Below are 72089 nucleotides of genomic sequence, written 5' to 3' on the forward strand. Positions count from 1 at the left end.
TTTTGGGAGCCCATCGAAATATCGGTGCGAGGAGATCTGGGAGTTCAGGGAAGGGATTCTCGCAGATGTGCCCTGTTACCTGCCCGACTTGTGGGCTGATTTTGATTATTTGGTTTACCAAGAATGGTTCCTGGAGCAGGCCTACCGAGAACTCTTTGACCGTGCTCAGCAGTGTGCCCCAGTGGATCCTGTGAGTATTGTGCCCCCACCAGAAGCACAAACATCCGAGCAGAGCGCAACTGGCCTCTGCCCACTCCCTTCCCTCACCCCAGACACTTTGCCCTATTCCCCGCAATATGGCCCAGAAACTGACCAAGACCCCCCCTGCATGTCCCAGCCAGATCCCCCAGCTGAACTGCTGGCTTCGAGGCAGAGCACTGCTGGCCTCTGCCCACCCGTTCTACTTGTTCCCAAGCCTGACCGCAGTAACCAAGGAGGGTCCAGTCAGGCAGCCACAGAGTTGGTGGTGCCCCTGGATTTTACAAATGCAGCTGAAGCGCTGCCCTCGGGGCAGAGTGCCGCTGGCCTCTGCCCGCTCCCCTCTGTGACCCCAGCTCCATTGGCTTTACCCCCCCAATGTTGCCCAGAGGCAGTGATTTTTATGGATCCTGTATCCCCAGCAGAAGTGTTGGCAATGGGAGAGAGGCAGATCGACATCTCTCCCTCCCCAGCAAATGGAGTATACAGGAGGGGATGCATGTGGCTTTCCTCCCCTCGCCGAGGATCATACAAACATTTGTACCATGCAGGTGGATTGGACTACGGTCACCACCTGCAGTCCCGAGAGGTGCCGAGCAGTCAGCCCAGAACCCCATATGGAAGGGACCCCAGCCTCTCTGTTTTCTCCCCAGCGGCTGAGAGGACTCCAGGGAGAAGGCACATTTGGCCCTTCTCCCCAGCGGCAGTTACACTATTTGGGAGAAGCAGAGTGCGGCTGGGTGAGTACTGGTCCTTTGTTAAATTGTTTTGGGGAGTACCAATTTGTGGCTGGCAGTGGTGGTTCGGATATACAGACTGACTTTGGAGTTAAGCCGTGTGGGGTCTTATCAGACGTCAGTCTCCCCCAGAAAAAGGAGATATGTGATGGAGTGTGTGACGGAACTGTCCATCACTGGGGCCCCTGGAGAGGACTGAAAGCATGCCTGCTACCCGCAGATTATGGACCCTGTCTCCCTGCCCTGGCGAGTGGGACTGTTGTCCTCGTCTGGGACCCGAACTCCCCAGTCTCTAAGTGCACCCCAGGACTGGTTAGTGGGAAAGGTGCCCTTTGCCAGCCCCCTGCATCCACAACTCCAGGAGCGACGGAGCTGTGCTGTCCGACTGAACTGGATGCAGACCCGGTTGGGGTCTGGCTCCAGTTCAGTCTTCTTTTTAAAAGGGGAGATATGTGACAGAATTACCTGTCATACAGGGGCCCAAGGTACTCAGAGATGGCTCCAGCCTGGCTGCCAAACAGGCAGGAACTCCATTGTGTAAAGTAATCCCATTAACAGGATGGCTACCAGGGGGATATTCGGTAGCTAAAGGGGATTAAAGGTTGGGTTGTCTACCTGTTTATCAATGTTAATTTATGTTAATGAAGTTCTGTGGCTATATCAGTCTATGTTTTACAACAATAAACTGTTCATTCCTGCTGTACTCAGTTCAAGGTAGTTGTGTCTACTTATTGGGTACACATAGCAGGGTTCCAATTATGGAATTATTTAAACATAATATGTAACCTTTCATCAAGTCGGTGGGCAACCGGAGCAAAAGTGGTGGATGTGTTAACTTTTGCATTTTGATCTAGGATGGTGGCCATTGAATCGAAATATCCTCTAGACTGTAAATTTACGGACCGGTCTCTATTTACTTAACGTAAATGATCATTTTTAATCTGTCGGTTTTAGTTTTGTCAGACTCTTTGAATGTATGGACTATATGAAGGGCTATATGCACAAATTGTTAGCGCTGTATGAATAAAAGGTAATATTCTTGATGTTTTTCAGCACGGAAACACGATCATCACGGTCAAAGTGACAGCGTCCAGCTTACCGTGGAATGAGGAGAGCTCTGGTCTCGTGTGTTTGTGTGTGTGTGTATATATATATATATATATATATATACACATTACAAAGCTTCCGCATGAAGAGGACGTGTTGGCGGGTCACCGCCTGTTACCAGCCACACTAAACATGTTGGTGTCTGTGCAGCGATCAGATGAGGGACCGGATTATATACAAAACCGAACAACAAATACTTTTTTTACATATTTATTTCATGCTTCTAGTGCCGTTCTGTACACCCAGTGCCCTCCCGCGGTCTGCCATCTGTACCTCATCTCAAGGAGCTGCCATGTTTGTGAGGGCGAAATGTAGTTAACCCATTAAAACTGATAGTCGGCATAAAAAGTATAAATCAGGCTATTAATATGTGGCTTGTGTTTATATTGTGACTAAAGATCATCTGAGCAGTTGTCAGTTATTACAGATTAAATGGACTACATGTCTGTGCATAGATGTATGCGCCCTCTGCTGAAGTCTGTGAGCAGCGTCCAGGAGCTGCAGTGCAGGTAAAGGGTGGGGAGGGAGTTTGAATGAGAATGTGTGATTGAGGGAATGAATCTGTGAATGAATGAGTATATGAATGAATGAGTGTGTGTGTGATAGCATGGATGTGTAAGTGCTGGAACCTAGGCATGATGGGACTGTGATTGCTGTTAGCAATCACACTCCTATCATGCCAAGTCAGCCAGTACATGCTGAAACCTAGCTAGCTGCCCCCCTTGTCTATGGATGCTGCCAGCAGTATGGGGTCTCCACATCACTTACAGCCATCCTGTACCAGCATGTACTGGCTGACTTGGCATGATAGGAGTGTGATTGCTAACAGCAATCACAGTCCCATCATGCCTAGGTTTCAGCATTTACTGGTTGGATGTGTAAGTGCTGGAACCTAGGCATGATGGGACTTTGATTGCTGTTAGCAATCAAACTCCTATCATGCCAAGTCAGCCAGTACATGCTGAAACCTAGCTAGCTGCCCCCCTTGTCTATTGATGCTGCCAGCAGTATGGGGTCTGCCCATCACTTACAGCCACCCTGTACCAGCATACACTGGCTGACTTGGCATGATAGGAGTGTGATTGCTAACAGTGGCAGAGCCTGTCCTGGTGTGTGTGTGTGTTTGGATGTGGGTGTGGCAGAGCCGGTCCTGATGTGTGTGGGTGTCTGTGTGGCAGAGCCTGTCCTGGTGTGTGTGTATGTTTGGTTGTCGGTGTCACAGAGCCTGTCCTGGTGTGTGTATCTGAGTGTTGGTGTGACAGAGTCTGTGTTGGTGTATGTGTCTGGGTGTCTGTGTGGCAGAGCCTGTCCTGGTGTGTGTGTATGTTTGGTTGTCGGTGTCGCAGAGCCTGTCCTGGTGTGTGTGTCTGAGTGTTGGTGTGACAGAGCCTGTGTTGGTGTGTGTGTCTGGGTGTTGGTGTGACAGAGCCTGTGTTGGTGTGTGTGTTTGGTCATCTGTTCCTGGCACTTAACTTACAGTAGGAATTATTTAATTTATATTTATCCAGAGATAAAATGCCCTCCTGAAGTTGTAGTGACCTCAGGGGACAAAATGTTCAAGGCCCTGAAATCATTTAGTGGAAAAGTTATTTATTGTGTTATAATATTTATTTCAAGGATTAGTCGCACTCAATTGTGGCTTCAGGCTTCCCATGTTGAATGATCAAGTATTATTTTAGCCCAATAACAAAAGTATAATTCCATAGCACATTACTTTTGGAAATTATGAATGCCCCCACAGTTTGACTGTGGTATCTTGTGTTCCCCCCCTATATATTGTTTCTACAGTCGCCACTGGAGTGAAGTATTCACCGTAAGCAGACATGGAAGTTGTTAACCCATTAAAACTGCTAGTTTACCCCTTTGTTTTTATAGTGACTTCGCTATCAATACGTGGCTTGTGACTAAAAGTCCGATGAACAGTTTTCAATGATTATATGAATTCCACCTGTCTTGTGTTATTATAGATGTATTATAAATGTATGAAACGGATCAGGATTTTGTGTCGTTTTTCTCCTTAATAAAATTCCATGAACCCTGGTTGTACCTTTTGCTTCCCAAAGCTTCTGATTATGTCTCTTAATTAATGATGTCGCTGGTTGAAGAGTTGGGGCTTGCCTGATGCGCAGTGTATGATGTATGTTATATGCATCTCTTCATTGCATAGTGTGATAGTTATGTACGGTGGTTTTATTGCCCATTGGGATAACACAAAATGTGTCCCCTACATTGCGATCATCCACAAGGAGTTCACGGTATGTCTGGAGCCGCTGCTGTTACAATGTTATGTCACAAAATGACTGAGCTGAAACCGGATGCTAACAAGAAAGTAGGTTTTTGAACCCTTGCAAGAAAAAAACACGTATTTGTTACAAGCAGAAAAAGAATAACTCGTAGCCTGATGGTCTACTCATTAAGTAGGTGTTTAGGGTACCATAACCTGCATAAGTACACACTCCTGTGAAAAGCGCTTTGGGCATGCGCACGTTGACGATTGAAACACATAATATAGGCATTTAGATTAATGTTAGTGTATATTCTCATTAAAATTAGGTCATCATGGAGGACCTTGTGGATCCCACAGGTGACCGTCCCCAGGGTTATATATGTGTGTATGCATTAGCTAACACTGTATCACACTGGGAAAAAAAAGAGATCATTAAATCATATTTAATTTTGTACAGGAAACACAGAAATAGAGTTTGACTGCAGACTCCGACCTTAATCAGTCCTTGGTCGCATCTTCACTCAGTTGTCGGGATAACAATATGCCGATCCCGTTCTTATCCCAAGACCTAGCTAGGACATACAGCTACATGCCATGGATTTGATGTTTTTATATCCGGAGCCATCTTGTTCAGTGTTCAAGGGTTGACCCTGCGACTGCTTGTCTTCTCGTGCCCCTTTTACACAAATTTTAACCCTTAATCAGGTCGCTTCTTTAAATGTCACTTTATTACTCTGTTACTTTATTACTCTTAGATTCTCTTGATAAGAGTCCCCAAGAGTTTTGTTTATATTACCACTAATATATTGGCATTATATCTATCTATCTATCTATCTATCTATCTATATATATACATATCTAACTCCACCATCCAAAAGTATGAGGTCACATAGAACTGTCTCTGAAAACAAATGTTGTCTTTTAAAATGACATGAAATGCATCAGAAATACAGCACAGGCATCATTAATGTTATAAATGACTGAATGATTGTAGCTGAAAACGGCTGATTTTTCAGAGGCTCTTTATCACTCCCATCATTCCTGCGTTCCAACGGCACGTTGTGTTTGCTAATCCAAGTTTAACTTTAAAAGGCTAATCAATCATTAGAAAAACCCCTTTGCCATTTCCAAAAATAAAATAACATGGTGCAAGACAATTGGTATTCAATACCTTAGTATATATCTAATTAATAATATAAAAATTAAATAAAGATTAAGTAGATAAAGATTCCCATTATACATATATAAAAGGAGAATGAAGTAGATAAATAAATAATTAAATAAAAAAGTTAATAGATTAGTGTACAGAGTCACATAGTATATAATGTAAAGTATCTAAACGGAAAAAGAGAAAAAAAAATAAATAAAAAAAAAATTGCATAATAATAAATGTGTACTAATCGACCAATATTAAAGTACTATTTCCACAGATAAAGTGACATTAGTGTGAAACAATTGGTATTCAATACCTGTAAGTGTAATAATTGCACAATATATATAATTAATAATATATAAATTAAGTCCATTGTACCTAAATTACTGTGCAAAATCGCATAAAGTGTTAAAATAGAGAGAAAAAAACCAAAAAACTATTTCACAATAAAATGTGCTAATCAACCAATATTAAAGTGCCATTTCCACAAAGGGACTTTAGTACGAGACAAATGATGTTCAGTATGTATAAGTGCAGTAATTGCACTATATATCTAATTATTAATAAGTAAATTGAATAAATAAAGATTCCCATTTTACATAAATTAATGTGCAAAATCGCATAGTATAATGAAAAGGGGAAAAAAAAAAAAAAAAAAAAAGAAATCTGTTCCATAGTAGTAAATTGTGCTAATCAACCAATATTAAAGTGCCATTTCCACAAATAAAGTGGCTTTAGTGCGAAACAATTGGTATTCTATATATATATAAGTGCAATATTTGGACTATATATCTAATTATTAATAAATAAATTAGTAAATAAAGATTCCCATTTTACATGAATTAGTATATAAAATCACATAATATAAAATGCAAAAATATAAAAAAATAAAATAAAAAAAAACATAAATAAATAAATAAATGAGAACTCATCAACCAGCACTGAAGTGCAATTTCCACAAATAAAGTGAACTTAGTGCAAAATAATTAATATTCAATACAAAAAAAAAAAAAGAAAAAAGAAAAAAGAAAATCTGTTCCATAGTAGTAAATTGTGCTAATCAACCAATATTAAAGTGCCATTTCCACAAATAAAGTGGCTTTAGTGCAAAACAAGTGGTATTCTGTATATAATTATTAATAAATAAAATAAATAAAGATTCCCATTTTACATAAATTAGTGTATAAAATCACATAATATAAAATGCAAAAGTACAGAAAAAATAAATAAATAAATAAGAACTCATCAACCAGCACTGAAGTGCAATTTCCACAAATAAAGTGAACTTAGTGCAAAATAATTAATATTCAATACAAAAAAAAACAAAAAAACATACAGTAAAGATAAATTATATAATAAATTAGCTACTCAGTCCATTATTGGCTTTCAGTTGAGATTAGATTATTTAGAAGGTCGTCAAGTTCCAAAGGATTGTTAATTATGTGCGGTCCACCCTCCTTAAACACAATCAGTTTAGAGGGGGAACCCCATTTTTATCTTATATTCAAATCGCGGAGTTTCTTGACACCTGTAGAAAATTGTTGCCTGAAGTTGATCCTATGATAATTGTCGAACAAATGGTTGGGTGGACAGTCTTGTTTTACAAAGGTGGATACAAGACCATTTAAATATTCGCCTAAATTAATAATATTTTCAGGAATCCCTTATCCTAAGATTTTTACGCCTTGATCTGTCCTCCAAGTATGTAAGTTTCGTTTCCATAGCTTGAATTTTGTCTTTCAAGACCTTAGGCTCGTTCCTAGCAGTTCCCAATTCAAGCTGCAATGTCTGAATGGAATTTGCCTGAGAAGTGAGTGTAGCAAAAATGGAGGCAATATCCCGTTTCAAAGAAACTGTGTTAGATTTCATTTCTGCCGTGAGTTTTAAATATAAATCATTTATATTTTCAATTTTGGTAGGATGAATGAAATCGATTGTATAGTATCTGGACAAATGTCCAAAGAGAGATCTACTGAAACATCCGAAGAGTCCTTTGAAGGGCGTTTAGTTATATGGGAAGCGGTGGAAGTTACAGATTTAGGAGAATAATGTTGTCCAAGCTTATCCTCCTTTCCTTTTCTCTTTCCTTTTCTCGATCTTTTTCTTTTTTGGGCGGCATTATTTCTGATATGACTTAGGACGCCGTTGCTTGTCCTTTAAATATGAACTTCGCCTCTACTAAGCCTCTTCTAGGGCTCTTTATGTGTATTTCCAATTATATTTCTTCTATGTTCTGTGTATCTTCGTCTACTTCACTCCACTCCTTCTCCTATCCTCCCTCCAATCTCCCTCCAATCTACAATCCGTCCCCTCTTTGAGAGATATTTGTCTTATCTTGTATCTTGTATCTTATTTTCCTTCTCAGCTTTATTGTTTTGTATATTTTGTATAGTTATATAGCCAATAAAGCCAATAGTCATCAGAATATCTCCAATAGATGATATTTAACCATACAATCACGTGTTAGCTATGTGAGCTGATATATTATACCAATCAAACGATAAGGATCCAAATAATAAATAGAGTTATAAATAAAGTCACTGAAATCACTTATCTTGGTAAAAAGCCACGTGTACAGACGGTCCGTATTTCTGAATTCTCTATGGCGTGGAGGCTTCGAAGAATATCTAGGAGTCAAACTCTCTTTGCCCAATATGAGAGCATAGAATCCATCATCATTAGGATGAGTAGCAGGAGAGAGGGAGTCCAGTAAGGAGGGGGGGGGGGAGTAATCCAATTGCAGTCAGAGACGAAGGGATTCACAGGAGCAAAAAGACGCTGTTATGCGTTTTGGATTCATCAAATTCCCCCGTTCGCGGTAAGTAGCATCAGTCAGTAGCTGCTGCGTCTCCAAGGGCCGGCACTAGCCGCAGGCGTAGTTACGTCGCACGCATATTTTTGGAAATGGCATTCCCATTATTATGAAATAATTTATTTAAATATTTATTTATTTTTTTTTTCTTTTTCTTTTTATAATTTTATTAATATTATTATATATTCAAAGTATATTTAATTTATTCTTATGTTTGCGGCGTCTCCACCCGTCGGCACTTACGCATGATATAGCCCAATACACTATATGGGGCAACAAACACATGATATGTTTTCTTGTGTAAATAGTACGAATGTAAATGTAATGTTTATGTTTTTTTGTGTATGTAGATGTTTATGTCTTGACGGTAGACCAGATCTAGGGGGGGAGAAGGAGGGACTAATTGTATTTAATATGTATGACACTTAAATTAGTATCTATCAATTGCCAAGGATTAAACTCTCCATATAAAAGAGGTTTCCTATATGATATGTTAATTCAAGAGCAAGTGGATATATGTCTAGCGCAAGAAACCCATTGGAAGAAGGATGATTCTTACTGCTGGAAATATAAGAGATTCCCCATTATTGCCCAAGCTAGCTTATGCGGGATAAAGAAAAGAGGTGTTGCAATTTTGATAAACCAAAAAATCAAATTTGAACAGATATATTTGGAAAATGATCATGAGGCAAGATATAATATTCTTCTTTGTAGACTGAACGATGTACTATATACACTCGTTAACATATACGCTCCTAATGTACATACAGTAAAATTTTTGGAAAAGATTTTTGATAGAGTTCAAAATATCTCAAAAGGTTCTTTATTGATAGGTGGAGATATGAATTGCATTTCAGATGTTAAACTAGATAAAAGTTTCCCGTATGGTTTTTATCCATATTCAACTTTGAAATCTTTGGCTAGATCCTTCTCTCTTTGTCTTGCTCGAAACAAAATATATGACATTTGGAGCACACAAAATCCATCTGTGAAGGAGTTTACTTATTATTCTGCTGCGCATCATTCCTACTCAAGAATTGACATGTTTTTGTCAGATATTAAGTCTATTGAAAGCTGTGAATCCTCTAGCATAGGAAATCTCTCCTGGTCTGATCATGCTCCTATTTTTATAATAATCAAAAATAATGAGGACTTTAATATAAGATCCAATTGGAGGCTAAACGAATCTTTTTTGTCCTCTAGAGATTTTAAAGAACAACTTTGAAAGCTAGCCATAGAATTCATAGAGATGAACGACAACGGTATGGTCTCAGATGCAACTTTGTGGTGCGCCTTTAAAAGTACTATGAGGGGTCATCTTATAAAACAAGGTGCATATATTAAGAAATTAAAAGGGGCACCTCTTACTGATCTCTATATCAAACTAGCACAATTAGAGGCTGCCAATAAACTAAACCCTCTACCCCAGATTTACGATGAGATTAAGGAAATCCAATTTAAGATTAAGGAAAGACTAACGGAGAAGATTAACAGAAACCTAACATCTTTGAAACAGGAATGGTATTATAGCAGTAATAGAGCTAGTAAACATCTAACGAATAAAATTAAAAACAAAAATGCCAAAAATAGAATAAACAAGATAGTGCTAAACGGTAAAAACTTATTTAACTCCAAAATTAATCAGTGAAGCTTTCAGAGAGTATTATTGCACACTATACAATTTACCAGTATTATCGAAAGATAAAACGCAAATTAATTGTTTTCTTAATACTCTCAATCTACCGAAAATCTCTGAAATAAAATTACAAGAACTAAACTCGCCGATTAATTTACTTGAGATAAATAAAACTATAAAAAATGTACCTTTGCACAAAACTCCAGGCCCAGATGGATTCTCGTCTTGTTTTTTTCAAATTTTGGAACCCATTGTCTCTCCTTTATTACTGAGATTATTTAATGGAATATCCTTAGGGAATAACTTTCCATCTGAAATGTTACAGACCATAATTACTCCTATCCCGAAAAGTGGGAAAGACTTCACTAAAGTCACGAATTATCGTCCGATATCACTGATAAATCAAGATATCAAAATATTTTCCAAAGTTTTAGCTGACAGACTTAGTTCTGTTATGGGTGAGTTAATTCATTCAGACCAAACAGGATTCTTATTGGGCAGAAACGGGGAAAATAGCACGCGTAGAATACTAAATTTAATTTAAGTAAAACACCAGCTATCTTTCTTGCGCTCGACGCCGAAAAAGCGTTTGACCGCGTGAGTTGGCCCTTTTTAGAATAAACTTTAATTTCTTTTGGTCTGACTGGCCAATTTTTAACTCTCACTATGGCGCTTTATAAGAATTTGTACGCAAAAATCTCAGGTCCTGATCTAAATTCCATGAGTTTCCCTATTAATAATGGAACAAGACAGGGATGCCCTTTAGCTCCTTTATTATATGTCCTCACGATAGAGTCTCTTGCGACATTAATACGTCGATCGAATAAAATTATAGGAATAAATACTGGTCCGTATGAGCACAAGATTTCTTTGTATGCTGATGACATTTTACTTACTTTAGCTTCTCCTGAAAACTCTCTTTTGGAGGTTTTGGAATGCATTAATAAATATACATTATACTCTAATTATAAATTAAACTTAGATAAATCACAAATCATTGAGTTTAATATGGAAAATTCTCGATTTGAGTTTCTTAAGAATAAATCTGCAATACATTGGAACCAAAAGTATATTGATTATTTGGGAATTAAAATATATCAGAACCTCTCAGCTATCATAACTAATAATTATTTGATTCTTTTAGATTCCTTTAAAAATCTATTTACTCAATGGAGGAATTTGGAAATTTCCTGGATGGGCAGACTTAATACATTAAAGGCATATATTTTGCCAAAATTGATCTATCTATTCAGAACTATTCCTCTATCAGTTCCATTGAAAATTCTAAACCAATTCGAAGAAGTTTTCTTATCATATGTATAGATGGGTAAAAAAACCTAGACTTTCACGTGCTATTCTTATTAGAAACCTTACAAGTTCTGGACTTAACTTTCCTAATTTGAGTACTTTACAACAAATTTGCTTATTTAATCATTTTTTAGCTTGGGATATAAAAAGGAATTCGGAACTACCTTGGTATAATAATGAGAGGTGGAAATGTCAAAATTTAGATCCATTCCTCTTATATTGGTTTAACAAAATGGATATAAACAGACTTAATATTCTTAACCCAACTGTTTCTAACGTATTAAGCAATATGATTATTTTTAAGGGGAAATTTGGTAATACGGAACTTTGTTCGCTATCTTCTCCATTGATGGCTGTGCAAAACATGATCAAGGATATAGATCTGAAATCCTGGTTTCTCCAGGGTATAGATACGATTTCAGATATATGCACTCCTTCTCAGTTGGTTCCATTTAATGAAATTCAAATTAAGTATAATTTATCAAGTAAAGAACTATTTTCTTATTTAAGAATTAGAAATTTCATTAAAAGTAACCCATTAACTCCTTCCACTAATTTAGATAGGTTTATACATGCTCACCATAAAAAAAACTTAATTACACGATTAAGGAACATTTTGGATCAAGAAGAAATGTTAGATAAACCAAACACTATTCTGAAATGGGAAAGAGATTTGGGTGCCTCCTACTCTTTTGATATTTGGTGTGACTCCTGGAATAAAGTACGGAAAGCAATACATTGTATAAATCTTCAAGAACAATATTACAAACTCCTTCACAGATGGTACTATGTTCCAACCTTACTACATAAAATGTATAATAACAAATGTTGGAGATGTAAACTAGAACTGGGCTCAATGATACACATTTGGTGGGAGTGTGATAAGTTGTTAAACCTTAGATCTGAAATTGTCACTCTATTTAAGAATCTATTTGATACTGCCATAGTTTTGAATCCACAATCTTTTCTTTTTCATATCGATCTTCCTTGGAAAAATAAATCGAAACTGTTTTTGGCTATTAATGTTTTGGCAGCAGCCAAAATATGTATAGCTCGATCTTGGAAAACAGACCAGGTTCCAACCTGGTCTCAAGTTATAGCTCAAATAAACTATCAATATACAATGGAGAGGCACTTTTACCGAACTCATAACAATATAAAAGATTATGAAGTAATTTGGTCTCCATGGAAAAGATGGCTCTTTGGAACTGGTTATTCATATCAAACTATTACATAATCCTGGCAATACTAATTAAATCATTATATTAATATATAAATACTATCAATGTCTCTCTTTCTTCTCTCCCCCCTAGACGATAAAGAAAACATCCTGGTCTTGATACCGTCTCGTATGTGAATGTTATAAATTTAACCTTTTGATATTGCTTGGTATATTATAAGGATGAAAGGTTATATGTTATGTCTTTTTATTTTTTGTTATAAAAAAAAAAAAGAAAAAAAAAAAAAGAAAAACCCCTTTTGCAATTGTTACAGCTAGACATTTTAGAATGACCCCACATTTTAGAATGGTAGTCTGTGTGTGATATATATATATATGTGTGTGTGTATATACCATGTATATATATATATATATAATCACACACTACTGTTTCAGAATTATATATTGACATTATAACTGTAAGCATTTTCTAGCCGGCTTGTCGCTGAGAGTTCCGAGCCCCGCTGTTACCTCCTCCGTGGTCCCGCGGGTAGGGGAGCTGAGACGCAGCCCGCGCGTCCAGCCCCCTGCTCGTTCCGTTGGCGGGAGCCGCCGCCAGGTCCGTCCGGCGGATAGACGCGCGTCCCCGCAGAGATCACTGGATCCTGACGGGGCGCGCGCCTCGACGTCAGGAGTGCCGTTCGCGCATGCGCGAACGGCTAACTCATAAATATTCATGTCGCTTCTTAAAGCGACATTTATCTTTTTTCCTCCTCCCCCTAATTAGGTGGGTAGGAGGATCCTGTGAGTAGAGGGATATTTAAACCCTCAGCAGGCACTTCACCTTTGCCTGTGATAGTGCCTAATAGCCTTCACTAGCGTTCCATTTTCCTTTGTTATTTATTGGTTCTGACTCCGGCTAGTTTTTGACCTTGCTGTTTGCTGCCTGCCCTTACCTCAGCCCGTGACCCCGACTACTCTTTTGCCTGACCCCTGAATTTATTATTTTTTATTTATTATTTTCGTTCCTGGATTTTGTACTGCGCTACGCTCCTGTGTCCGCGATTCACTTTGGTGTTTCGTTGCTGGGCCCTCCATCTCCGCCAGGAGGCGCCTTCCCAATTTCTGCAGCGAGGATCCTCTGCTGTATTACAGACGTGACAGTTATCACAGGCCAGACATGGATCCCGCAGACTTGGCAAGGATGTCCAATCGTCAAGACAGACAGGATCAAGTCCTGGCGGCTCATGCATCGCAACTACAGTCTTTGGAACGGAAACTGGATGATGTCGCTGACCTCCTCAGATCCGTGGCCACCAATCTGTCTCCTCCCGTCGGCCAAGGTACAGCATCTGATTCATCTTCACCAGCACCTGGATTCGGCACGCCGGTCAAAGCACCCAAGATGCCTTTGCCAGATAAATTTTCCGGAGACCCCCAAGAATGCAGGGGTTTTTTGAATCAGTGCACTCTACACTTCCGAGCTCATCCTCACACCTTTGCCTCTCATAATAACAGAGTGACTTTTATTATCAACCTTTTAAAAGGAGAAGCATTAGCATGGGCATCACCTCTGTTGGAACAGAATTCACCCATTCTGGAAGATGCTGACGCTTTTATTGCTTCGTTCAGGGCAGTGTTTGATGCTCCCGGGAGACGAGAGGCGGCTGAATCCAATTTGATGGAGATTCAACAGGGAGGTAGAACGGTGGCCCAGTATGCCGTAGAATTTCGCACGTTGGCATATGAGACCGACTGGAATATCAGCCCTCTGAAATCCGCCTTTCGTAGGGGTCTTAATGGGTCCTTAAAAGATGCTCTTACCTATCGTGACATACCTCATGATTTGGAAAATCTGATTGCATTATGTCTGCGTCTAGAAGCCAGAGGTCAAGAAAGAAGTTTCGAGCGAGACAGAGAACGCGACAGAAGGCCACGTCAGTTTAGACCTCCTGTTCGTCCAATTTTTCAGACCCCTACAAAACCTGCTGCTGCTGCTGATGCTACTGCTACTGCTGATGAACCTATGGAAATAGGCCCTGTACTTCATCTTACAGCTGAGGAGAAACAGCGCCGCAGAACTTTGGGGTTGTGTTTGTATTGTGGCAAAAAAGGACATTTGATTTATACATGCCCCAGGAAGTCGGGAAACGCCAGAACTTAGTGAAGTTAGGAGGTGCTTCACTAAGTGCTACTGTTGCTACACCTCCTCAGACTCAGAGACTTTTTGTTCCCATCATGCTACAGTGGCCAGGCCACCAAGTGGCCACTCAAGCTTTCATTGATTCAGGGGCCGCTGAGAACTTTATAGACAGAACCTGGGCTCTGGAGAATAATGTTCCTTTACAGCCAAAATCTCTGAAGACTTCTATCGCTGCTCTTGACGGTTCTCCATTAGGTACTGGGATCGTGTCCCTCCAAACGGAGGTTATTGGTGCCGTAGTCGGTATCCTCCACTCTGAAGAAATACAATTTGATGTTTTGTCCAGCCCACATATACCCATTATATTGGGAATGTCTTGGCTTCAACAACATAATCCCAGCATAGACTGGAGAGAAGGACAGATTCTGGCTTGGAGTCAAAGATGTTTGGAGAACTGCTGCAAGACTCCCACTAAGTTGAATTTAATTCTAGAAGTTCCTGCTACAGATCCTCGTCAATTGGTACCTTCTCAGTACTGGGAGTATTTAGATGTGTTTTCTAAACGACAAGCAGAGACTTTGCCTCCCCACCGCGCATATGATTGTACAATAAAGTTGTTACCTGGCACCAACCCACCCAAGGGACACACATATCCCTTATCTCAACCGGAGAATCAGGCTTTGGCTCAATATATTGATGAAAGTCTAAAAAAGGGGTTCATCAGACCTTCAGCATCCCCGGCGGGAGCAGGCTTCTTCTTTATTTCTAAAAAAGACGGCTCATTACGCCCCTGCATCGACTATCGTGGGTTAAATAAAATAACCATTAAGAACAGGTATCCTCTGCCGCTCATAACAGAACTGTATGATCAACTGAGGGATGCCACCATTTTTACTAAACTTGATCTGCGTGGGGCGTACAACCTGGTTCGGATTCAAGAGGGTGATGAGTGGATGACGGCTTTCAATACCAGATACGGACATTATGAATACCTTGTGATGCCTTTTGGGCTATGTAATGCCCCAGCGGTATTCCAGAACTTTGTAAATGACATTTTCCGTGACATGTTGCTGTCCCACGTTATGGTGTATCTCGATGATATTTTGATTTACTCTAAGAATCTGGTGGAGCATCGGCAACATGTTAACCAAGTATTACAAAGATTACGAGAACACTCATTATTTGCTAAGGCCGAGAAATGTGAATTTGAATGTGACAAGGTGAAGTTTTTGGGCTATATATTATCTGCGGGGCAACTGGAAATGGATCCTGACAAATTGGCAGCCATCAAAGACTGGAAGGAACCCTCTGATATTAAGGGTATACAGCGATTCATAGGATTTGCCAATTACTATCGTCGTTTCATTCGAAATTTTTCTCAGATCATCGCTCCTATAATTGCTCTCACTCGGAAGGGGGCTAATCCTAAAGTTTGGACCCCGGAAGCTAAAGGAGCCTTTGAGAAACTGAAGCTGGCTTTTACTTCAGCACCTATTTTACAATGGCCTGATCCTGATTTGCCCTTTATTTTGGAGGTTGATGCATCAGAAACTGGAGCGGGAGCCATACTGTCCCAGCGGAATCAAATCTCCAATCGTCTTCACCCGTGTTCGTATTTTTCCAAGACTTTCTCTACCACCGAACAAAATTATGATATCGGAAACCGTGAACTATTGGCTATTAAATTGGCCTTAGAGGAATGGCGACATCTGCTTGAGGGGACGGCGATTCCTGTTACGATTCTGACTGATCATAAGAATCTGGTATATATCGAGAAAGCTAAAAGACTCAATCCTCGACAAGCTCGGTGGGCTCTGTTCTTCACTCGCTTCAATTTTTCAATTTCGTTTCGTCCGGGTTCCAAGAACACGAAAGCTGACGCACTGTCAAGGAAGCATGAGGCACCTGATCGAGAGACTCCTGTTGAACCTATCATACCATCTACTAAGATAATTGCCACCATCCATAGTACACTTTTGTGGCATATTTCTAAGTCGCAAACGCCTCGGCCTAAAGGATATATAACCCCTCCTGGTAGACTCTATGTTCAACCCCGGTTTCGTAATGCTGTTCTCTCCTGGGGTCATGCCTCACCTGTAGCTGGTCATCGGGGAACTCGTAACGTCAAGTTTCTTCTACAGAGACATTTCTGGTGGCCTACTATGTCGCGGGACATATTGGACTATGTACAAGCTTGTAACGTTTGTGGTCACAATAAAACACCACGCACCAGACCTGCTGGATTATTATGTCCGCTACCGGTTCCTGAGCGTCCATGGCAACATATAGCCATGGATTTTGTCACGGATCTACCTTCCTCCAGGGGTCACACTACCATCTTAGTGGTTGTTGATCTTTTTAGCAAACAGGCTCATTTCATTGCTCTCTCCAAACTCCCATCAGCTAGTATCTTGGCGGACACATTCATGAAGGAGATTATACGTCTTCACGGAGTTCCACAAGTAATAGTTTCCGACAGAGGGTCGCAATTTATCTCCAGATTCTGGAGAGCAATGTGCAAACTCATGGGGATAGAATTGCATTTTTCTTCTTCTCATCATCCTCAATCTAATGGGCAGGCTGAAAGAACCAACCAGGTTCTCAAGCAGTATCTGCGAATGTATGTTTCCGAGGATCAATCTGATTGGTCAATGCTGCTACATCTTGCTGAATGGTCCTACAATAGTTCATATCACGAATCCTTAAAAATGTCTCCGTTTAAAGCAGTGCATGGATATGAACCTTCATTTTGGCCTCAGGATACTAGTACCACAGGGGTTCCGGCAGCTGAAGCACAATTTCGTGTTTTACAGGACCATTGGGCAGCTCTTGCTGAACATCTGAAGCGCACTAAAAATCTGCAAAAGAAAACGGCGGATAAATATCGCTCGGAAGGACCCGTGCTTAACCCTGGTGATTATGTGTGGCTCTCCACAAAATATCTGAAACTTCAACAAGCTGCCAGAACTTTAGGTCCTAAATATATCGGTCCCTATAAAATCAAGACAAGAATTAATGAAGTTACGTATTCTCTGGTCTTACCGAGAACATTACGCATTAACAATGCATTTCATATTTCCTTACTGAAACCTGTAATTTCTAACCAATACTCCCCCACGGTTCGCACTCCTGATCCTGTCATTATTCAAGGGGAGGAAGAATATGAAGTGCAGGCTATTTTAGATTCTAGAAGGACACGAGGTAGGCTTCAATATTTTATCATATGGAAGGGATATGGTCCTGAGGAGAGTTCCTGGATTCCTGCCTCCGATGTCCATGCTCCTGTTAAGATTCGTGCGTTCCATAAAAAATTTCCACAGAAACCTGCCCCTGATCGCCAGGATGTCTCTCATAGTAGGGGGGGTACTGTTACCTCCTCCGTGGTCCCGCGGGTAGGGGAGCTGAGACGCAGCCCGCGCGTCCAGCCCTCTGCTCGTTCTGTTGGCGGGAGCCGCCGCCAGGTCCGTCCGGCGGATAGACGCGCGTCCCCGCAGAGATCACTGGATCCTGACGGGGCGCGCGCCTCGACGTCAGGAGTGCCGTTCGCGCATGCGCGAACGGCTAACTCATAAATATTCATGTCGCTTCTTAAAGCGACATTTATCTTTTTTCCTCCTCCCCCTAATTAGGTGGGTAGGAGGATCCTGTGAGTAGAGGGATATTTAAACCCTCAGCAGGCACTTCACCTTTGCCTGTGATAGTGCCTAATAGCCTTCACTAGCGTTCCATTTTCCTTTGTTATTTATTGGTTCTGACTCCGGCTAGTTTTTGACCTTGCTGTTTGCTGCCTGCCCTGACCTCAGCCCGTGACCCCGACTACTCTTTTGCCTGACCCCTGAATTTATTATTTTTTATTAATTATTTTCGTTCCTGGATTTTGTACTGCGCTACGCTCCTGTGTCCGCGATTCACTTTGGTGTTTCGTTGCTGGGCCCTCCATCTCCGCCAGGAGGCGCCTTCCCAATTTCTGCAGCGAGGATCCTCTGCTGTATTACAGACGTGACACCCGCCAAGCTATTGTGATGTAACAGATGTGCCACGCCCTTCTACTGTGACATAGTGTAGGTTATAAAAGCACTGGCCGTTAGGCCAACAGATGCTTTTGTAAGCTGACAGTACAAGATGAGGAGCATAGCTCTGGTTTTCGTTGTTACTGTTCTGATCCATGTGATCTTTACTTTGGAGATTTACACAAATAGCTGGGCTGTGCACATACCTGATGGCTCTGTAGAGGCAGAACGTATTGCACAGAAATTCGGTTTCATCAACCTTGGCCAGGTGGTGCTTGGCAGTGATTTCTACCATTTATCTCATCGTGGCATTCAAAGGAAATCCTTCAGCCCTCACTGGGGTAGAAATATTCAACTGAAAAAAGAACCCAAGGTTAGCTGGTTTGAGCAGCAGACGCTGAGGAGAAGGGAGAAAAGACAGCCTAGTATGGTTCCCACAGACCCCCTCTTCAGCTTGCAGTGGTACCTGGGTAAAAATCTTGACTTAGGCATCCAGACCGCTTGGAACCGTGGATATACCGGACGAGGCGTGGTGGTGACCGTTCTGGATGAAGGGCTTGAAAAGGACCACCCCGATCTCGCATTAAACTATGATCCGGAAGCGAGTTATGATTTTAATGACGACGATCCTGACCCTCAGCCCCGATATAACTCATCTAATGAGACCAACCACGGGACCCGCTGTGCAGGCGAGGTGGCTGCGGTTGCCAATAATGATATCTGCGGCGCTGGAGTAGCATACAACGCTAGAATAGGAGGTGTGCGAATGCTGGATGGGATAGTCACAGACTTTGTTGAAGCTCAGTCGTTGAGTTTGAACCCACAGCATATTGACATTTATAGCGCCAGCTGGGGTCCCACTGATGATGGAAAGGTACTGGATGGACCAGGAGTGTTGTCTTCTGAGGCTTTTTACAAAGGAATACTAAATGGCCGCCGTGGCCTTGGATCTATCTTTGTTTGGGCATCTGGAAACGGTGGCAGGAATGACAACTGCAACAGTGACGGCTACTCCAACAGTATCTACACTGTTGCTGTTGGGGGTGTCACAAATCATGGAACAGTCCCTTGGTACAGTGAGGCGTGTGCATGCAAACTTACAAGCACTTACAGCAGCGGTGGTGGTGAGGAAGAGACTTTTATCACCACTGATATACGCCACACGTGTACAGATAAACACACCGGGACTTCAGCCGCCACTCCACTTGCTGCCGGGATCCTTGCTTTGGCATTGGAGGCAAACCCAGCTCTTACATGGAGGGATATACAACATATCGTGGTAAGAGCGTCCAGTCCTGCCCACCTAATGGCTGACGATTGGGTCATAAATGGAGTGGGAAGAAAAGTGAGCCACTTTTTCGGCTACGGACTCTTGCATGCTGGACGAGTAGTGGAGCTGGCCGAAACATGGGAGACAACGCAGCCTCAAAGAAAGTGCCTCATAACAATTGTGAGCACCCCTAAAAGAGTGCATTCAGATCTGATTTTGACTTACAATGTCACTGCCTGTTCTGGGTCCCCCAATCACATAACATCCCTTGAGCATGTCCAAGCCCAAATGACCCTCAGCTACAGTCGCAGAGGTGACCTGGAAATCTATCTTACCAGTCCTATGGGCACCCGTTCTGTGCTGATGGGCAAGAGACCACATGATACCAGCACTGATGGGTACAGAGATTGGTCCTTCATGACCACACAATCTTGGGATGAAAATCCATTGGGCCTTTGGACCTTAGAATTTAGGAACAGAGGAAGCTACACCAACCACGGATTTCTACATCACGTCACGTTGATTTTGTACGGGACAGATGAACACATGATGTCCAGGAAAATCAAGAAGTCTGTCATGAGAAAGTGTCTGAGGCGGGATAGAAATGGGTCGTGCATAGAATGTTTGGCACCATATTATACCTTTGGAAAGCTCTGTCTATCTTACTGCCCTGCCAAATACTTTAAGTCTACGCAGAGAGCGGAGGTGTCAGAGCCCAGCAGCTTTCACCTTGTTCGTTCTTGTGCCGCTTGCCACCCATCCTGCTTTACGTGTAAAGGGTCGTCTGCCAATAATTGCACTTCCTGTTCCCCTTTATACGAATATAATGGAAAAGACAACTCATGCGTAAGATCTGACTCCCCAAGTGTAGACTTACAGAACGCCTCATTCATCCGGATCCCTCAAACAACATTAGTGGCAGTGATAATGAGTGCGGCCATTGTAATGGTTATGGGACCGCTGGTGGTTTTCATTCACTGGTATCTACGAAAAAGATCACGAGTAGACCCCAGTCCCGTCTGATGGGCAACCACCGTGCTCTAAATCAGATCTGGAATCTGCGCAGGGAGGAGATTTCCTCTGCTTTTGAACACTGATGAGGACAAATTCAACAAGGGAGAGTAGAGACCCAACCTGACGCGGATAGCACTGTTACACCAATAAAATTCCTTTTACTATTTGGCAAAAATACCTTTTCCTTGCTATATTTTACAAATTTAGATTTTAAGTACCTGGAAATTTTATGTTGAATAATAAAACAATTAAACCGTGCTCGCATGCTTGAAGGAAAAGCTTAGACCGATCTCAGATTTCATATCTTGTGTGGATTCCAAAACAAGAATCAAGCATTCTATAGCAATGCACATTGATTAAAGATTGGAAATACATCATTTTTATGTGACTTAATGTCACCACTGACATGTTTGGTTTTATTTTGCATTTAAGTGACTTAAAAGTTATGTAATACCCCAGATCCTTACATCACAATATAGAACGGAAAAGAAACACCTTCACGAGTGGGTAGGTCTTAAAAAATGAATATGAAATAAATTACAGTACCCTACAAATCTTGCTGCTCCCGCAGATCAACACTCCTCATAAGTGTTATAACAAATGATGTATAGGCAAAGGTCGGGGCGCATAGATATGTGGGAAAAAATAAAACAAATATAGTGTAATAAGTTAATACGAAAAAAATAAAAATAGAGATGTTTGTTGCACTCACAAGTGTATTAGAAATAGAAAGCTCGTCAAAAATCCATACTTTCTTTCGTCTTAGGAGCTTCTGTGTAGAAGATAAGAAACGAAATAGTGCAATAAAAACGATATTGTTTAATGAATATAGATGTCCCAAGACACTGTATAATAAGACGAAAGAAAGTATGGATTTTTGACGAGCTTTCTATTTCTAATACACTTGTGAGTGCAACAAACATCTCTATTTTTATTTTTATCCTTACATCACATACAGAAAAATATTTTGTTATATCTTACAGAAAATATATTTTGAGCATGAATGTCTATGTGTAAGGGTGAGTGAGCATTGATAAAGTATTATATATTGGAAACAATATTTATTTTATTCAACAATCGTTTTGCTTCAGATAATAAACATATAGACAGTGTTATGAGAATCCACACGAATTCCGTACACAAAACAGATAAATGAAAAAGCGACAGATCACGAACAGTAGCGTAATCGCTGCCAGGAATAAAGATGGCGGGTGCGCATTGCTATTGGGAGGACGTGTCATCAGTTCTGACCAATAATGAGCGAGCATTCAGCCGCTAGAATGCGTGGACCAATCCCAGCGCTCTTTTCTCGCCAGTTGAGCAGGAAGCAGGAAGCGACGTTGTGTCAGAATGCTGTGAGGGACTCCGGTACGAGTGACAGGACATGAACCCGCTCCTGCTCCCTGTGTGTTTGGGGTTCGTGGTCGCCCCGCCGGTACAGAATGCCAAGGAGAGCCGGTTTAGTGAGCAGGTGACCGCATGCCTTTATGTTTAAATGGGCCGGTGTTGGGGCTCTTGGAAGTCTGTAGTACCGCCAAATACCTTTATTCTGCATCCGCGCTACCGGCTGTCACAGGTTTCACCTGCACATTCACACTCATTTGTAATGTTCGTGTTTGCGTGAATTAGTAATTATATGGCGTCATTAGAGCTCATTTATGTCATAAGAGAACTGAAACATGGTACATGCTAACAGGGAGGATAAAAAGGAAGGCCGTAGGCCGTAGACTATAATAAAAGGGGCATAAAAAGTGATTTTTTTTTGAATTTTTATAAACCCTACATCTTAAAGTTTTAAGACTATTACATTCCTCTTAGGATGTCCTCCTTCTAATAGGAATGTTTTGCTATAATTCTTGTGTCCCGGAGTAACACGAGCACTTTGTATGGTCAGGAGATTGTTGTCTACACCCGTGTAGTTTACGGTGTTGCCGTGTTGTTACTGTTATGTCGGCCTTGTGGAGATGTATGCGGGTCCGCGCCTGTGTGCGCCGCTGGAGATAGCGGTTTGTGTGATCATTAGAGGAGGTTCTGGGTCCCTGACCGTTATTCACAGTTAGTGTGCCAGAAGGGGTCCGCGATGTGTCTGTTCCAGATATTCTATTATAGTGCTTGTTTTTTTTTCCTTCTTTTAAGGATCGACATTATTATGTATCTCCAGTGCTGAGTGTACTTTTGTTTTGTTTTATTATGTTCTGTGGTCAGTATGGCTAGCAGGTAATCTCTTTAGTGCCGACAGATTATACTTCCAGGAGGTCTGCCCTTTCCCATCTTTCTCTGGGTTTAGATGAAGAGCTGGTATTCTTTTTTGGTGATTTTTAATGGAATAACTCTTGAGGCTCTTTATCTCACCCATCTTTCCTGCGTTCCAACGGCACGTTGTGTTTGCTAATCCAAGTTTAAAAGGCTAATCAATCGTTAAAAAAACCTTTTGCAATTGATACATGAAAGTGACCCCACATTTTGGGTCTTCTAATCGGGGTCGTCTTCTAATCAGACCTCAAATAGAGGTCTGATTATGAGACTAAGATCCAGATCCCCCGCACCGCTGCAGGGGACCTGGATCCTCCTGTCTCCCCCCCCATACACACACTTACCGGTGCTTCCTGCTGTGTTGCCGGGGCAGCGATCCGCGTACACAACGTCTGCTGCAGCCGGAAGGAGGTGTGGCTAGCAGCGGGGGTTGTCTGCGTCCGTCGTGTATACCTTCCCCGGCTGTCAGAGATCAGAGTTCCTCGCACCGGTGCGGGGAACTCTGATCTCTGACAGCCAGGGAAGCTATATGAGACGGACGCAGACAAACCCCGCTGCCAACAAACCCCGCTGCAGCGGAAGGAGATGTTAACCCGCTGCCCCGGCAAAACAGCAGGAAATTGGAAGCACCGGTAAGTAAGTAAGTGTGTGTGTGTGTGTGTGTGTGTGTGTGTTAAATGGGGGCATAGGGCATTTCTGGAATGCCTTATACCCCTATATGCCACTCTGGCACTTAGGGGGTTAAAAAGCATATTATGGGGCAGAGTGGCATATAGGGAGGTATAAGGCATTTCACCTCCCTATATGCCACTCTGCCCCATAATATGCCTTTTAACCCCCTAAATGCCAGAGTGGCATATAGGGGTATAAGGCATTTCTGGAGGCAGAGTGCTCTATACAATGCCTTTTAACTCCCTTAATTCCACTCTGCCTCCTGGAATGCCTTATACCTCCCTATATGCCACTCTGCCCCATAATATGCATTTTAACCCCCTAAATGCCAGAGTGGCATTTAGGGGTATAAGGCATTTCTGGAGGCAGAGTGGCACATAGGGGGTCAAAAGGCATACCATGGGGCACAGTGGCATATAGAGGGTTAAAAGGCATATCATGGGCCACAGTGCCATATTGGAGTGGCAAGCCTGGGGGCAGATGTGCGTAACTGGGGGACAGGTTGGAAAATACAAGGAAATAAAAACAAAAAAAATATTTTTCTCAATCATAGCTTTATAAAAAAAATAGTTTACATGAATTAACATTTTCTGGTAAAACTTTTTTCCTTTAGGGTCGTCTTATATTCAGGCTTTTTCTCTTTTTCCTAAATTAATATTCAGATTTGGGGGGTCGTCTTATAATCGAGCAAATGCGGTAGTTAGATTAGATGGAATTATTATTACCCTTTATCTGTTCAGAGAAAGAAATTAAGATGCGCTGTACAATTAAATTGGAGCAGTTAACACATTAGTAGTTGAGAACCCTGCATGTGAGCCATTATCACCCTTTATAGCATTTTAAACAATTGCTGTGTTTTAGGGAGTGACAGATGAATGATTAAATGTTAAATGGTTAAATGTCCAATGTAATAAGATGTTTTGTGTTTTTTTCTGGAGTCAAACTAAGTGAAATTATATCTTTTTTTTTTCCCCCTACGGAATGACAGCACTGGGTCAGTGTTCATAGGAATAAAACGTAGATTTTGGTACACACATACTTAGTACAGTCACAGGTTCTAAGAGTCAGATTAAGTGAAAATATAGCTGTGTGCTAGAGAATGACAGATGAATCCCTATAGGGTATAATAAGAGAAAATAAGTTGTTTCGCTGCCGAAACGCTGTGGCATATCCTATAGGTCGTCAGCACACATTTTCCCATTAATCTCTTCCGTGTCCCCATCTTCTTTCTTGGTCATCTTCTTCCTGATTTCTGCTCGGCTATGCTGGCTGGCGAAAAAGGTATGAGGACATTGAGAGTGTGATAGTGAATGGAGCACTAATAATAATAATAATAATAATAATAAAAACAAAAACAAAAAAAAAACCCTGAATCTCATCCAAACCGAAAGGTGCAGGAAAGGAAAAATTGAAATTGTGTCCAAATCATTTTTGGTCCATGTACTCAAGTCTAGTTAAACATTCAGTGATTAATATGCCCCCTTTAACTGCCTTGTATTGTATTATAAAAAATACAGCATGCTTTTTTTGGATGAGGCTGGCAGAGATAGTTTGAGTTTGGTAGAATTATGAATATTATGTGTTTTATTAATTTCATTATAAAATAAAAAATTAAAACCCCCTATATTATAACAGAAAAGTGTTAATTGGTTCTCTGCCTTAATAATCTTATTATTATTATTATTATCTTTTATTTATATAGCGCCAACAGTTTACGCAGCGCTTAATACAATACATAAATTCAAGGGGTCTGACGAGACAAACCGATACATTTGGTGGAGAGGACCCTGCAAGCTTACAATCTTGAGGGAATGGGGTGACAAACATAAGGCACAGAGGAAGGGTGAGAGGTGGTGTGGGGGTATCAGTGATGGGGTGAGAGGTAGTATGGTGGTCATGTCAATGACAAGGAAGTTCTAGAAGCTAAGATGGTAGATGGTAGTAGAAGTGTGGATCAGGGGGTCGCGGTGGATGGAATCTACTTGGTTTTTGCCAAGGCGTTTGACTCGGTTCCACACAATAGGTTAGTATTCAAACTGAAGGAAATTGGCCTAGATGCAAATTCTTGTTCTTGGGTAGAACATCGGCTTAGAGGTAGAGAACAGAGAGTTGTTATAAATGGTAAATTTTCAAGCTGGTCAAAAGTGGTAAGTGGTGTCCCTCAGGGTTCTGTTCTGGGACCAATTTTATTCAACATATTTATAAATGACCTGGCAGGAGGCATTGAAAGTCATGTTTCTGTGTTTGCAGATGACACAAAACTAGGTAAAGTTATACAGGGCGAGCAGGATATTAATGTGCTGCAGAGGGATCTAGATAGACTGGGGGACTGGGCACTCAAATGGCAGATGAAATTCAATGTAGATAAATGTAAAGTTATGCACTTCGGGGTAGCGAATGCACAAGCAACCTACACCCTAAACGGTAGTGAATTAGGGGTAATGACAAATGAGAAGGATTTGGGAATTGTTATAGACAACAAACTAGGCAACAATGTGCAGTGTCAGTCTGCGGTTGCTAAGGCCAGTAAGGTATTGTCGTGTATAAAAAGGGGCATCAAGTCGCGGAATAAAGATATAATTTTGCCTCTGTATAAATCAATGGTAAGGCCGCACCTTGAATATGCTGTGCAATTTTGGGCGCCTTTTCTGAAGAAGGATATCATAGCACTAGAAAGGGTGCAGAGGCGGGCTACAAAATTAATAAAAGGAATGGAGCAATATAGTTATGAAGAAAGGTTAACTAATTTAAATCTGTTTAGTTTAGAAAAACGTCGCCTCAGAGGGGATATGATAGCATTATATAAATATATTCGGGGCCAATACAAACCATTGTGTGGAAATCTGTTCATAAACAGGACTATGCATAGGACACGTGGTCATGCATTTAGACTGGAAGAAAGGAGATTTAGACTAAAGCAGAGGAAAGGGTTTTTTACAGTAAGGGCAGTAAGGATGTGGAATTCTCTGCCTGCAGAGGTAGTTTTATCAGAGTCTGTACAGACGTTTAAACTGCAACTGGATGGATACCTGGAAAAACATAATATTCAGGGATATAATCTTTAATTATGGGGAAACAGCTTATTGATCCAAGGAGAAATCTGACTGCCATTTTGGGGTCAAGAAGGAATTTTTTTCCCTGGTTAGTGCAAAATTGGAAAGAGCGAAGCCAGGGTTTTTTGCCTTCTTTTGGATCAAACAGCAACAAATTAACAGATATAGGAAAGGCTGAACTTGATGGACGCATGTCTTTTTTCAGCCTATGTAACTATGTAACTATGTAACCGGAGCAAAAGTGGTAGATGTGTTAATTTTTGCGTTTTAATCTAGGATGGTGGCCATTGAATCGAAATATCCTCTAGACTGTAAGTTTACGGACCGGTCTCTATTTACTTAACGTAAATGATCGTTTTTAATCTGTCAGTTCTAGTTTTGTCAGACTCTGAATGTATGGACTATAGGAATATATTCTAAATATATATTATATTATAAATAAAAGATAATATTCTTGATGTTTTTCAGCACGGAAACACGATCAGCACGGTCAAAGTGACAGTATCCAGCTTACCGTGGAATGAGGAGAACTCTGGTCTCGTATATATATAAAGCTTCCGCATGAAGAGGACGTGTTGGCGGGTCACCGCCTGTTACCAGCCGCACTAAACATGTCGGTGTTTTAGCAGCAATCAAACGAGGGACTGGATTATAAACAAAACCGAACAACAAATACAGTGTTTTTTTTTTTAACGTATTTATTTCATGCTTCTAGTGCCGTTCTGTACACCCAGTGCCCTCCGCGCGGTCTGCCATCTGTACCTCATCTCAAGGAGCTGCCGTGTTTGTGAGGGCGAAATGTTCACCATAAGCAGACATGGAAGTAGTTAACCCATTAAAACGGATAGTCGGCATAGAAAGTATAAATCAAGCTATTATGTGGCTTTTGTTTATATTATGACTAAAGATCTGAACAGTTTTCAATTATTACAGATTAAATGGAATATATGTATGTACTACATGTCTGTGCATAGATGTATAATAAATGTATGAAACGGATCAGGATTTTGTGTAGTTTTTCTCCTTAATAAAATTCCATGAACCCTGGTTGTGCCTCTCTCATCATGGAGGACATCCTTATTGATCCCACAGGTCCCCCCAGGGTTATATACGTGTGTATGCATTTGCTAACACTGTGGGTATCACACTGGGAAAAAAAGGGATCATTAAAACATATTTCACTTTGTACATGAAACATAGCAATGGGAATCAAAAAAAAAAAGAAACATAGGAATAGAGTTTGACTGCAGACTCGCATCTTCACTCAGGAGTCGGGATAACAATATGCCGATCCCATTCATATCTATATTCCCTTACTGTGTTAACCGCCACCACTCAGTCAGGACATACAGCTACATGCCATGGATTTGATGTTTTTATATCCGGAGCCATCTTGGTCAGTGGCGTAAGTACAGGGGCCGACCCTGCGACTGCTTGTCTTCTCGTGCCTTTTTTACACCATTTTGAACCCTTAATCACGTCGCTTCTTTAAATGTCACTTTATTACTCTGTTAGATTATCTTGATTAGAGTCCCCAAGGGTTTTGTTTATACTTGGCGTTCTCTTGGCAATATATATATATATATATATATATAATTATAATTATATATATATATACTCTACCATTCAAAAGTACGAGGTCACATAGATCTGTCTCTCTTTTTGTAAGAAAACGAATGTTGTCTATTAAAATGACATGAAATGCATCAGAAATACAGCACAGGCATCATTAATGTTATAAATGACTGAATGATTGTAGCTGCGTTCCAACGGCACGTTGTGTTTAATCCAAGTTTAAATTTAAAAGGCTAATCAATAATTAGAAAACCCCTTTTGCAATTGTTACAGCTAGACATTTATTTTCCAAGTGACCCCACATTTTAGAATGGTAGTCTGTGTGTGATATATATATATGTGTGTGTGTGTATATACCGTGTATATATATATATATATAATCACACACTACTGTTTCAGAATTATATATTGACATCATAACTGTAAGCGTTGTCTAGCCGGCTTGTCGCTGAGAGTTCCGAGCCCCGCCCTGCTATTGTGATGTAACAGATGTGCCACGCCCTTCTACTGTGACATAGTGTAGGTTATAAAAGCACTGGCCGTTAGGTCAACAGATGCTTTTGTAAGCTGACAGTACAAGATGAGGAGCATAGCTCTGGTTTTCGTTGTTACTGTTCTGATCCATGTGATCTTTACTTTGGAGATTTACACAAATAGCTGGGCTGTGCACATACCTGATGGCTCTGTAGAGGCAGAACGTATTGCACAGAAATTCGGTTTCATCAACCTTGGGCAGGTGGTGCTTGGCAGTGATTTCTACCATCTATCTCATCGTGGCATTCAAAGGAAATCCTTCAGCCCTCACTGGGGTAGAAATATTCAACTAAAAAAAGAACCCAAGGTTAGCTGGTTTGAGCAGCAGACGCTGAGGAGAAGGGAGAAAAGACAGCCTGATATGGTTCCCACAGACCCCCTCTTCAGTTTGCAGTGGTACCTGGGTAAAAATCTTGACTTAGGCATCCAGACTGCTTGGAACCGTGGATATACCGGACGAGGCGTGGTGGTGACCGTTCTGGATGATGGGCTTGAAAAGGACCACCCCGATCTCGCATTAAACTATGATCCGGAAGCGAGTTATGATTTTAATGACGACGATCCTGACCCTCAGCCCCGATATAACTCATCTAATGAGAACAACCACGGGACCCGCTGTGCAGGCGAGGTGGCTGCGGTTGCCAATAATGATATCTGCGGCGCTGGAGCAGCATACAACGCTAGAATAGGAGGTGTGCGAATGCTGGATGGGATAGTCACAGACATTGTTGAAGCTCAGTCGTTGAGTTTGAACCCACAGCATATTGACATTTATAGCGCCAGCTGGGGTCCCACTGATGATGGAAAGTTACTGGATGGACCAAGAGTGTTGTCTTCTGAGGCTTTTTACAAAGGAATACTAAATGGCCGCCGTGGCCTTGGATCTATCTTTGTTTGGTCATCTGGAAACGGTGGCAGGAATGACAACTGCAACAGTGACGGCTACGCCAACAGTATCTACACTGTTGCTGTTGGGGGTGTCACAAATCATGGAACAGTCCCTTGGTACAGTGAGGCGTGTGCATGCAAACTTACAAGCACTTACAGCAGCGGTGGTGGTGAGGAAGAGACTTTTATCACCACTGATATACGCCACACGTGTACAGATAAACACACCGGGACTTCAGCCGCCACTCCACTTGCTGCCGGGATCCTTGCTTTGGCATTGGAGGCAAACCCAGCTCTTACATGGAGGGATATACAACATATCGTGGTAAGAGCGTCCAGTCCTGCCCACCTAATGGCTGACGATTGGGTCATAAATGGAGTGGGAAGAAAAGTGAGCCACTATTTCGGCTACGGACTCTTGCATGCTGGACGAGTAGTGGAGCTGGCTGAAACATGGAAGACAACGCAGCCTCAAAGAAAGTGCCTCATAACAATTGTGAGCACCCCCAAAGAAGTGTATTCAGATCTGATTTTGACTTACAATGTCACTGCCTGTTCTGGCTCCCCCAATCACATAACATCCCTTGAGCATGTCCAAGCCCAAATGTCCCTCAGCTACAGTCGCAGAGGTGACCTGGAAATCTATCTTACCAGTCCTATGGGCACCCGTTCTGTGCTAATGGGCAAGAGACCACATGATACCAGCACTGATGGGTACAGAGATTGGTCCTTTATGACCACACAATCTTGGGATGAAAATCCATTGGGCCTTTGGACCTTAGAATTTAGGAACAGAGGAAGCTACACCAACCACGGATTTCTACGTCACGTCACGTTGATTTTGTACGGGACAGATGAACACATGATGTCCAGGAAAATCAAGAAGTCTGTCATGAGAAAGTGTCTGAGGCGGGATAGAAATGGGTCGTGCATAGAATGTTTGGCACCATATTATACCTTTGGAAAGCTCTGTCTATCTTACTGCCCTGCCAAATACTTTAAGTCTACGCAGAGAGCGGAGGTGTCAGAGCCCAGCAGCTTTCACCTTGTTCGTTCTTGTGCCGCTTGCCACCCATCCTGCTTTACGTGTAAAGGGTCGTCTGCCAATAATTGCACTTCCTGTTCCCCTTTATACGAATATAATGGAAAAGACAACTCATGCGTAAGATCTGACTCCCCAAGTGTAGACTTACAGAACGCCTCATTCATCCGGATCCCTCAAACAACATTAGTGGCAGTGATAATGAGTGCGGCCATTGTAATGGTTATGGGAGCGCTGGTGGTTTTCATTCACTGGTATCTACGAAAAAGATCACGAGTAGACCCCAGTCCCGTCTGATGGGCAACCACCGTGCTCTAAATCAGATCTGGAATCTGCGCAGGGAGGAGATTTCCTCTGCTTTTGAACACTGATGAGGACAAATTCAACAAGGGAGAGTAGAGACCCAACCTGACGCGGATAGCACTGTTACACCAATAAAATTCCTTTTACTATTTGGCAAAAATACCTTTTCCTTGCTATATTTTACAAATTTTGATTTTAAGTACCTGGAAATTTTATGTTGAATAATAAAACAATTAAACCGTGCTCGCATGCTTGAAGGAAAAGCTTAGACCGATCTCAGATTTCATATCTTGTGTGGATTCCAAAACAAGAATCAAGCATTCTATAGCAATGCACATTGATTAAAGATTGGAAATACATCATTTTTATGTGACTTAATGTCACCCCTGACATGCTTTTTTTTTTGCATTTAAGTGACTTAAAAGTTATGTAATAGCCCAGAGGCTATTCCACTTTACATCACACGTAATCATACAGAAAAATATTTTGTTATATCTTACAGAAAATATATTTTGAGCATGAATGTCTATGTGTAAGGGTGAGTGAGCATTGATAAAGTATTATATATTGGAAACAATATTTATTTTCTTCAACAATCGTTTTGCTTCAGATAATAAACTTATAGACAGTGTTATGAGAATCCACACGAATTCCGTACACAAAACAGATAAATAAAAAAGCAACGGATCACGCAACAGTAGCGTAATCGCTGCCAGGAATAAAGATGGCGGGTGCGCATTGCTATTGGGAGGACGTGTCATCAGTTCTGACCAATAATGAGCGAGCATTAAGCCGCTAGAATGCGTGGACCAATCCCAGCGCTCTTTTCTCGCCAGCTGAGCAGGAAGCAGGAAGCGACGTTGTGTCAGAATGCTGTGAAGGACTCCGGTACGAGTGACAGGACATGAACCCGCTCCTGCTCCCTGTGTGTTTGGGGTTCGTGGTCGCCCTGCCGCCGGTACAGAATGCCAAGGAGAGCCGGTTTAGTGAGCAGGTGACCGCATGCCTTTATGTTTAAATGGGCCGGTGTTGGGGCTCTTGGAAGTCTGCAGTACCGCCAAATAACTTTATTCTGCATCCGCGCTACCGGCGGTCACAGGTTTCACCTGCACATTCACACTCATTTGTAATGTTCGTGTTTGCGTGAATTAGTAATTATATGGCGTCATTAGAGCTCATTTATGTCATAAGAAAACTGAAACATGGTACATGCTAACAGGGAGGATAAAAAGGAAGGCCGCAGGCCGTAGACTATAATAAAAGGGGCATAAAAAGTGATTTTTTTTTGAATTTTTATAAACCCTACATCTTAAAGTTTTAAGACTATTACATTCCTCTTAGGATGCCCCCTCCTTATAGGAATGTTTTGCTATAATTCTTGTGTCCCGGAGTAACACGAGCACTTTGTATGGTCAGGAGATTGTTGTATACCCGTGTAGTTTATGGTGTTGCCGTGTTGTTACTGTTATGTCGGCCGTGTGGAGATGTATGCGGGTCCGCGCCTGTGTGCGCCGCTGGAGATAGCGGTTTGTGTGATCATTAGAGGAGGTTCTGGGTCCCTGACCGTTATTCACAGTTAGTGTGCCATAAGGGGTCCGCGATGTGTCTGTTCCAGATATTCTATTATAGTGCTTGTTTTTTTCCCCTTCTTTTAAGGATCGACATTATTATGTATCTCCAGTGCTGAGTGTACTTTTGTTTTGTTTTATTATGTTCTGTGGTCAGTATGGCTAGCAGGTAATCTCTTTAGTGCCGACAGATTATACTTCCAGGAGGTCTGCCCTTTCCCATCTTTCTCTGGGTTTAGATGAAGGGCCGGTATTCTTTTTTGGTGATTTTTAATGGAATAACTCTTGAGGCTCTTTATCTCACCCATCTTTCTTGCGTTCCAACGGCACGTTGTGTTTGCTAATCCAAGTTTAAAAGGCTAATCAATCGTTAAAAAAACCTTTTGCAATTGATACATGAAAGTGACCCCACATTTTGGAAGGGTAGTCTGTGTGGGTTTATATATATAATATATATATATATATATATATATATATAGTCGCAGGTTCTAATACCGTATTTGCTCGATTATAAGACGAGGTTTTTTTCAGAGCAAATTCTCTGAAAAATACCCCTCGTCTTCTAATCGGGGTCGTCTTCTAATCAGACCTCAAATAGAGGTCTGATTATGAGACTAAGATCCAGATCCCCCGCACCGCTGCAGGGGACCTGGATCCTCCTGTCTCCCCCCCCTTACACACACTTACCGGTGCTTCCTGCTGTGTTGCCGGGGCAGCGATCCGCGTAGACAACATCCGCTGCAGCCGGAAGGAGGTGTGGCTAGCAGCGGGGGTTGTCTGCGTCCGTCGCGTATGCCTTCCCCGGCTGTCAGAGATCAGAGTTCCCTGCACCGGTGCGGGGAACTCTGATCTCTGACAGCCGGGGAAGCTATATGAGACGGACGCAGACAAACCCCGCTGCCAACAAACCCCGCTGCAGCGGAAGGAGATGTTAACCCGCTGCCCCGGCAAAACAGCAGGAAATTGGAAGCACCGGTAAGTAAGTAAGTGTGTGTGTGTGTGTGTGTGTGTGTGTGTGTATTAGTGTGTGTGTGTTAGTGTGTTAAATGGGGGCATAGGGCATTTCTGGAATGCCTTATACCCCTATATGCCACTCTGGCACTTAGGGGGGTTAAAAAGCATATTATGGGGCAGAGTGGCATATAGGGAGGTATAAGGCATTTCACCTCCCTATATGCCACTCTGTCCCATAATATGCCTTTTAACCCCCTAAATGCCAGAGTGGCATATAGGGGTATAAGGCATTTCTGGAGGCAGAGTGCTCTATACAATGCCTTTTAACTCCCTTAATGCCACTCTGCCTCCTGGAATGCCTTATACCTCCCTATATGCCACTCTGCCCCATAATATGCATTTTAACCCCCTAAATGCCAGAGTGGCATTTAGGGGTATAAGGCATTTCTGGAGGCAGAGTGGCACATAGGGGGTCAAAAGGCATACCATAGGGCACAGTGGCATATAGAGGGTTAAAAGGCATATCATGGGCCACAGTGCCATATTGGAGTGGCAAGCCTGGGGGCAGATGTGCGTAACTGGGGGACAGGTTGGAAAATACAAGGAAATAAAAACAAAAAAAATATTTTTCTCAATCATAGCTTTTATTAAAAAAAATAGTTTACATGAATTAACATTTTCTGGTAAAACTTTTTTCCTTTAGGGTCGTCTTATATTCAGGCTTTTTCTTTTTTTCCTAAATTAATATTCAGATTTGGGGGGTCGTCTTATAATCAGGGTCGTCTTATAATCGAGCAAATACGGTAGTTAGATTAGATGGAATTATTATTACCCTTTATCTGTTCAGAGAAAGAAATTAAGATTCGCTGTACAATTAAATTGGAGCAGTTAACACATTAGTAGTTGAGAACCCTGCATGTGAGCCATTATCACCCTTTATAGCATTTTAAACAATTGCTGTGTTTTAGGGAGTGACAGATGAATGATTAAATGTTAAATGGTTAAATGTCCAATGTAATAAGATGTTTTGTGTTTTTTTCTGGAGTCAAACTAAGTGAAATTCTATCTTTTTTTTTTTCCCCTACGGAATGACAGCACTGGGTCCGTGCTCATAGGAATAAAACGTAGATTTTGGTACACACATACTTAGTACAGTCACAGGTTCTAAGAGTCAGATTAAGTGAAAATATAGCTGTGTGCTAGAGAATGACAGATGAATCCCTGTAGGGTATAATAAGAGAAAATAAGTTGTTTCACTGCCGAAACGCCGTGGCATATCATATAGGTCGTCGGCACACATTTTCCCATTAATCTCTTCCGTGTCCCCATCTTCTTTCTTGGTCATCTTCTTCCTGATTTCTGCTCGGCTATGCTGGCTGGCGAAAAAGGTATGGGGACATTGAGAGTGTGATAGTGAATGGAGCACTAATAATAATAATAATAAAAAAAAAAAAAAAAAAAAAACCCTGAATCTCATCCAAACCGAAAGGTGCAGGAAACGAAATTTGTTGTCTGAAAACAAGTGGCGCAAAAAGGAAAAATTGAAATTGTGTCCAAATCATTTTTGGTCCATGTACTCAAGTCTAGTTAAACATTCAGTGATTAATATGCCCCCTTTAACTGCCTTGTATTGTATTCTAAAAATACAGCATGCTTTTTTTGGATGAGGCTGGCAGAGATAGTTTGAGTTTGGTAGAATTATGAATATTATGTGTTTTATTAATTTCATTATAAAATTAAAAATTAAAACCCCTATATTATAACAGAAAAGTGTTAATTGGTTCTCTGCCTTAATAATATTATTATTATCTTTTATTTATATGGTGCCAACAGTTTACGCAGCGCTTAATACAATACATAAATTCAAGGGGTCTGACGAGACAAACCGATACATTTGGTGGAGAGGACCCTGCAAGCTTACAATCTTGAGGGAATGGGGTGACAAACATAAGGCACAGAGGAAGGGTGAGAGGTGGTGTGGGGGTATCAGTGATGGGGTGAGAGGTAGTATGGTGGTCGTGTCAATGACAAGGAAGTTCTAGCAGCTAAGATGGTGCGGCTTCTCTGAAGAAGTGGGTTTTTAGATGTTTCTTGAATGTCGGGAGGGGGGGTGAAAGCTGAAGGTTCGGGGGGAGAAGATTCCAGAGATATGGGGGCAGCTCGAGTGAAATCTTGTAGATGGGGAAAAGGAAGAGGTGATGAGTGAGGAGGAGAGCCTTAGCCCATAGGAAGAACGTAGGGATCGAGTAGGAGAGTACCAGACGATAGAGAAAGATTAAATAGGAATGATAAAGGAATGTTAAAGTCACCCAGAATAAATTCAGTTGATTGTGGGGAATATGAAGATGGGTATTGGAGGCTTTGAGGGCTGTAATAGAGAGAGTTACATACTGGACAGGGGCTCAGGGGGTCAGTGAAAAAAGCTTTCCCTCTCTCTCTACCGTTCTGTTTTTGTCTTTCAGTTTTTCTTTGACATTAATTGATGCTCTGGATACGTTACTAGTGAGTGTACATTTCATCTTGGGTGTTTGGGAGTCACAATGTATTTTCTGTATGGAGGTGGCATTATGCATTGAAAAGATATTTAAATTAAAAGTGTATCCTACCTAACTTTAATCTCAACCTAATATGTAAAGGATGCATGAAGTTACTCCTGTGACCTAGTGAATGTTTTCATCGCAACTTTAGAAGTAGCTTCTTTTTATCTTTCTGCATATATATATATTTTGGCAGAGTAAATGGGTGGCAATTAAATGACCCCAAAAATGGTTGCAGGTGGTGGTGGTGGCAGCGTTGGAATTTTGGGGACACTTATGGTGCAATAAAAGAATATTATTAAACTGCGATAATATGGGATTGTTTGGGTTGTTAACACATTGAAGGCTAAATCTGTGCCCGTGGTGAATGTATTAAGAGATTTACTGTACATTTGTTCAATCATATTTGGTTAGAAGCTAAGCATATCCCGGGGGAAGAAGAACGTTTTAGCTAACGCCTTGTCATGCTTTGATTTTCAGCTCTTCGGGAAGCTGGTACCTCAAGCGTAGAAGAAGGGGTTGAACTTTCCAAAGAGTATTTGAGAATTGACTTCACCCAGATAAGTGTTTTAATTGCTAGATCTTTATCTATTATTGGGATATCTATAAAAAGGCATGGAAATTGTGATCGTGTTTTACGAATATTGTGGATGCTAGCATTGAGAAGACATTGGAGTTTGTTTTGGACATAATGAAGAAGGGTTTTATTAATAGGTGTTTATTATGTTTTTTTTTCTTTAAATTGTTAGGTAAGCAATGTTTTTAAAGACTTCTTTTTAAGACTGATTTTAAAGGGTTCTGGTTGTATTAAACACAGGACTCTAGGAGACCTCTATATGAGTTACTGCATGAGTTGATGTTTAGGTAAAATTTGTTGAAACCGTTTTGAAGCGTGTCTGTTTAAAACTGCTTTTGTTATTGCCATTTTTTGAGCTTTTCCAACAAGCAGGGCGGCTCAGGTTTACAAGTGGAAGATGTGGTTTGTGGTGATAATTTTAGGCTGTTTTTGACATCACCTAAAAAAACCAAAAACAAATGGCTCTGCGTCGTAAGGTTGCAGGGAATTGGTTGGCACATGGTTCCGGTCAACCTTTAACAAATTTTCAATTTAGACGTAAAATGTTTATCGACTCTCGTTTTGGAGAAAGAAAATTATTCCACGTAAATCGGTCATTAGGAGAGTCTGGAGAGGGGAAACAGACCATTTTAAGATGTATGTTAGACCTAATCTTTTGTAGAATGCTGAGGTTTTTTTTTTTATTTAGATCACCATCTGAAAGTGGTTTGGATTGTAGGACATTTCTTTATTTTCTGAGAGCGGAAATAAGGAGATGTGGTTGAAACCCTGGGTTTGAAAATGACGAAGTTAATATTTTTTGGTTAGGAATTCGGGGCATAAAAATTTGTCAAATGGAGAGTATTGTGTTTGAACATGTGAATATTTTTCCATGGCCAAATGTGATTATTATCCATTGTGGTGGCAATGATTTGGGGAAGGTTAAATCTGTTGAGCTGTTGCTGTTTTTAATTCCTAATATTAGAAGTTATTTTAGTGAGGCTGTAATTATATCGTCTGAAATGGTACACGGGCTTATTTGGCTCAAAAGGCCAGAGTTTAGAACGCTAGGGTTAGGTGTAAACTAAATAGGTCCATGCATAAAGTTATGGGGCTGGAAGGAGGGGGGATTTAGTTTTAAGCATGTGGACCTAGAAGGGGACTGTGGAGATCTTTCTGGTGGAGCAGGCCGTGGTTTTTATGGGATGGACCACAAATGGTTGTTGTTTATCCATTTGTGGCTGTTTTTTTAGTTGGCTTTCTGGCTTTAGGGCTGATGGCCTGGGATTAGTTAGTTTGCTTTCACTCTGGGATTGGGACAAGAGTTTTAATGTGGTTACAATTTGTGTTCATAAATTGATTTGTAGTATTATGTAAAGCTAAATAAAAAACCACTGCCTACTTTATCCAAATTGAATTTGTTTGTGTTTGTTTATTATTCAAATTATGTATTTGTGTTTGATTATTAACTGTTTTGATCCATGCGATCTTCTCTTTGGAGATTTACACAAATAGCTGGGCTGTGCACATACCCGATGGCTCTGTAGAGGCAGAACGTATTGCACAGAAATTCGTTTCATCAACCTTGGGCAGGTGGTGCTTGGCAGGGATTTCTACCATCTATCTCATCGTGGCATTCAAAGGAAATCCTTCAGCCCTCACTGGGGTAGAAATATTCAACTGAAAAAAGAACCCAAGGTTAGCTGGTTTGAGCAGCAGACGCTGAAGAGAAGGGAGAAAAGACAGCCTGATATGTTTCCCACAGGCCCCGTCTTCAGCTTGCAGCGGTACCTGCATAAGGATATAAATCTTGACTTAGGCATCCAGACTGCTTGGAACCGTGGATATACCGGACGAGGCGTGGTGGTGACCGTTCTGGATGATGGGCTTGAAAAGGACCACCCCGATCTCGCATTAAACTATGATCCGGAGGCGAGTTACGATTTTAATGACGACGATCCTGACCCTCAGCCCCGATATAACCCATCTAATGAGAACTACCACGGGACCCGCTGTGCAGGCGAGGTGGCTGCGGTTGCCAATAATGGCATCTGCGGCGCTGGAGTAGCATACAACGCTAGAATAGGAGGTGTGCGAATGCTGGATGGGATAGTCACAGACATTGTTGAAGCTCAGTCGTTGAGTTTGAACCCACAGCATATTGACATTTATAGCGCCAGCTGGGGTCCCACTGATGATGGAAAGTTACTGGATGGACCAGGAGTGTTGTCTTTTGAGGCTTTTTACAAAGGAATACTAAATGGCCGCCGTGGCCTTGGATCTGTCTTTGTTTGGGCATCTGGAAACGGTGGCAGGAATGACAACTACAACAGTGACGGCTTCTCCAACAGTATCTACACTATTGCTGTTGGGGGTGTCACAAAACGTGGAACGGTCCCTTGGTACAGTGAGGTGTGTGCATGCAAACTTACAAGCACTTACAGCAGTGATGGTGGTGAGGAAGGGACTTTTATCACCACTGATATACGCCACACGTGTACAGATAAACACACCGGGACTTCAGCCGCCGCTCCACTTGCTGCCGGGATCCTTGCTTTGGCATTGGAGGCAAACCCAGCTCTTACATGGAGGGATATACAACATATCGTGGTAAGAGCGTCCAGTCCTGCCCACCTAATGGCTGACGATTGGGTCATAAATGGAGTGGGAAGAAAAGTGAGCCACTATTTCGGCTACGGACTCTTGCATGCTGGACGAGTAGTGGAGCTGGCCGAAACATGGGAGACAACGCAGCCTCAAAGAAAGTGCCTCATAACAATTGTGTGGCCATTGTAATGGTTATGGGAACGCTGGTGGTTTTCATTCACTGGTATCTACGAAAAAGATCACGAGTAGACCCCAGTCCCGTCTGATGGGCAACCACCGTGCTCTAAATCAGATCTGGAATCTGCGCAGGGACCCAACCTGACGCGGATAGCACTGTTACACCAATAAAATTCCTTTTACTATTTGGCAAAAATAGCTTTTCCTCGTCTTATTTTGCAAATTTGGATTTTGACTACCTGGAAATTTTATGTTAAATAATAAAACAATTAAACCGTGCCCGTTTGACAGCATGCTTGAAAGAAAGGAAAAGCATAGACTGATCTCATATGTCATATCTTTCAAAACCAAAAATCAAGCTAACCTGACGTATGGAAACGCTGGCTGTCATCAACTAAGAATTTGTGCCGTTTCTATAATAATTACATTTTGGCTTTTTGTTTGGGGCTGCTGTCTCGCTTTCTGAATTTTACCCATTACAGAAAAAACTCTTTAATCAGTTTGTCTCATATTTGATCAGAGAATATATAGTTTTTGTGTGATTTAATGTCACCGCTGACAAATGTATTTTTGCATTTAAGTGACTTAATAGTAATGTATTTAATGAGAAGATGTTTTTGCATTTACAGGCGAGAAACTATATAGATGTCATGACCGTACCGGGTAGCTCATCCTTTTCTCTTTTTTTTCTTTTGGTATTTTTTGGGTGGCAATTAAGTGACCCCAAAAATGGTTGCAGGTGGTGGTGGCAGCTTTGGAATTTTGGGGACACTTATGGTGCAATAAAATATTATTATTAAACTGCGATAATATGGGATTGGTTTGGGTTGTTAACACATTGAAGGCTAAATCTGTGCCCGTGGTTAATGTATTAAGAGATTTACTTTACATTTGTTCAATCATATTTGGTTAAAAGCTAAGCATATCCCGGGGGAAGAAGAACGTTTTAGCTAATGCCTTGTCATGCTTTGATTTTCAGCTCTTCGGGAAGCTGGTACCTCAAGCGTAGATGAAAGGGTTGAACTTTCCAAAGAGTATTTGAGAATTGACTTCACCCAGATAAGTGTTTTAATTGCTAGATCTTTATCTATTATTGGGATATCTATAAAAAGGCATGGGCGGCTCGGGCTTACAAGTGGAAGATGTGGTTTGCGGTGATAATTTACGACTGTTTTTGAATTAATTTAAAACAGACAGGAAAGCAAAAGGATGCTGGATAGAGTTGCAAAGAGTTGATGGGAATTGCAAGTGTCCAGTGAAGATGTCAGAGGCTTTTATGGCTCTGCGTCCTAAGGTTGCAGGGAATTGGTTGGTACGTGGTCAACCTGGACAACCTTTAACGAATTTTCAATTTGGAGATGGAAAACGGATCATTTTAAGATTTATGTCAGACCTAATCTTTTGTAGAATGCTAATGTTTGGTTTTTTTTAGGTCACCATCCGAAAATGGTTTGGGTTGTGTGACATTCCTTTATTTTCTGGGCTCAGAGGAGAGCGGAAATAAGGAGATGTGGAGGAAACCCCGGGTTGGAAAATGACAAAGTTGATATTTTTTGGTTAGGACTTCGGGGCTTGGAAATTTGTCAAATGGAGAGTATTCTGTTTGAACATGTGAATATTTTTCCATGGCCAAATGTGATCGTTATCCATTGTGGTGACAACTTGGGGTTAAATCTGTTGAGCTGTTGCTGCTCTTATTTCTTAGTCTATTTTAGTGAGGCTGTAATTATATCGTCTGAAATGGTTCACAGGCTTATTTCGCTCAAAAGGCCAGAATTTAGAACGCTAGATAGGGTTAGGTGTAAGCTAAATAGGTCCATGCAGAAAGTTATGGCGCTGGAAGGGGGGGGGTTAAGTTTAAAGCATGTGGACCTAGAAGGTGACTGTGAAGGTCTTTACAAAAGTAATGGAATACATTTGTCAGACATCGGTTATGATATTTTCAATTTGAATCTGCTAAGTATGGTGGAGCAGGCCATGGTTTGTATGGGATGGACCACAAATGGTTGTTGTTTAGTTGGCTTTAGGGCGGATGGCCTGGGACTACTTTAAAGTTTGGTTTGGGACAAGAGTGTTTATGTGGTTACAATTTGTTTATGTTCATAAGTAATAAGTTGATTTGTAATATTTTATAACGCTAAATAAAAGACCACGCCGTGTTTTATACAAATTGAATTTATTATTCAAATGATGTATTTGTTTTATGAGCATTAACTGTTTTGCAGGTGCTCCTTGGCAGTGATTTCTACCATCTATCTCATCGTGGCATTCAAAGGAAATCCTTCAGCCCTCACTGGGGTAGAAACATTCAACTGAAAAAAGAACCCAAGGTTAGCTGGTCTGAGCAGCAGACGCTGAAGAGAAGGGAGAAAAGACAGCCTGATGTGGTTCCCACAGACCCCCTCTTCAGCTTGCAGCGGTACCTGCATAAGGATATAAATCTTGACTTAGGCATCCAGACTGCTTGGAATCGTGGATATACCGGACGAGGCGTGGTGGTGACCGTTCTGGATGATGGGCTTGAAAAGGACCACCCCGATCTCGCATTAAACTATGATCCGGAGGCGAGTTACGATTTTAATGACGACGATCCTGACCCTCAGCCCCGATATAACCCATCTAATGAGAACCACCACGGCTATGGGCTCTTGCATGCATGGAATTCTGGATGCGCCGGCTGAAACATGGGAGACAACGCAGCCAATAATGATATCTGCGGCGCTGGAGTAGCATACAACGCTAGAATAGGAGGTGTGCGAATGCTGGATGGGATAGTCACAGACATTGTTGAAGCTCAGTCATTGAGTTTGAACCCACAGCATATTGACATTTATAGCGCCAGCTGGGGTCCCTCTGATGATGGAAAGGTACTGGATGGACCAGGAGTGTTGTCTTCTGAGGCTTTTTACAAAGGAATACTAAATGGCCGCGGTGGCTTTGGATCTGTCAAAGCATCTGGAAACGGTGGCAGGAATAATGACTACTGCAACAGTGACGGCTACTCCAACAGTATTTACACTATTGCTGTTGGGGGTGCCACAAAACGTGGAACGGTCCCTTGGTACAGTGAGGCGTGTGCATGCAAACTTACAAGCACTTACAGCAGCAGTGGTGGTGAGGAAGGGACTTTTATCACCACTGATATACGCCACACGTGTACAGATTAACACACTGGGACTTCAGCCGCCGCTCCACTTGCTGCCGGGATCCTTGCTTTGGCATTGGAGGCAAACCCAGATCTTACATGGAGGGATATACAACATATCGTGGTAAGAGCGTCCAGTCCTGCTCACCTAATGGCTGACGATTGGGTCATAAATGGAGTGGGAAGAAAAGTGAGCCACTATTTTGGCTACGGACTCTTGCATGCTGGACGAGTAGTGGAGCTGGCCGAAACATGGGAGACAACGCAGCCTCAAAGAAAGTGCCTCATAACAATTGTGAGCACCCCCAAAAAAGTGTATTCAGATCTGATTTTGACTTACAATGTCACTGCCTGTTCTGGGAAAAAAGCAACTCATGCTTAAGAGCTGCCTTTCCAAGTGTAGACTTTCTGAACACCTCATCCATTCTGGTCCCTCGATCTATGTCAATGGCGGTGATAATGAGTGTGGCTATTGTAGCGGCTATGGGCATGCTGGTTTTAGTTCAGTCATTTCTACTAAAAAGAGTCAGTTGACCTGTTTTTGACATGTAAATAAAGTTTCATTAAATGTTTAGCAAAATAACTTTTCTTTTCTGTTTTATTTTACAAAAGTCTCATGGTCTTAAAAGAAATTCAAATACAAATTTGGTATGATAGTTAAGATATTAGGCTTATCTTCTTTTCTCTTTTCTTTCTTCTGTTTTGAAATACCTTGCATGTTGTAACTGTAGAAATTAGGACATAAGGAACTATTCTCAAACATTAAAGAGTCCCAATATTTGCCTAAAGCGCTAAATTAAACCCGAATCAACTGAGGGTCTGTAGTAGCTGTGAAACTATAAGTTCACTATCTGAGATTTGATGAAAGCTGACTCAGTGTTGCACGGAATAACTAGGCCCACAGTGGTTACATTAAAGGTTGATTCACGATATTGTTATATCCGTGTCTGCTCAAATAAATCTGTCTTAAAATGTAATCTAAAAAGTTGCAGCAGAGAAAGGCTTCTCCAAAAGGAAATAAAGATCAAAAGCAAGGATTCTCCAGTCTCTGAAGAAGGGGAAGATGGATCATTAATGGAAATTTCATTAATTCACACATCCATTATTTAGGTTGAAAGCAATAGTCCCTCCAGAGCTGTTAAAAAAGCTGTTTAAATGGTATATTGGTTGAAATGAAAGAATTAATAACTAACTCAAAATAAATTAAGGCAGATATTAATTTATTAGTAAACAGAATACAATTGTTGAAAAACAAATCTGGATGACGATTAACAATTTTTATCTGTTAACTGACAAAAATCAAGCCTTAGAAGTAAAATTAAGCTAATTGGAGACAAAATCTGTGTTTTAGAAATATAGAAGAATTAACGCCGCCGCCACCACCGCATGCCACGGTGCCGTCAAAGTCCTATGATATTGTGGAAATTACAAATAGCCTTTACCCTCTTAATATGTCAAAACATTTTTAAAACGCGTTAGTGTCTTCTATTAATTTGAATTACATACGTTAAGTGATATGAATCTTTGTATCTTTTAACCAGAAAGTGTAACATAACCAGATCTATATCTACTATTAATTTGAGATACGTTTTTAAGATTATGTTCCTCCAAAACACAACAACAATGTATTGAGGAAACAAAAGATTTACCCAGTTAATATATTATGGTGGTCAAAATAGTTTTTGTTTCAGGAATGACATTCGGGGTGCGTTCCCAAAGAGGGAGGTTCGTGACACCTTCTGGACTCGACTTTCATTATATACATTTTAAAGAAAAAAAGGTTCTCCCCGCCCCAGAGGTAGGACGGTCAAAGTAGTAGCAATAGAAGAGCATTGAGCTGGCAGAGAATGGCAGGTAATAGGCACACGGACCCCCATGGAGAAGGACTGAATTTCCCCAGTATTATAGAATTATTATTTTATTTTTTTTAAAAAGGATCCCCCAAAATAAGGCATGTCAAAGAGGTGCAGCAGCATTAGTAGTAGGGCACTGGGGCTAGACAAGCAGATACTGGCAAATGATAGGCACACGCAGCCCCATGGAGAAGGACTGAATTTCGCCAATATTATAGAAATTTATAAAAATGGTTCCCCCCAAAATAAGGACTGTCAAAGAGGTGCAGCAGCAGCATTAGTAGGGCACTGGACCTGGGCAGACAGGCACTGGCAGATGATACACACATGCAGCCCTGTGGAGGACTGAATTTCCCCCAATATTATAAGAAAAAGATGTTAAAAAGGTTCCCCCAGAATAAGGAGGGTCAAAGAGGTGCTGTAGTAGTGGGGTAGTAGTAGTGGGGCACTAGGTCTGGGCAGGACTCTACTCAGGAGCAGGGGACAAAATGTCTGCTGCAGTCCCTGTAAAACACTACAATAGCCACTACAGCTTCTCCAATCCACCTCATAACGGTACATGTCCTGCGCTAAAATAAACTATTAACTTGCATTATTGTATATGAGCTAACTGCCGATGTGTCACGCTACAGCTCTTATCAGTTTGTAACTGTGGCAACTGACAGTTTAAAGTGGTGTCGGCACTAATGCTTGCCCCTCCCCTGGTAAATGCTGATTGGCCAGAGTGAAAACGGTGAGGGACAAACTCCCACAGGTTGTTGAACCCATCAATCACAGCCATACCTATCAGCCATTGATATGTAATCTTCTACACACAATCCCTCTTACTTTACCTCATTAATCTATATCATTTTTAAACATAAAATCACACCAGAATAAAAAGTGAGTAGTGCGCAATAGAATTATATAAATAATATAAGATACAAATATACAAGCAAAAAATGTAATAAATAAATAAATGTGAATGTGCTGCTGGTACACCTCAGAACAAATCCCCACTTTGTTAAAGAAAAACTACAATAAACATATATAGGTGACCGCGCCCCTCACACCAAGTGAGTATAAATAATGCAAATGATACCAATTCAATGTAGCTTCAAGGAAATCTGAGCAGTATGTAAAATTCAATCATAAAACAAAGAGAAAAGAAAAAAACATCATAGTGTAATTCATCAAAATAGTTGTGTGTATATATCTAACAGGCAAAATGGACCCTTACGTTTGGTGGGGCTTATTCAAGCCCATAAACCGCGTAGGGGGGTGAGCGGGAGGGATTGTTCGTCTCCCGAATAAATTTCAATCTCCACCGTAGAATTATTCAAAACTTCGTGATCTCGGAAGAAGAGCGAGAAATCAAGGTAACTACTCCCAAATTCTTCAAAGCACAGATCCGGAGGCGAGGGTGAGATAAAGATGAATACTTTAATATATAAAATAAATAAATAATCGGACTAGCGGCAGTTTTCAAAATCACGGCATCCCGCGTTCATCCACTGCTGCACAGCCGAATGTACCGTATTTGCTCGATTATAAGACGAGGTTTTTTTCAGAGCAAATGCTCTGAAAAATACCCCTCGTCTTCTAATCGGGGTCGTCTTCTAATCAGACCTCAAATAGAGGTCTGATTAGGAGACTAAGATCCAGATCCCCCGCACCGCTGCAGGGGACCTGGATCCTCCTGTCTCACCCGACTCCCCCCCCCCCCCATCATACACACACTTACCGGTGCTTCCTGCTGTGTTGCCGGGGCAGCGATCCGCGTAGACAACGTCCGCTGCAGCCGGAAGGAGGTGTGGCTAGCAGCGGGGGTTGTCTGCGTCCGTCGCATAGACCTTCCCCGACTGTCAGAGATCAGAGTTCCCCGCACCGGTGCGGGGAACTCTGATCTCTGACAGCCGGGGAAAGTATACGCGACGGACGCATACAAACCCCCGCTGCTAGCCACACCTCCTTCTGGCTGCAGCAGAAGGCGACGTCAACCCGCTGCCCCGGCTGGAAGCACCGGTAAGAGAGGGGGGAGAGCGGGGGAAGGGGGGGGAGAGAGGGGGGGAGAGAGTGTGTGTGTGTGTTAGTTAGTTAGTTAAATGGGGGTATAGGGTGTGTGTGTTAAATGGGGGCATAGGGCATTTCTGGAGTGGCGTTAAGGGGGCATTTAATAGAGCACTCTGCCTCCTGAAATGCCTTATACCTCCCTATATGCCACTCTGCCCCATAATATGCCTTTTAACCCCCTAAATGGCAGAGTGGCATATAGTGGTATAAGGCATTTCTGGAGGCAGAGTGCTCTGTACAATGCCTTTTAACTCCCTTAATGCCACTCTGCCTCCTGAAATGCCTTATACCTCCCTATATGCCACTCTGCCCCATAATATGCATTTTAACCCCCTAAATGCCAGAATGGGATATAGGGGTATAAGGCATTTCTGGACGCAGAGTGGCACATAGGGGGTCAAAAGGCATACCATGGGGCACAGTGGCATATAGAGGGTTAAAAGGCATATCATGGGCCACAGTGCCATATTGGAGTGGCAAGCCTGGGGGCAGATGTGCGTAACTGGGGGACAGGTTGGAAAATACAAGAAATAAAAACAAAAAAAATCTTTTTCTCAATCATAGCTTTTATTAAAAAAAATAGTTTACATGAATTAACATTTACTGGTAAAACTTTTTTCCTTTGGGGTCGTCTTATATTCAGGCTTTTCCTTTGTTTCCTAAGTTAATATTCAGATTTTGGGGGGTCGTCTTATAATCAGGGTCGTCTTATAATCGAGCAAATACGGTATATCCGCAAATAAAAGTCACGTCCTCCTTCTCCTCTGTCACAACGTGCAACGTACGACGCGTTTCGTGCTATACTTCCTCAGGTACGTTGGTGGATCCCTTTCTGTGCTCCTTTATAGCCGTCTTAGATCAATGGTTAATTGTCCACATAGATTTGTCAATTGTCCATAATTGGGTTCTTTATTATAATTAAAGTATATGCATTTAATAAATTAATTAAACAGGATCACAATATAGAATCATATTAAAATAGTCCTTAGATATATTCAAAACAATCCTTAATTATATTTGAAACAGTTCTTAATTGTATTTTAAAATGTAGGTCTTTATCATTAATACTATAAGGGAATAAATTAGTTAATATACATTATCATAAGTAGTAAATCTATAAGATAACAACTATATAATAGATCATATGTAAATATACAGGATAAGAATATAAATGAATAAATATTTGCGTAATTCGCATGTGTGGTATAAAATTATTATCACCATCCACATTAATTGACCATGTAGTTAGGGGGCTATTTAAACTTCTTGCCTTAAAAATACATTGTCTCCTGAAATGGATTTATAAAAATATAGTAAGAATTCGATAAAGAAAGTACTAATATACCGATAAATAAACAATAAGAAAAAGGCCTCAAAATCATTTATACACTAGATAAAACAATTTTTATAAAATACATCATAAAATATATATAAAACCAAAGTATTGATATATATATCATAATAAATAATTAAAAAATAATAATTTAGAGAAAATGACAAAGTTCAAAGTCATTATTCAATCCATTTGGTATAAGAGTTTTTAAATTATAAATCCATTTCATTTCAGCCTTACCTAACTGGTCTAAAAGGTTGCCCCCTCTCCAAAAGCTATTTATTTTTGCAATCCCTAAAAATTCGAGACATTTTGCATCTTTATTATGATGTGTTAAAAAATGTAAGGGTACACTATGGTTTAACGCTCCTTTTTTAATGTTTCTCATGTGTTCTTCTATTCGGATGTGTAATTGTCTCGTAGTGCGTCCTACATACTGTAGTCCGCAAGGACATGTTAGCATGTAGATCACATTTTTTGAATGGCAAGTTAATTGTTGTTTGATGCAGTACTGCTTCTTTGTTACAAATGAAGAGAAAACCTTAACTTTGTTTCTACTGCTTTCTTTCTTAATGATATAAAAATATATGCAGCCATCCTAGCTCAGAGGAGTAAAAAAAAAACCCCTCAGTTATACCCGCATATCAAATAGGTTATGTTCTAAAAAGATCAAAATACAAGAAGATGAACTGATATTTTAAATTTAACAGAGAAAAATAGATGCTCCCCTCGCTTACCCTGTCATTAGATGCCGAGAAGGCCTTTGACAGGGTGGGTGGGAGATTTCTTAATAAAACAATAATATTAAGCAATAATGGCATTGTATTTTCCCTCATCAGCTACAACTGTGGCCCCCAACGTATGCTCTAATTGCTTTCATCTAATATGACTATTGAATCATTAGCAATTAATATAAGAAATAATCGAAAAATAAAAGGTAAGAAATAATCGAAATATAAAAGGATTCCCAAACAGTAAAGATAGTGTAAAAAATGATCTTCATGCATCATCATCTTTTGCCTTATTTATTGAAAGAGATTGAAGATTATAGGAAAATCACAAAATATAAATTAAGCACAAATAAATCAGTCGTACAAACTAAAAACGTAGATGATATTTAGGTATAACTTTTACAGAAAATCTGATGGAAATGAATTTCTTGAAAATAATTTAAAGATACAAATTATTAAAGCAATTGAGGCATTTAGATATCCCTTGCTGGGGTATAATAAAAACCTCAAAATCTTATACTGAAAAAACCCTGTGTAAATAGCACAGGGTTACATGTGGTTGTTGGGGAGCTAAGGATGTGAAAGGGTTAACTCTGCAGGGGTCAGGCAAAGGACAGCCTGGTTTGTGTTTGGCATGCGCTCGCGCCGCTTAGTTTTGCCCGCCTTTTTTGAAAAGAATGTTCTGGTAGCGGCTCGCGCCGCTTAGTTTGCCTCGCGCCGCTTAGTTTGCCTCGCGCTGCTGCTTTTTGTTGCGCTCGCAGACAGCTCGCGCTATGGTTTGGGCGGGATTTTGCCCTATATAAGCGCTGTTCCTGAGGCGTGCTTTTCACTACCCCAGGCTGCGTTAACCGACTGCACTGACCTTTATTGCGTCTGGTGAGCGGCGGTTTTCAGCAAGGCTTCGGGGGGCAGCATGGAAGAGCTGCTGAATTGTCGCCCGCCCCCCCTCCTCTTTTTTATTTTATGTATATGTATTTTTCTATTTTATAAAAAAAAAAAAAGTATATATTTTGTCGTGGCTTTTATTGGGGTTAAGTTGCTTTCTGTAAAGAGAGTGAACATAGGGGTTGTTTTCAGTGGTAGGCCGACCGGCTTTGGGGCAGTCGGCCTTGTTTTAATTTATTAACTCTGTGGTTTGGCCCAAGAGTTGTGGTTATTTATGAAGTTGATACTAAGTTATTGGTTGAGTGTTTATATGGTAAATTTGTGATAAGCTAAATAAAAGACCACGGCCTTTGTTCATCCAAAGACATTGTGTCTGTGTTTTATTTAGTATCTGGTTACATTGTAATACACCATACAACCACATGTTCCTAATGGACGTATTTTATTATTGTTTTTAAGGATGGTAAAAAAAAACTAAAAGATGTTAAGTTCATTAATAGTCATAAAGAACGTGTAATCAATATATCTTTTATAGGTAACTAGATTTGGATCAATATATACATATACAGGACAGACGCTCGGGGAACATCCCTTTGTCTACACTAAATAAGTTAACTTCCATCTTTTGTGGTGATGAAGTTGGTTTTTTGGACCTAAACATTTATGTTGTAAATTCTAATTTAAAGACCTTGAAATCAGTCGATGTAAATAGTTACATTAATTATAGTAAAAAAAAGAAACTGTACGAATAAAAAAACAATATGTCAAACAAGCCCAAACAATTAAGAATTCTTTTATTGAAAAGAAGTATGATCCAGAAAGATCTTTTATATGTTGAACGCAAGAAAAAAGATGAGCGGAGAATGAGAAGCATTCCCCTTGTTTGAAATTATAACGGAGCAGGTGAGAAAATGAAAAGGATTATTAAGCGTCGTTGGCATCTCCTGAGGAAGGATGATGACTTAAGAGATATTTTGGAAGAACATCCCAATATAGTTTTTAGAGGGGCACCTAAAGGGAAATTAGTGAGGAGCTGCTTAAAAGAGCTATGTGTGTGTGCGAGTGAAGTATTCACCGTAAGCAGACATGGAAGTTGTTAACCCATTAAAACTGCTAGTTTACCCCTTTGTTTTTATAGTGACTTCGCTATCAATACGTGGCTTGTGACTAAAAGTCCGATGAACAGTTTTCAATGATTATATGAATTCCACCTGTCTTGTGTTATTATAGATGTATTATAAATGTATGAAACGGATCAGGATTTTGTGTCGTTTTTCTCCTTAATAAAATTCCATGAACCCTGGTTGTACCTTTTGCTTCCCAAAGCTTCTGATTATGTCTCTTAATTAATGATGTCGCTGGTTGAAGAGTTGGGGCTTGCCTGATGTGCAGTGTATGATGTATGTTGTATGCATCTCTTCATTGCATAGTGTGATAGTTATGTACGGTGGTTTTATTGCCCATTGGGATAACACAAAATGTGTCCCCTACATTGCGATCATCCACAAGGAGTTCACGGTATGTCTGGAGCCGCTGCTGTTACAATGTTATGTCACAAAATGACTGAGCTGAAACCGGATGCTAACAAGAAAGTAGGTTTTTGAACCCTTGCAAGAAAAAAACACGTATTTGTTACAAGCAGAAAAAGAATAACTCATAGCCTGATGGTCTACTCATTAAGTAGGTGTTTAGGGTACCAGAACCTGCATAAGTACACACTCCTGTGAAAAGCGCTTTGGGCATGCGCACGTTGACGATTGAAACACATAATATAGGCATTTAGATTAATGTTAGTGTATATTCTCATTAAAATTAGGTCATCATGGAGGACCTTGTGGATCCCACAGGTGACCGTCCCCAGGGTTATATATGTGTGTATGCATTAGCTAACACTGTATCACACTGGGAAAAAAAAGAGATCATTAAATCATATTTAATTTTGTACAGGAAACACAGAAATAGAGTTTGACTGCAGACTCCGACCTTAATCAGTCCTTGGTCGCATCTTCACTCAGTCGTCGGGATAACAATATGCCGATCCCGTTCTTATCCCAAGACCTAGCTAGGACATACAGCTACATGCCATGGATTTGATGTTTTTATATCCGGAGCCATCTTGTTCAGTGTTCAAGGGTTGACCCTGCGACTGCTTGTCTTCTCGTGCCCCTTTTACACAAATTTTAACCCTTAATCAGGTCGCTTCTTTAAATGTCACTTTATTACTCTGTTACTTTATTACTCTTAGATTCTCTTGATAAGAGTCCCCAAGAGTTTTGTTTATATTACCACTAATATATTGGCATTATATCTATCTATCTATCTATCTATCTATCTATCTATCTATCTATCTATATATATACATATCTAACTCCACCATCCAAAAGTATGAGGTCACATAGAACTGTCTCTGAAAACAAATGTTGTCTTTTAAAATGACATGAAATGCATCAGAAATACAGCACAGGCATCATTAATGTTATAAATGACTGAATGATTGTAGCTGAAAACGGCTGATTTTTCAGAGGCTCTTTATCACTCCCATCATTCCTGCGTTCCAACGGCACGTTGTGTTTGCTAATCCAAGTTTAACTTTAAAAGGCTAATCAATCATTAGAAAAACCCCTTTGCCATTTCCAAAAATAAAATAACATGGTGCAAGACAATTGGTATTCAATACCTTAGTATATATCTAATTAATAATATAAAAATTAAATAAAGATTAAGTAGATAAAGATTCCCATTATACATATATAAAAGGAGAATGAAGTAGATAAATAAATAATTAAATAAAAAAGTTAATAGATTAGTGTACAGAGTCACATAGTATATAATGTAAAGTATCTAAACGGAAAAAGAGAAAAAAAAAATAAAAAAAAAAAAAATTGCATAATAATAAATGTGTACTAATCGACCAATATTAAAGTACTATTTCCACAGATAAAGTGACATTAGTGTGAAACAATTGGTATTCAATACCTGTAAGTGTAATAATTGCACAATATATATAATTAATAATATATAAATTAAGTCCATTGTACCTAAATTACTGTGCAAAATCGCATAAAGTGTTAAAATAGAGAGAAAAAAAAAAAAAAACTATTTCACAATAAAATGTGCTAATCAACCAATATTAAAGTGCCATTTCCACAAAGGGACTTTAGTACGAGACAAATGATGTTCAGTATGTATAAGTGCAGTAATTGCACTATATATCTAATTATTAATAAGTAAATTGAATAAATAAAGATTCCCATTTTACATAAATTAATGTGCAAAATCGCATAGTATAATGAAAAGGGGGAAAAAAAAAAAAAAAAAAAGAAATCTGTTCCATAGTAGTAAATTGTGCTAATCAACCAATATTAAAGTGCCATTTCCACAAATAAAGTGGCTTTAGTGCGAAACAATTGGTATTCTATATATATATATAAGTGCAATATTTGGACTATATATCTAATTATTAATAAATAAATTAAGTAAATAAAGATTCCCATTTTACATGAATTAGTATATAAAATCACATAATATAAAATGCAAAAATATAAAAAAATAAAATAAAAAAAAACATAAATAAATAAATAAATGAGAACTCATCAACCAGCACTGAAGTGCAATTTCCACAAATAAAGTGAACTTAGTGCAAAATAATTAATATTCAATACAAAAAAAAAAAAAGAAAAAAGAAAATCTGTTCCATAGTAGTAAATTGTGCTAATCAACCAATATTAAAGTGCCATTTCCACAAATAAAGTGGCTTTAGTGCAAAACAATTGGTATTCTGTATATAATTATTAATAAATAAAATAAATAAAGATTCCCATTTTACATAAATTAGTGTATAAAATCACATAATATAAAATGCAAAAGTACAGAAAAAATAAATAAATAAATAAGAACTCATCAACCAGCACTGAAGTGCAATTTCCACAAATAAAGTGAACTTAGTGCAAAATAATTAATATTCAATACAAAAAAAAACAAAAAAACATACAGTAAAGATAAATTATATAATAAATTAGCTACTCAGTCCATTATTGGCTTTCAGTTGAGATTAGATTATTTAGAAGGTCGTCAAGTTCCAAAGGATTGTTAATTATGTGCGGTCCACCCTCCTTACAATCAGTTTAGAGGGGGAACCCCATTTATATCTTATATTCAAATCGCGGAGTTTCTTGACACCTGTAGAAAATTGTTGCCTGAAGTTGATCCTATGATAATTGTCGAACAAATGGTTGGGTGGACAGTCTTGTTTTACAAAGGTGGATACAAGACCATTTAAATATTCGCCTAAATTAATAATATTTTCAGGAATCCCTTATCCTAAGATTTTTACGCCTTGATCTGTCCTCCAAGTATGTAAGTTTCGTTTCCATAGCTTGAATTTTGTCTTTCAAGACCTTAGTCTCGTTCCTAGCAGTTCCCAATTCAAGCTGCAATGTCTGAATGGAATTTGCCTGAGAAGTGAGTGTAGCAAAAATGGAGGCAATATCCCGTTTCAAAGAAACTGTGTTAGATTTCATTTCTGCCGTGAGTTTTAAATATAAATCATTTATATTTTCAATTTTGGTAGGATGAATGAAATCGATTGTATAGTATCTGGACAAATGTCCAAAGAGAGATCTACTGAAACATCCGAAGAGTCCTTTGAAGGGCGTTTAGTTATATGGGAAGCGGTGGAAGTTACAGATTTAGGAGAATAATGTTGTCCAAGCTTATCCTCCTTTCCTTTTCTCTTTCCTTTTCTCGATCTTTTTCTTTTTTGGGCGGCATTATTTCTGATATGACTTAGGACGCCGTTGCTTGTCCTTTAAATATGAACTTCGCCTCTACTAAGCCTCTTCTAGGGCTCTTTATGTGTATTTCCAATTATATTTCTTCTATGTTCTGTGTATCTTCGTCTACTTCACTCCACTCCTTCTCCTATCCTCCCTCCAATCTCCCTCCAATCTACAATCCGTCCCCTCTTTGAGAGATATTTGTCTTATCTTGTATCTTGTATCTTATTTTCCTTCTCAGCTTTATTGTTTTGTATATTTTGTATAGTTATATAGCCAATAAAGCCAATAGTCATCAGAATATCTCCAATAGATGATATTTAACCATACAATCACGTGTTAGCTATGTGAGCTGATATATTATACCAATCAAACGATAAGGATCCAAATAATAAATAGAGTTATAAATAAAGTCACTGAAATCACTTATCTTGGTAAAAAGCCACGTGTACAGACGGTCCGTATTTCTGAATTCTCTATGGCGTGGAGGCTTCGAAGAATATCTAGGAGTCAAACTCTCTTTGCCCAATATGAGAGCATAGAATCCATCATCATTAGGATGAGTAGCAGGAGAGAGGGAGTCCAGTAAGGAGGGGGGGGGGGGAGTAATCCAATTGCAGTCAGAGACGAAGGGATTCACAGGAGCAAAAAGACGCTGTTATGCGTTTTGGATTCATCAAATTCCCCCGTTCGCGGTAAGTAGCATCAGTCAGTAGCTGCTGCGTCTCCAAGGGCCGGCACTAGCCGCAGGCGTAGTTACGTCGCACGCATATTTTTGGAAATGGCATTCCCATTATTATGAAATAATTTATTTAAATATTTATTTATTTTTTTTTTCTTTTTCTTTTTATAATTTTATTAATATTATTATATATTCAAAGTATATTTAATTTATTCTTATGTTTGCGGCGTCTCCACCCGTCGGCACTTACGCATGATATAGCCCAATACACTATATGGGGCAACAAACACATGATATGTTTTCTTGTGTAAATAGTACGAATGTAAATGTAATGTTTATGTTTTTTTGTGTATGTAGATGTTTATGTCTTGACGGTAGACCAGATCTAGGGGGGGAGAAGGAGGGACTAATTGTATTTAATATGTATGACACTTAAATTAGTATCTATCAATTGCCAAGGATTAAACTCTCCATATAAAAGAGGTTTCCTATATGATATGTTAATTCAAGAGCAAGTGGATATATGTCTAGCGCAAGAAACCCATTGGAAGAAGGATGATTCTTACTGCTGGAAATATAAGAGATTCCCCATTATTGCCCAAGCTAGCTTATGCGGGATAAAGAAAAGAGGTGTTGCAATTTTGATAAACCAAAAAATCAAATTTGAACAGATATATTTGGAAAATGATCATGAGGCAAGATATAATATTCTTCTTTGTAGACTGAACGATGTACTATATACACTCGTTAACATATACGCTCCTAATGTACATACAGTAAAATTTTTGGAAAAGATTTTTGATAGAGTTCAAAATATCTCAAAAGGTTCTTTATTGATAGGTGGAGATATGAATTGCATTTCAGATGTTAAACTAGATAAAAGTTTCCCGTATGGTTTTTATCCATATTCAACTTTGAAATCTTTGGCTAGATCCTTCTCTCTTTGTCTTGCTCGAAACAAAATATATGACATTTGGAGCACACAAAATCCATCTGTGAAGGAGTTTACTTATTATTCTGCTGCGCATCATTCCTACTCAAGAATTGACATGTTTTTGTCAGATATTAAGTCTATTGAAAGCTGTGAATCCTCTAGCATAGGAAATCTCTCCTGGTCTGATCATGCTCCTATTTTTATAATAATCAAAAATAATGAGGACTTTAATATAAGATCCAATTGGAGGCTAAACGAATCTTTTTTGTCCTCTAGAGATTTTAAAGAACAACTTTGAAAGCTAGCCATAGAATTCATAGAGATGAACGACAACGGTATGGTCTCAGATGCAACTTTGTGGTGCGCCTTTAAAAGTACTATGAGGGGTCATCTTATAAAACAAGGTGCATATATTAAGAAATTAAAAGGGGCACCTCTTACTGATCTCTATATCAAACTAGCACAATTAGAGGCTGCCAATAAACTAAACCCTCTACCCCAGATTTACGATGAGATTAAGGAAATCCAATTTAAGATTAAGGAAAGACTAACGGAGAAGATTAACAGAAACCTAACATCTTTGAAACAGGAATGGTATTATAGCAGTAATAGAGCTAGTAAACATCTAACGAATAAAATTAAAAACAAAAATGCCAAAAATAGAATAAACAAGATAGTGCTAAACGGTAAAAACTTATTTAACTCCAAAATTAATCAGTGAAGCTTTCAGAGAGTATTATTGCACACTATACAATTTACCAGTATTATCGAAAGATAAAACGCAAATTAATTGTTTTCTTAATACTCTCAATCTACCGAAAATCTCTGAAATAAAATTACAAGAACTAAACTCGCCGATTAATTTACTTGAGATAAATAAAACTATAAAAAATGTACCTTTGCACAAAACTCCAGGCCCAGATGGATTCTCGTCTTGTTTTTTTCAAATTTTGGAACCCATTGTCTCTCCTTTATTACTGAGATTATTTAATGGAATATCCTTAGGGAATAACTTTCCATCTGAAATGTTACAGACCATAATTACTCCTATCCCGAAAAGTGGGAAAGACTTCACTAAAGTCACGAATTATCGTCCGATATCACTGATAAATCAAGATATCAAAATATTTTCCAAAGTTTTAGCTGACAGACTTAGTTCTGTTATGGGTGAGTTAATTCATTCAGACCAAACAGGATTCTTATTGGGCAGAAACGGGGAAAATAGCACGCGTAGAATACTAAATTTAATTTAAGTAAAACACCAGCTATCTTTCTTGCGCTCGACGCCGAAAAAGCGTTTGACCGCGTGAGTTGGCCCTTTTTAGAATAAACTTTAATTTCTTTTGGTCTGACTGGCCAATTTTTAACTCTCACTATGGCGCTTTATAAGAATTTGTACGCAAAAATCTCAGGTCCTGATCTAAATTCCATGAGTTTCCCTATTAATAATGGAACAAGACAGGGATGCCCTTTAGCTCCTTTATTATATGTCCTCACGATAGAGTCTCTTGCGACATTAATACGTCGATCGAATAAAATTATAGGAATAAATACTGGTCCGTATGAGCACAAGATTTCTTTGTATGCTGATGACATTTTACTTACTTTAGCTTCTCCTGAAAACTCTCTTTTGGAGGTTTTGGAATGCATTAATAAATATACATTATACTCTAATTATAAATTAAACTTAGATAAATCACAAATCATTGAGTTTAATATGGAAAATTCTCGATTTGAGTTTCTTAAGAATAAATCTGCAATACATTGGAACCAAAAGTATATTGATTATTTGGGAATTAAAATATATCAGAACCTCTCAGCTATCATAACTAATAATTATTTGATTCTTTTAGATTCCTTTAAAAATCTATTTACTCAATGGAGGAATTTGGAAATTTCCTGGATGGGCAGACTTAATACATTAAAGGCATATATTTTGCCAAAATTGATCTATCTATTCAGAACTATTCCTCTATCAGTTCCATTGAAAATTCTAAACCAATTCGAAGAAGTTTTCTTATCATATGTATAGATGGGTAAAAAAACCTAGACTTTCACGTGCTATTCTTATTAGAAACCTTACAAGTTCTGGACTTAACTTTCCTAATTTGAGTACTTTACAACAAATTTGCTTATTTAATCATTTTTTAGCTTGGGATATAAAAAGGAATTCGGAACTACCTTGGTATAATAATGAGAGGTGGAAATGTCAAAATTTAGATCCATTCCTCTTATATTGGTTTAACAAAATGGATATAAACAGACTTAATATTCTTAACCCAACTGTTTCTAACGTATTAAGCAATATGATTATTTTTAAGGGGAAATTTGGTAATACGGAACTTTGTTCGCTATCTTCTCCATTGATGGCTGTGCAAAACATGATCAAGGATATAGATCTGAAATCCTGGTTTCTCCAGGGTATAGATACGATTTCAGATATATGCACTCCTTCTCAGTTGGTTCCATTTAATGAAATTCAAATTAAGTATAATTTATCAAGTAAAGAACTATTTTCTTATTTAAGAATTAGAAATTTCATTAAAAGTAACCCATTAACTCCTTCCACTAATTTAGATAGGTTTATACATGCTCACCATAAAAAAAACTTAATTACACGATTAAGGAACATTTTGGATCAAGAAGAAATGTTAGATAAACCAAACACTATTCTGAAATGGGAAAGAGATTTGGGTGCCTCCTACTCTTTTGATATTTGGTGTGACTCCTGGAATAAAGTACGGAAAGCAATACATTGTATAAATCTTCAAGAACAATATTACAAACTCCTTCACAGATGGTACTATGTTCCAACCTTACTACATAAAATGTATAATAACAAATGTTGGAGATGTAAACTAGAACTGGGCTCAATGATACACATTTGGTGGGAGTGTGATAAGTTGTTAAACCTTAGATCTGAAATTGTCACTCTATTTAAGAATCTATTTGATACTGCCATAGTTTTGAATCCACAATCTTTTCTTTTTCATATCGATCTTCCTTGGAAAAATAAATCGAAACTGTTTTTGGCTATTAATGTTTTGGCAGCAGCCAAAATATGTATAGCTCGATCTTGGAAAACAGACCAGGTTCCAACCTGGTCTCAAGTTATAGCTCAAATAAACTATCAATATACAATGGAGAGGCACTTTTACCGAACTCATAACAATATAAAAGATTATGAAGTAATTTGGTCTCCATGGAAAAGATGGCTCTTTGGAACTGGTTATTCATATCAAACTATTACATAATCCTGGCAATACTAATTAAATCATTATATTAATATATAAATACTATCAATGTCTCTCTTTCTTCTCTCCCCCCTAGACGATAAAGAAAACATCCTGGTCTTGATACCGTCTCGTATGTGAATGTTATAAATTTAACCTTTTGATATTGCTTGGTATATTATAAGGATGAAAGGTTATATGTTATGTCTTTTTATTTTTTGTTATAAAAAAAAAAAAGAAAAAAAAAAAAAGAAAAACCCCTTTTGCAATTGTTACAGCTAGACATTTTAGAATGACCCCACATTTTAGAATGGTAGTCTGTGTGTGATATATATATATATGTGTGTGTGTATATACCATGTATATATATATATATATAATCACACACTACTGTTTCAGAATTATATATTGACATTATAACTGTAAGCATTTTCTAGCCGGCTTGTCGCTGAGAGTTCCGAGCCCCGCTGTTACCTCCTCCGTGGTCCCGCGGGTAGGGGAGCTGAGACGCAGCCCGCGCGTCCAGCCCCCTGCTCGTTCCGTTGGCGGGAGCCGCCGCCAGGTCCGTCCGGCGGATAGACGCGCGTCCCCGCAGAGATCACTGGATCCTGACGGGGCGCGCGCCTCGACGTCAGGAGTGCCGTTCGCGCATGCGCGAACGGCTAACTCATAAATATTCATGTCGCTTCTTAAAGCGACATTTATCTTTTTTCCTCCTCCCCCTAATTAGGTGGGTAGGAGGATCCTGTGAGTAGAGGGATATTTAAACCCTCAGCAGGCACTTCACCTTTGCCTGTGATAGTGCCTAATAGCCTTCACTAGCGTTCCATTTTCCTTTGTTATTTATTGGTTCTGACTCCGGCTAGTTTTTGACCTTGCTGTTTGCTGCCTGCCCTTACCTCAGCCCGTGACCCCGACTACTCTTTTGCCTGACCCCTGAATTTATTATTTTTTATTTATTATTTTCGTTCCTGGATTTTGTACTGCGCTACGCTCCTGTGTCCGCGATTCACTTTGGTGTTTCGTTGCTGGGCCCTCCATCTCCGCCAGGAGGCGCCTTCCCAATTTCTGCAGCGAGGATCCTCTGCTGTATTACAGACGTGACAGTTATCACAGGCCAGACATGGATCCCGCAGACTTGGCAAGGATGTCCAATCGTCAAGACAGACAGGATCAAGTCCTGGCGGCTCATGCATCGCAACTACAGTCTTTGGAACGGAAACTGGATGATGTCGCTGACCTCCTCAGATCCGTGGCCACCAATCTGTCTCCTCCCGTCGGCCAAGGTACAGCATCTGATTCATCTTCACCAGCACCTGGATTCGGCACGCCGGTCAAAGCACCCAAGATGCCTTTGCCAGATAAATTTTCCGGAGACCCCCAAGAATGCAGGGGTTTTTTGAATCAGTGCACTCTACACTTCCGAGCTCATCCTCACACCTTTGCCTCTCATAATAACAGAGTGACTTTTATTATCAACCTTTTAAAAGGAGAAGCATTAGCATGGGCATCACCTCTGTTGGAACAGAATTCACCCATTCTGGAAGATGCTGACGCTTTTATTGCTTCGTTCAGGGCAGTGTTTGATGCTCCCGGGAGACGAGAGGCGGCTGAATCCAATTTGATGGAGATTCAACAGGGAGGTAGAACGGTGGCCCAGTATGCCGTAGAATTTCGCACGTTGGCATATGAGACCGACTGGAATATCAGCCCTCTGAAATCCGCCTTTCGTAGGGGTCTTAATGGGTCCTTAAAAGATGCTCTTACCTATCGTGACATACCTCATGATTTGGAAAATCTGATTGCATTATGTCTGCGTCTAGAAGCCAGAGGTCAAGAAAGAAGTTTCGAGCGAGACAGAGAACGCGACAGAAGGCCACGTCAGTTTAGACCTCCTGTTCGTCCAATTTTTCAGACCCCTACAAAACCTGCTGCTGCTGCTGATGCTACTGCTACTGCTGATGAACCTATGGAAATAGACCCTGTACTTCATCTTACAGCTGAGGAGAAACAGCGCCGCAGAACTTTGGGGTTGTGTTTGTATTGTGGCAAAAAAGGACATTTGATTTATACATGCCCCAGGAAGTCGGGAAACGCCAGAACTTAGTGAAGTTAGGAGGTGCTTCACTAAGTGCTACTGTTGCTACACCTCCTCAGACTCAGAGACTTTTTGTTCCCATCATGCTACAGTGGCCAGGCCACCAAGTGGCCACTCAAGCTTTCATTGATTCAGGGGCCGCTGAGAACTTTATAGACAGAACCTGGGCTCTGGAGAATAATGTTCCTTTACAGCCAAAATCTCTGAAGACTTCTATCGCTGCTCTTGACGGTTCTCCATTAGGTACTGGGATCGTGTCCCTCCAAACGGAGGTTATTGGTGCCGTAGTCGGTATCCTCCACTCTGAAGAAATACAATTTGATGTTTTGTCCAGCCCATATACCCATTATATTGGGAATGTCTTGGCTTCAACAACATAATCCCAGCATAGACTGGAGAGAAGGACAGATTCTGGCTTGGAGTCAAAGATGTTTGGAGAACTGCTGCAAGACTCCCACTAAGTTGAATTTAATTCTAGAAGTTCCTGCTACAGATCCTCGTCAATTGGTACCTTCTCAGTACTGGGAGTATTTAGATGTGTTTTCTAAACGACAAGCAGAGACTTTGCCTCCCCACCGCGCATATGATTGTACAATAAAGTTGTTACCTGGCACCAACCCACCCAAGGGACACACATATCCCTTATCTCAACCGGAGAATCAGGCTTTGGCTCAATATATTGATGAAAGTCTAAAAAAGGGGTTCATCAGACCTTCAGCATCCCCGGCGGGAGCAGGCTTCTTCTTTATTTCTAAAAAAGACGGCTCATTACGCCCCTGCATCGACTATCGTGGGTTAAATAAAATAACCATTAAGAACAGGTATCCTCTGCCGCTCATAACAGAACTGTATGATCAACTGAGGGATGCCACCATTTTTACTAAACTTGATCTGCGTGGGGCGTACAACCTGGTTCGGATTCAAGAGGGTGATGAGTGGATGACGGCTTTCAATACCAGATACGGACATTATGAATACCTTGTGATGCCTTTTGGGCTATGTAATGCCCCAGCGGTATTCCAGAACTTTGTAAATGACATTTTCCGTGACATGTTGCTGTCCCACGTTATGGTGTATCTCGATGATATTTTGATTTACTCTAAGAATCTGGTGGAGCATCGGCAACATGTTAACCAAGTATTACAAAGATTACGAGAACACTCATTATTTGCTAAGGCCGAGAAATGTGAATTTGAATGTGACAAGGTGAAGTTTTTGGGCTATATATTATCTGCGGGGCAACTGGAAATGGATCCTGACAAATTGGCAGCCATCAAAGACTGGAAGGAACCCTCTGATATTAAGGGTATACAGCGATTCATAGGATTTGCCAATTACTATCGTCGTTTCATTCGAAATTTTTCTCAGATCATCGCTCCTATAATTGCTCTCACTCGGAAGGGGGCTAATCCTAAAGTTTGGACCCCGGAAGCTAAAGGAGCCTTTGAGAAACTGAAGCTGGCTTTTACTTCAGCACCTATTTTACAATGGCCTGATCCTGATTTGCCCTTTATTTTGGAGGTTGATGCATCAGAAACTGGAGCGGGAGCCATACTGTCCCAGCGGAATCAAATCTCCAATCGTCTTCACCCGTGTTCGTATTTTTCCAAGACTTTCTCTACCACCGAACAAAATTATGATATCGGAAACCGTGAACTATTGGCTATTAAATTGGCCTTAGAGGAATGGCGACATCTGCTTGAGGGGACGGCGATTCCTGTTACGATTCTGACTGATCATAAGAATCTGGTATATATCGAGAAAGCTAAAAGACTCAATCCTCGACAAGCTCGGTGGGCTCTGTTCTTCACTCGCTTCAATTTTTCAATTTCGTTTCGTCCGGGTTCCAAGAACACGAAAGCTGACGCACTGTCAAGGAAGCATGAGGCACCTGATCGAGAGACTCCTGTTGAACCTATCATACCATCTACTAAGATAACTGCCACCATCCATAGTACACTTTTGTGGCATATTTCTAAGTCGCAAACGCCTCGGCCTAAAGGATATATAACCCCTCCTGGTAGACTCTATGTTCAACCCCGGTTTCGTAATGCTGTTCTCTCCTGGGGTCATGCCTCACCTGTAGCTGGTCATCGGGGAACTCGTAACGTCAAGTTTCTTCTACAGAGACATTTCTGGTGGCCTACTATGTCGCGGGACATATTGGACTATGTACAAGCTTGTAACGTTTGTGGTCACAATAAAACACCACGCACCAGACCTGCTGGATTATTATGTCCGCTACCGGTTCCTGAGCGTCCATGGCAACATATAGCCATGGATTTTGTCACGGATCTACCTTCCTCCAGGGGTCACACTACCATCTTAGTGGTTGTTGATCTTTTTAGCAAACAGGCTCATTTCATTGCTCTCTCCAAACTCCCATCAGCTAGTATCTTGGCGGACACATTCATGAAGGAGATTATACGTCTTCACGGAGTTCCACAAGTAATAGTTTCCGACAGAGGGTCGCAATTTATCTCCAGATTCTGGAGAGCAATGTGCAAACTCATGGGGATAGAATTGCATTTTTCTTCTTCTCATCATCCTCAATCTAATGGGCAGGCTGAAAGAACCAACCAGGTTCTCAAGCAGTATCTGCGAATGTATGTTTCCGAGGATCAATCTGATTGGTCAATGCTGCTACATCTTGCTGAATGGTCCTACAATAGTTCATATCACGAATCCTTAAAAATGTCTCCGTTTAAAGCAGTGCATGGATATGAACCTTCATTTTGGCCTCAGGATACTAGTACCACAGGGGTTCCGGCAGCTGAAGCACAATTTCGTGTTTTACAGGACCATTGGGCAGCTCTTGCTGAACATCTGAAGCGCACTAAAAATCTGCAAAAGAAAACGGCGGATAAATATCGCTCGGAAGGACCCGTGCTTAACCCTGGTGATTATGTGTGGCTCTCCACAAAATATCTGAAACTTCAACAAGCTGCCAGAACTTTAGGTCCTAAATATATCGGTCCCTATAAAATCAAGACAAGAATTAATGAAGTTACGTATTCTCTGGTCTTACCGAGAACATTACGCATTAACAATGCATTTCATATTTCCTTACTGAAACCTGTAATTTCTAACCAATACTCCCCCACGGTTCGCACTCCTGATCCTGTCATTATTCAAGGGGAGGAAGAATATGAAGTGCAGGCTATTTTAGATTCTAGAAGGACACGAGGTAGGCTTCAATATTTTATCATATGGAAGGGATATGGTCCTGAGGAGAGTTCCTGGATTCCTGCCTCCGATGTCCATGCTCCTGTTAAGATTCGTGCGTTCCATAAAAAATTTCCACAGAAACCTGCCCCTGATCGCCAGGATGTCTCTCATAGTAGGGGGGGTACTGTTACCTCCTCCGTGGTCCCGCGGGTAGGGGAGCTGAGACGCAGCCCGCGCGTCCAGCCCTCTGCTCGTTCTGTTGGCGGGAGCCGCCGCCAGGTCCGTCCGGCGGATAGACGCGCGTCCCCGCAGAGATCACTGGATCCTGACGGGGCGCGCGCCTCGACGTCAGGAGTGCCGTTCGCGCATGCGCGAACGGCTAACTCATAAATATTCATGTCGCTTCTTAAAGCGACATTTATCTTTTTTCCTCCTCCCCCTAATTAGGTGGGTAGGAGGATCCTGTGAGTAGAGGGATATTTAAACCCTCAGCAGGCACTTCACCTTTGCCTGTGATAGTGCCTAATAGCCTTCACTAGCGTTCCATTTTCCTTTGTTATTTATTGGTTCTGACTCCGGCTAGTTTTTGACCTTGCTGTTTGCTGCCTGCCCTGACCTCAGCCCGTGACCCCGACTACTCTTTTGCCTGACCCCTGAATTTATTATTTTTTATTAATTATTTTCGTTCCTGGATTTTGTACTGCGCTACGCTCCTGTGTCCGCGATTCACTTTGGTGTTTCGTTGCTGGGCCCTCCATCTCCGCCAGGAGGCGCCTTCCCAATTTCTGCAGCGAGGATCCTCTGCTGTATTACAGACGTGACACCCGCCAAGCTATTGTGATGTAACAGATGTGCCACGCCCTTCTACTGTGACATAGTGTAGGTTATAAAAGCACTGGCCGTTAGGCCAACAGATGCTTTTGTAAGCTGACAGTACAAGATGAGGAGCATAGCTCTGGTTTTCGTTGTTACTGTTCTGATCCATGTGATCTTTACTTTGGAGATTTACACAAATAGCTGGGCTGTGCACATACCTGATGGCTCTGTAGAGGCAGAACGTATTGCACAGAAATTCGGTTTCATCAACCTTGGCCAGGTGGTGCTTGGCAGTGATTTCTACCATTTATCTCATCGTGGCATTCAAAGGAAATCCTTCAGCCCTCACTGGGGTAGAAATATTCAACTGAAAAAAGAACCCAAGGTTAGCTGGTTTGAGCAGCAGACGCTGAGGAGAAGGGAGAAAAGACAGCCTAGTATGGTTCCCACAGACCCCCTCTTCAGCTTGCAGTGGTACCTGGGTAAAAATCTTGACTTAGGCATCCAGACCGCTTGGAACCGTGGATATACCGGACGAGGCGTGGTGGTGACCGTTCTGGATGAAGGGCTTGAAAAGGACCACCCCGATCTCGCATTAAACTATGATCCGGAAGCGAGTTATGATTTTAATGACGACGATCCTGACCCTCAGCCCCGATATAACTCATCTAATGAGACCAACCACGGGACCCGCTGTGCAGGCGAGGTGGCTGCGGTTGCCAATAATGATATCTGCGGCGCTGGAGTAGCATACAACGCTAGAATAGGAGGTGTGCGAATGCTGGATGGGATAGTCACAGACTTTGTTGAAGCTCAGTCGTTGAGTTTGAACCCACAGCATATTGACATTTATAGCGCCAGCTGGGGTCCCACTGATGATGGAAAGGTACTGGATGGACCAGGAGTGTTGTCTTCTGAGGCTTTTTACAAAGGAATACTAAATGGCCGCCGTGGCCTTGGATCTATCTTTGTTTGGGCATCTGGAAACGGTGGCAGGAATGACAACTGCAACAGTGACGGCTACTCCAACAGTATCTACACTGTTGCTGTTGGGGGTGTCACAAATCATGGAACAGTCCCTTGGTACAGTGAGGCGTGTGCATGCAAACTTACAAGCACTTACAGCAGCGGTGGTGGTGAGGAAGAGACTTTTATCACCACTGATATACGCCACACGTGTACAGATAAACACACCGGGACTTCAGCCGCCACTCCACTTGCTGCCGGGATCCTTGCTTTGGCATTGGAGGCAAACCCAGCTCTTACATGGAGGGATATACAACATATCGTGGTAAGAGCGTCCAGTCCTGCCCACCTAATGGCTGACGATTGGGTCATAAATGGAGTGGGAAGAAAAGTGAGCCACTTTTTCGGCTACGGACTCTTGCATGCTGGACGAGTAGTGGAGCTGGCCGAAACATGGGAGACAACGCAGCCTCAAAGAAAGTGCCTCATAACAATTGTGAGCACCCCTAAAAGAGTGCATTCAGATCTGATTTTGACTTACAATGTCACTGCCTGTTCTGGGTCCCCCAATCACATAACATCCCTTGAGCATGTCCAAGCCCAAATGACCCTCAGCTACAGTCGCAGAGGTGACCTGGAAATCTATCTTACCAGTCCTATGGGCACCCGTTCTGTGCTGATGGGCAAGAGACCACATGATACCAGCACTGATGGGTACAGAGATTGGTCCTTCATGACCACACAATCTTGGGATGAAAATCCATTGGGCCTTTGGACCTTAGAATTTAGGAACAGAGGAAGCTACACCAACCACGGATTTCTACATCACGTCACGTTGATTTTGTACGGGACAGATGAACACATGATGTCCAGGAAAATCAAGAAGTCTGTCATGAGAAAGTGTCTGAGGCGGGATAGAAATGGGTCGTGCATAGAATGTTTGGCACCATATTATACCTTTGGAAAGCTCTGTCTATCTTACTGCCCTGCCAAATACTTTAAGTCTACGCAGAGAGCGGAGGTGTCAGAGCCCAGCAGCTTTCACCTTGTTCGTTCTTGTGCCGCTTGCCACCCATCCTGCTTTACGTGTAAAGGGTCGTCTGCCAATAATTGCACTTCCTGTTCCCCTTTATACGAATATAATGGAAAAGACAACTCATGCGTAAGATCTGACTCCCCAAGTGTAGACTTACAGAACGCCTCATTCATCCGGATCCCTCAAACAACATTAGTGGCAGTGATAATGAGTGCGGCCATTGTAATGGTTATGGGACCGCTGGTGGTTTTCATTCACTGGTATCTACGAAAAAGATCACGAGTAGACCCCAGTCCCGTCTGATGGGCAACCACCGTGCTCTAAATCAGATCTGGAATCTGCGCAGGGAGGAGATTTCCTCTGCTTTTGAACACTGATGAGGACAAATTCAACAAGGGAGAGTAGAGACCCAACCTGACGCGGATAGCACTGTTACACCAATAAAATTCCTTTTACTATTTGGCAAAAATACCTTTTCCTTGCTATATTTTACAAATTTAGATTTTAAGTACCTGGAAATTTTATGTTGAATAATAAAACAATTAAACCGTGCTCGCATGCTTGAAGGAAAAGCTTAGACCGATCTCAGATTTCATATCTTGTGTGGATTCCAAAACAAGAATCAAGCATTCTATAGCAATGCACATTGATTAAAGATTGGAAATACATCATTTTTATGTGACTTAATGTCACCACTGACATGTTTGGTTTTATTTTGCATTTAAGTGACTTAAAAGTTATGTAATACCCCAGATCCTTACATCACAATATAGAACGGAAAAGAAACACCTTCACGAGTGGGTAGGTCTTAAAAAATGAATATGAAATAAATTACAGTACCCTACAAATCTTGCTGCTCCCGCAGATCAACACTCCTCATAAGTGTTATAACAAATGATGTATAGGCAAAGGTCGGGGCGCATAGATATGTGGGAAAAAATAAAACAAATATAGTGTAATAAGTTAATACGAAAAAAATAGAGATGTTTGTTGCACTCACAAGTGTATTAGAAATAGAAAGCTCGTCAAAAATCCATACTTTCTTTCGTCTTAGGAGCTTCTGTGTAGAAGATAAGAAACGAAATAGTGCAATAAAAAAGATATTGTTTAATGAATATAGATTAAAAACTTACAAACAAGTAGGCATAACAACTGGGTTATGCGTAAGAGCAGTGTCCTTTATAAAGATAAGTGGATGATCATCAAGTCCATGTAACGTCCAGGTTTTCAATAGTTGTAAAGTTTTCCAAAATATCTCAACGCGTTTCACCAATTCTGGCTTCCTCAGGAGAAAATTTAAGAAATCAATCTGTATCCTGTCTGTGTTTTCGCGGTTCTTTTAAAGGTCCCGGCTCGCCGTCTTGTTCTATTTGCGTCATTTCGACGTCATCACGTTTAGTCTTTTTTCTTTTTTCTTTTCTTTTTTAATTCCTCAGGATGAAATAACGGCAGATGTTGTGGAACCCTCTGTTTCATTCTGTCAACGGGACTCGTAGTCGGCAGTATTCGTAAATCGGTAAGTGTGTAAAATAGATTTATACAGTTAAAAACATGACATATAGAATGTTTTTCATTTAACTATCTTTTCTAGTTACAGGGATATATCGGCAGAGCATCAAGGGACCAACAGAAGGAAAGACAGACAGGCTGATTCAAGATAGAAGACATCTGTGTATGTGGTTTGGCATCCGTCCAAACCTCAATAGGCAAGTGAAACAATGTAGCAACTTAGTAACAATATTAATTGGTACCAATTTAAAGATCCAATGTATTCAGTGAATGTATTTTTATTTTCTTAGGAATCTATCCTGTTGGACAGAACTCCCACACGAAAGAAGACATAAGAGAGAGATGTAGAAGAAAGTATTCTGATTGTACTCTCGCTAATTGATTAATTGAATGCTGTCACGATTATGTTACTGATATCCATCTGTTCTGTGGTTGAACAATTAACCTTCAGATGGAACAAACATGGTGTAAAAATGATGTTATTAAAAGAGAGAAATCTTGTAAAAATATTGTTTAAAAATCATGTGTATAAAATCGTGTATATAAAAAGTATATGAATAAAAACGCTTATATGCAATTTTAATTAGTATGTGTGATAAAATATGTTGTAAATAAAAACTTAATAAAATAAATATAATTTAAAAAAGAAAAAATAAATTTTGATTGTTTGAAAAGGGAATTAATACACAAAAAATGAATGGATTCACAAAAAAATGGATATATCGAATTCTACATTCAATCCGTCTTTCTTGTAGGTTTGAAATTTATATATCCATTCTGTTTCTTTTCTGTATAGCATATCTTTTACATCTCCTCCCCGCCAGTGGGGGGATACTAAATCTATCCCTATTACTTTAAAATCGGAAAACGAGAATTTATTACATTTTATACAGTGTCTTGGGACATCTATATTCATTAAACAATATCGTTTTTATTGCACTATTTCGTTTCTTATCTTCTACACAGAAGCTCCTAAGACGAAAGAAAGTATGGATTTTTGACGAGCTTTCTATTTCTAATACACTTGTGAGTGCAACAAACATCTCTATTTTTATTTTTATCCTTACATCACATACAGAAAAATATTTTGTTATATCTTACAGAAAATATATTTTGAGCATGAATGTCTATGTGTAAGGGTGAGTGAGCATTGATAAAGTATTATATATTGGAAACAATATTTATTTTATTCAACAATCGTTTTGCTTCAGATAATAAACATATAGACAGTGTTATGAGAATCCACACGAATTCCGTACACAAAACAGATAAATGAAAAAGCGACAGATCACGAACAGTAGCGTAATCGCTGCCAGGAATAAAGATGGCGGGTGCGCATTGCTATTGGGAGGACGTGTCATCAGTTCTGACCAATAATGAGCGAGCATTCAGCCGCTAGAATGCGTGGACCAATCCCAGCGCTCTTTTCTCGCCAGTTGAGCAGGAAGCCGGAAGCGACGTTGTGTCAGAATGCTGTGAGGGACTCCGGTACGAGTGACAGGACATGAACCCGCTCCTGCTCCCTGTGTGTTTGGGGTTTGTGGTCGCCCCGCCGGTACAGAATGCCAAGGAGAGCCGGTTTAGTGAGCAGGTGACCGCATGCCTTTATGTTTAAATGGGCCGGTGTTGGGGCTCTTGGAAGTCTGTAGTACCGCCAAATACCTTTATTCTGCATCCGCGCTACCGGCTGTCACAGGTTTCACCTGCACATTCACACTCATTTGTAATGTTCGTGTTTGCGTGAATTAGTAATTATATGGCGTCATTAGAGCTCATTTATGTCATAAGAGAACTGAAACATGGTACATGCTAACAGGGAGGATAAAAAGGAAGGCCGTAGGCCGTAGACTATAATAAAAGGGGCATAAAAAGTGATTTTTTTTTGAATTTTTATAAACCCTACATCTTAAAGTTTTAAGACTATTACATTCCTCTTAGGATGTCCTCCTTCTAATAGGAATGTTTTGCTATAATTCTTGTGTCCCGGAGTAACACGAGCACTTTGTATGGTCAGGAGATTGTTGTGTACACCCGTGTAGTTTACGGTGTTGCCGTGTTGTTACTGTTATGTCGGCCGTGTGGAGATGTATGCGGGTCCGCGCCTGTGTGCGCCGCTGGAGATAGCGGTTTGTGTGATCATTAGAGGAGGTTCTGGGTCCCTGACCGTTATTCACAGTTAGTGTGCCAGAAGGGGTCCGCGATGTGTCTGTTCCAGATATTCTATGATAGTGCTTGTTTTTTTTTCCTTCTTTTAAGGATCGACATTATTATGTATCTCCAGTGCTGAGTGTACTTTTGTTTTGTTTTACTATGTTCTGTGGTCAGTATGGCTAGCAGGTAATCTCTTTAGTGCCGACAGATTATACTTCCAGGAGGTCTGCCCTTTCCCATCTTTCTCTGGGTTTAGATGAAGAGCTGGTATTCTTTTTTGGTGATTTTTAATGGAATAACTCTTGAGGCTCTTTATCTCACCCATCTTTCCTGCGTTCCAACGGCACGTTGTGTTTGCTAATCCAAGTTTAAAAGGCTAATCAATCGTTAAAAAAACCTTTTGCAATTGATACATGAAAGTGACCCCACATTTTGGGTCTTCTAATCGGGGTCGTCTTCTAATCAGACCTCAAATAGAGGTCTGATTATGAGACTAAGATCCAGATCCCCCGCACCGCTGCAGGGGACCTGGATCCTCCTGTCTCCCCCCCCATACACACACTTACCGGTGCTTCCTGCTGTGTTGCCGGGGCAGCGATCCGCGTACACAACGTCCGCTGCAGCCGGAAGGAGGTGTGGCTAGCAGCGGGGGTTGTCTGCGTCCGTCGCGTATACCTTCCCCGGCTGTCAGAGATCAGAGTTCCTCGCACCGGTGCGGGGAACTCTGATCTCTGACAGCCAGGGAAGCTATATGAGACGGACGCAGACAAACCCCGCTGCCAACAAACCCCGCTGCAGCGGAAGGAGATGTTAACCCGCTGCCCCGGCAAAACAGCAGGAAATTGGAAGCACCGGTAAGTAAGTAAGTGTGTGTGTGTGTGTGTGTGTGTGTGTGTTAAATGGGGGCATAGGGCATTTCTGGAATGCCTTATACCCCTATATGCCACTCTGGCACTTAGGGGGTTAAAAAGCATATTATGGGGCAGAGTGGCATATAGGGAGGTATAAGGCATTTCACCTCCCTATATGCCACTCTGCCCCATAATATGCCTTTTAACCCCCTAAATGCCAGAGTGGCATATAGGGGTATAAGGCATTTCTGGAGGCAGAGTGCTCTATACAATGCCTTTTAACTCCCTTAATTCCACTCTGCCTCCTGGAATGCCTTATACCTCCCTATATGCCACTCTGCCCCATAATATTCATTTTAACCCCCTAAATGCCAGAGT

The 72089-nt window shown here is 40.6% G+C and overlaps 1 protein-coding gene and 3 pseudogenes across 1 annotated transcript; all 4 read left to right on the top strand.

Moving 5' to 3' along the window:
- The window catches only part of LOC149281604 (proprotein convertase subtilisin/kexin type 4 pseudogene), a 9446-nt pseudogene extending 7427 nt beyond the window's left edge, over positions 1-2019 (top strand).
- Positions 2020-28907: 26888 nt separating this feature from the next.
- LOC149281605 (proprotein convertase subtilisin/kexin type 4 pseudogene) lies at positions 28908-32618 on the top strand (annotated as a pseudogene).
- Positions 32619-37272: 4654 nt separating this feature from the next.
- Positions 37273-39505, top strand: LOC149281606 (proprotein convertase subtilisin/kexin type 4-like). Its single transcript, XM_089499168.1, is given in 3 exon segments — positions 37273-37314; positions 38211-38280; positions 38283-39505. Coding segments are annotated over 3 exon segments (1335 nt in total).
- Positions 39506-40754: 1249 nt separating this feature from the next.
- Positions 40755-43020, top strand: LOC149281607 (proprotein convertase subtilisin/kexin type 4 pseudogene; annotated as a pseudogene).
- Positions 43021-72089: the final 29069 nt, after the last annotated feature.

Source organism: Sceloporus occidentalis, unplaced genomic scaffold (assembly GCF_023333645.1).
Source record: "Sceloporus occidentalis isolate IW3139 unplaced genomic scaffold, rSceOcc1.0.p SCAF_130, whole genome shotgun sequence".
In the NCBI taxonomy this organism is placed as follows: Eukaryota; Metazoa; Chordata; class Lepidosauria; order Squamata; family Phrynosomatidae; genus Sceloporus; species Sceloporus occidentalis.